This window comes from Pteropus medius, unplaced genomic scaffold (assembly GCF_902729225.1).
Source record: "Pteropus medius unplaced genomic scaffold, Ma_sr-lr_union100, whole genome shotgun sequence".
Taxonomy (NCBI): Eukaryota; Metazoa; Chordata; class Mammalia; order Chiroptera; family Pteropodidae; genus Pteropus; species Pteropus medius.
In genome coordinates, this window is record NW_024355522.1 from 221,728 (window position 1) to 293,816 (window position 72,089).

At 41.4% G+C, this 72,089-nt stretch overlaps 1 protein-coding gene across 9 annotated transcripts; it reads right to left on the reverse strand.

Annotated features, from left to right (window-relative positions):
• Positions 1-11,625: 11,625 nt before the first annotated feature.
• Positions 11,626-47,654, reverse strand: EDA2R (ectodysplasin A2 receptor). Of its 9 annotated transcripts, none has more exons than XR_005651952.1 (7): positions 47,567-47,654; positions 33,669-33,765; positions 23,886-24,064; positions 23,248-23,333; positions 21,451-21,612; positions 16,851-18,645; positions 11,626-16,636 (listed from the first exon to the last, which is right to left on the reverse strand). XR_005651952.1 is itself a non-coding variant. In XM_039858717.1 (7 exons), the coding sequence occupies exons 2-6, from the start codon at positions 33,753-33,755 to the stop codon at positions 18,254-18,256; spliced, it is 906 nt and encodes a 301-aa protein (XP_039714651.1). In that variant the 5' UTR covers positions 33,756-33,765; positions 47,567-47,654; the 3' UTR covers positions 11,626-16,636; position 18,253. The 9 variants fall into 9 exon arrangements, 8 of the variants coding, with proteins under 8 accessions (XP_039714651.1, XP_039714648.1, XP_039714647.1 ...); XM_039858717.1 differs by having other exon boundaries at positions 18,253-18,645; XM_039858714.1 differs by having other exon boundaries at positions 11,626-16,988; positions 18,253-18,645.
• Positions 47,655-72,089: the final 24,435 nt, after the last annotated feature.

The window sequence follows — 72,089 nt, forward strand, 5'->3', positions numbered from 1 at the left end:
TTCTATGTATTTTATGGTGTTAGGCCTTACATTTAAGTCTTTAATCCAATTTGAATTTATTATTGTATATGATGTAAGAAGGTGATCTAGTTTCTTTTATTTTTGCAAGTATCTGTTTAGTTTTTACAACACCATTTATCGAATAAATTGTCTTTGCCCCATTGTATATTGTTGCCCCATTTGTCACAGATTGATTTACCATATAGGCATGGGTTTATTTCTGTACTCTATTCCATTGAGGCATGTATTTATTTTTATGCCAGTACCATGCTGTTTACTATAGCCTTGTAGTATCGTTTCTTCCTTCTCAAGATTGCTTTGGCTATTCAGGGCCTTTTGTGCTTTCATGTAAATTTTAGGATTATTTGTTCTAGTTCTGTAAAACATGTCATTGGTATTGTGACAGAGATCTTGTTGAATCTATAGATTGCTTTGGGTAATACGAACATTTTAATGATGTTAATTCTATCCATGAGCATAATGTATGCTTCCATTTATTTCTTTCTTCAGCGTCTTGTGATTTTCCAAGTAGAGGTCTTTTACCTTTCTGGTTCAATTTACTCCTACGTATTTAATTTTTTTTTATGCAATTGTAAATGGGATTGTTTTCTTAACTTCTCTTTCTGATAGTTCATTATTGGTGTATACAAAGGCAACCAATTTCTGAATATTAATGTTGTATCCTGCTACTTTACTAAGTTTATTCATTAGTTCTAACAGTTATTTTTGGTGGAATCTTTAAGGTTCTCTTTTATATTATCATGTCATCTGTAAATATTGATAGTTTTACTTTTTCCTTTCCAATTTGGATGCCTTTTATTTCTTTTTCTTGTCTAATTGATGTGGGTAGGAATTCAAATACTATGTTGAATAAAAGTGATGAAATTCAACATCCTTGCCCTCTTCCTGATCTTAAGGAAAATTCTTTTAGCTTTCCCCCATTGTGTATGATGTTAGCTGTGTGTTTGTCATATGTGACCTTTATTATGTTGAGGTATGTTTCCTCTATTCCCATGTTGCTGAGAGGTTTTATCATAAATGGATGTTGAATTTCATCACTTTTTTGCATCTATTGATATGGTCATATACTTTTTATCCTTCATTTTGTTTATGTGGGGTATCACATTATTTGATTCGTGGATATTGAACCAACCTTGCATCCCAGGGGTACATCTCACTCGATCATGGTGTATGATCTTTTTAATGTATTACTGAATTCACTTTGCTAATATTTTCTTTAGGATTTTTGCCTCTATATTCATCAGGGATATCAGCCTATAATTTTAATTTTTGTAATGTCTTTGTCTGGTTTTGGAATCGGGGTAATGGTGGTCTTGTAAATTTACCTTGGGAGCCTGCCCTCTTCTTGAATTTTTTGGAATAGTTTGAGAAGGATAGGTGTTAATTCTTTGAATGTTTGGTAAAGTTTACTTGTGAAGCCATCCAGTGCAAGACTTTTGTTTGTTGGGAGTTTTTTTTTTTAATTACTGATTTGATTTCATTAGTAGTCATCGGTCTGTTCAGATTTTGTTTCTTCCTGATTCAGTCTTGGAAGATTGTGTTTCTAGGATGTATCCCTTTTTTCCAGATTGTCCAATTTGTTGGCATATAATTGTAGTATTTTCTTATAACCTTTTGTATTTCTGCAGTGTCCATTGTCATTTCTCCTCTTTCATTTCTGATTTTATTTATTTGGATCCTCTGTCTTTTTGTCCTGATGAATCTGGTTAAGGTTTATTAGCTTTGTATATCTTTTCAGAGAATCAACTCTTGATTTCATTGATCTTTTGTATTTATTTTTTAGACTCTGTTGCATTTATTTCTGCTGTGATATTTATTAATTCCTTCCTTTTCTCACTTTGGGCTTTGTTTGCTGTTCTTTTTCTAGTTATTTTAGACGCAAAGTTAGATTGTTTATTTGAGATTTTTCTTGTTTCTTGAAGTAGGCTTGTATTGCTATGATTTTCCCTGTTAGGACTGCTTTCCCTGTGTTTCATAGATTTTGGTTTATTGCATTTTCATTTTCTTTTGTCTCAAGATATCTTTTGATTTCTTCCTTGATTTCGTTGTTAACCCATTCATTGTTTAGTAGCATATTAATTAATGTCATTGTGTTTGCATGTTTTTCAGTTTTCTTCTTGTAATTGATTTCTAGTTTCATAGTATTGTGGTCAGAAAAGTACTTGATATAATTTCAATCTTCTTAAATTTATCGAGACGTTTTGTGGCCTAACATGCGGTCTATCTCAGAAAATGTTCCATGTACACTTGAAATGTATATTCTGCTGCTTTGATGTGAAATGTTTTCAAAGTATCTAATCCATCTGGTCTAATGTTTCATTTAAGGCCACTGTTTCCTTGTTGATTTTTTGTCTAGAAGATCTGTCCATTGGTGTCAATGGGGTGTTAAAGTCCCCTACTATGAGTGTATTGCTGTCAATCTCCCCCTTTATGTTTGTTAATATTTGTTTATATGTTTAGGGGTACCTATGTTGGGTACATAAATGTTGTCAAGGCCTGTATCTCCTGTTGGATTGATCTCTTTATCATTCTGTAATCTCTTTCTTTTCTTTTTTTTTAAGTCTTTGTTTTAACGTCTATTTTTTCTGATATAAGGATTCCTACTCAAGCTTTTTTTTTGTTTTTATTAGCATGAAATATCTTTTTATATCCCTTTACTTTCAGTTTCCCATCATAAACATCCCTGCAGGCACAGTCCTGGCCCCCTCTCTAGTTGATGACTCTGAGTCCTAGAACCAGATGGGTGGTCATACTATATCTAATGGGGCCAGTAAGTTACTACTGAGGCAAGTGACACCACAAGACATCCTACAGGAGTCTGACAAGTCTCACCTACATTGATTTAGAAATGGGAAGGGTGAGAACTGGATTCCCTGATTGAGATGCATTTTGAATAGTATTTTGATCTGGGATTACCATTAATATTTGGTGTTAGTAAGAATGGATGATTGGTGGGTGAGGGAGGAGAGACAATTTAAATGCCCCTCCTTACTAGTAGGAACACTTTATTTTTCTTTGTTGTAGCCCTGAGCACCAGCTTGGAGCTCTCATGTATTTGTTTTCTGACTCAATTTAGCGTGGCCATGACAAAAGGCAAAAGGTTATCACAAGAAGTAGGACCTACTTGTTAGTGGTCCTAGACTTCTATTACTCCATCTTCTCTAATGTGACTCCCCAAACTCAGAAGTTTGTGCAGTTCTTCTGGTTTCTCACAGTTTTTCTAGGTTTCAGATTTCTCATCTTATTCAGAACCATGAGCTTTCTCACCTGGAGGAACACATTGGCATTTGTATTTTACTATTGTGTATACTTGTATATTGGGTCTCTGGTGAACTATAGTGACTTTTCCCCATCTAAAAACCTCGATCCCAGTTGGCTGTTGTACTGACTCACAATAATCTTTTCTCCCAATTCTTGCATGAAAATTAAATAACCAATATGACGGAATAGTTAAATGCTGTGCTTGCCTTCTCTCATGACCACATCAAAATTACAGTTAAACTACAGAACAACCATCACTGAGAATTGTCTGAAGTCTAGCTGAATAGAAGTCCTATAACCAAGGACATACCAAAGAAGCCAACTCGAGAGTTGTAGGAGGGGCAGAGATGTGGAAGGGGCTGTTCCCACAACCCACCTGTGGCAGGTAAAAATTTGGAGAGATATGTCATCTGTGGAGGTCCCCCTAAAGGAGCATGGAGTCCTGGCCCCACACTAGGTTCCCCAGCCTAGAGTTCTAGTGCTGGGGAGAGAAGTCCCCACAACTTCTGGTTATGAAAACCAGTGAGGCTGTATCTGAGTAGCATGGGGCAGGGGCAGCCGGAGTACCAGCCATTCCTCTTAAGCGACCTCATGTGGACTCACCACTGATGGACACACTTGCTCCGAGCTCCAGCACTGGGGTAGCAGCTCAAAAGACGCCAAGGACACATGATGAGGGACTGAATCGTTTGGCTTCAGGGCAAAGGCTGGAGGGGCAGTTTCTTCCAGACAGAACTACTGGCAGAAGTCATTGTTCCTTTGTTGAGCCCTTCCCCCTCCTGCATACAGACACAGGCAGCCACCATATCCGAGTCTCTATCAATCTGGCTGACACTCATCACCCTTCCCTGGTGATACCCAGAGACTCTGCCCAACTTGTGAACCCACACAAGCCACTTCCAGTGGATTTTCGATACAAACAGCCTGTCTTGGCTCATGCTGCAAACTTTCCCAAAATCTCTCAAAGGTTCACAAACCCCAAACCATCAGCATCTGGCCTCGGTGTGCCATGTACCTCTTGCTGATCAGCCCCAAGCCTAGCACTAGTGGCAGCCAGCCTCAGTTTGTGAATTGGCCTCTTGAGACACATCCAAGCCCAGTGTGCATGGTGGCCATCTGTGGACTGCTTGGTAGCTCATGCCAGGTAGCCCCAGGCAAGGAACAGGCTGTGGCTGAACTTGGCATGCAGTGGGATTCCCTCCCAGGAGGCCCCAGCCTGCATGCCCAGTGACCAGTTCTGGTCTCAGTTGGAGCACAACCTGGGGCCATATCCGAGGATGACACAACCAAAGAGCAGACTAGGCAGGCACCAGGGCCCTGCTAAAGCAAATCCTGCTCCATAGGGTCAGCACCTACACAACAGCTCCTCCACTGTAGTCACAAGGAATCAGCCTGAAGGTCAGTCCCTCCAATTGATGTGCAAAAAGCAACCAAGTCTCAACTACAACATTAGGGCACACACAACCCATACAAGGGACACACCTGGAGCACCTGGCTCAAGTGACCAGAGAGACTGCACCACAAGACACATATTACATAAGGCCACTTTCATTAAAATGGAAACAAACAAAAAGCTGGAGTAACAATTCTTATACTAGACAAAATAGACTTCAAAACAAAGGTTATCACAAGAGACAAAGAAGGATCCAGTAATCCCACTTCTGGGTGTTTAATTAAAGAAACTTAAAACACTACTTCAAAGGGACAAGTGAATATGTATGTTCATTACAGCATTATTTACAGTAGCCATGATATGGAGGCAACCTGGGTGTCCATCAGTAGATGAATGGATAAAAAAGAGGTGATACACACACACACATACAAACGCACAATGGAATATTATTTAGCCATGAAAAATAATGAAATCTTGCCATTTACAACAACCTGGTTGGACCTAGAGGGTATACTGCTGAGTGGAGTAAGTCAGACAGAGAAAGACAAATGCCATATGATTTCACTTACACGTGGAATCTAAAGGACAAAATAAACAAACAAAACAGAAACAAACTTATGGATACAGAGCATATTTTGATGGTTGCCAGATGGTAGAGCGTTGAGGGGGTGGGTGAAAAAGTGAAGGGATTAAGAAGTATGGATTGGTAGTTACAAATTAGTCACAGGGATGTAAAATATAGCATTAGGATTACAGTCAATAATACTGTAATAACTATGTATGGTGTCAGATGGGGCTAGATTTATCAAGGTGATCACTTTGTAAGAAATATAAATGTCTAATTACTATGTTGTACACCTGAAACTAATATATTATATGCCAACTGTAATTGAAAATATAAAGATGATTTAAAAAATTAAATAATAAAAAAGAAAATTAAATCAACCCCCAACCCTAACCACTTCCCATGAACTATAATTTGTTGCTTCCTAAATTGGAACATTGACACAATCGGGTGCATGCATGCACGCACTCATACACACTTGTATTCACACAGGGACAAGCATGTGTACTACCTCTTGTGGCCCCTCATTCTATCTTCCTGCCCTACTGATTTCTACCTGTAATTTCCATGCTAACAGCCTGAATGTAATCTCATGCCTGAAGGGGAATCTTGGAAGGTGTCAGATTGTGGCAACTTTATGCCCCAGGAATCGGAGTTTCTTTACTGCTGTAGCTTCATTTCCCCTTCTCCTGACTTGATTTTTCTTAATGTCATGTACTTCTCTGTGACAATTCTGTAGATCTATAACCTAAACTCCTGTGTTTTTTTGTGCTAATTCTCTTCCTGTGCTAATTCTATGGTTCTATCTCAATTATCTCTGTGTTAAATGTATATAGCTCTACTGCAATGTATCTATAATGGTTCTGGGATTTTTTTAACCTTTCTTTTATATCCTTTTCAGCTTAACTCACTTCAATTTAGAGCCTATATATATATATATATATATATATATATATATATATATATATATATATATATATACCCTGCCATACCTTTTTGAGTCTCCTCTCATTTTACACATGCCCCAGACATGCCATACATACACATTCAGAAGCACCCTCATGGGCACAAAACCACCACTTCTCTCTCCTTCCAACATTTTACCCAGGAGCTCACCTTTCCATATATATTTGTTTCTGGCTATTCACGCTTGAGTTTTAGCTATTGCTTTATCCAGTGTTTCACAATCTCCTGAGATGAGGCTTATCTCCTCGCTAATTAGGATTTCCCCATTGTTGGTGTTTTTTTCTACTCTTTGGGTTCCTTCCCTTTCCTCTTCTTTTTTTTTCTCTTTTTTTTTCTTTTTAAAAAAATTCTTTATCCTCTGCTTACATCTTCGGTGTTAACTCTGTCTTTGGTGTTTAGCTACCTCTAATCTTACTTTAGTATCACAGTTCTCTATTTTCCCCTGTAAATAAACTTTCTTGTTTCATCCTCCACCATCTACATGCACAAATTCATGTGGTTCATGCACCCCATCATACACCTGATCATTTCTTTATGTTTATGCCACCAATTCTGGATATTTGTCTTATCTCTGAAGTAGAATAGGGACATGGTGGCAGAACCAGGACACAATGTGAGAACTCCTTGAGGAACCTGTGACTTTCTGTCACCTGCAGATTGTCAGAGGATCGATGATGGGACACAACTTTCTGGGTCTTCAAGTGAGCCATTTTTTTATGATGATATTGAAGTGACAAAGAGAATGAAACGTGCTACAATTTCTGTTTTAAGCATTTTGCTTACTCTCTGTGATTATTCTCAGTTGCTTTTTGTGCTTAAGTGTATCTTGGCTAAAGTAATGTTTCAAGCGCTTCAAACTATATTCTTTTATGAATCTTCTGAGACTGTACCTATTTGACCAAAAATGATAAAGCTTGGCTTGGTAGGGAATCCCTTTTAAACCAAAGCCAATGAAAGTGATTTGTTCCATCAATGCAAAGCCCTTGTTCTACTCTATGCTTTAAAAGAGCCACTCAATAGCCACTAGACTTTTTTTACCACGTGGCAAGGGATGTACAGATTTTGGAAGAGCAAGCCTATGTATAAGACCTGATTACCCAGAGCCTCTGGCTGGTATGCTTGGATCTATGCTGCAGACAGAAATGTGTGGGGAATAAAATGTGCTTTGGTGGCTAGAGGGTTCCTCTAAGTGTCAGGCTCACCAGAGGGTGTCTGGGGTAGCATACCTCCTAGGAAAGGAGGGCAGGGAAGTAGAGGATGCCTGGGAGAGGAAATTGAGCAGAGAGAAGTGGCAAAGCAGCCACAGACAGTCAGAACATTTATGGGAGTAAGACTCACTCCTGATGTGGGTAAAGATCATACTGTAGGTGAGATGAGAGAAAAGTTGATTAGTAGATACGGTTAGAAATAAAGGGTGATCTGTAATTCAGAGAACAAAAACTGATCAAAATATGGAGGTGGGAAGGAATACCTTGTCGCCTCTCAAAGCATGAGACCACCTATACAACACCATAGAATATTCCCATTTACACAGGGGTGTTATTCAGCACATTTAAACCAATAAGTATGGCCTGGGCACTAATCAATCAAGATAATCATCATGGGCTATGAGGTTGAAGCAGGGTCACATGACCCTCTGTAGTGCCTGGTGTTAATGCTTCTGTTGCTGGATTATAAGATGAGGGAATTTAAGGGCCAGGGCTGGGCTGGCATTGGGGAACCCAGGGGTATCGGCACATAGTCCACTTGTTAAACCAGTATAGAAGTACTTTAGTATTTTATAAACTAGTATTGTCAGACCAGCGCATACCAACTGACTATCATCTCATACAGTAATATTCCCACAACTAAAGCAAAACTGTGTGTGTGTGTGTGTGTGTGTGAGAGAGAGAGAAGAGAGAGAGAGAGAGAGAGAATCCTGAGTGGCAGTGGTAGTGCTAATCCTGTTTTTTAAGTGTTTTACATGAAAATGTATTTTATTTTCAACTGATGGTCTTAGCGAACTTGCAGCAATTGGTATAAGCATGCATAAAGGGAAATAATCTGGATATATCAAATCTACATGTAACCTATTATGATTCTGACTTTCATAATTTCAAAACTTTTTATTAGACATTTCAAACATACACAGATAGAATAATATACTGCGCTCCCAATTCTATCATGCAAATTCAATAGACATCAAATTTATAACTTTCTAATTTTGTTTCATCTATTACACTCTTTTTTTTGATCAAATACATTAAAGCAAATTACAGACAATGCCATTTAATCCATAAAAACTTCAGTATGAAGTTTTAACCAAGAAGTTCTCTATTATATTATTTTGAAAATTTTTTATAATATTCATTTTCAAGAGGAAAGAGGATGGAACTATCCTGCAGACACATATATGTTTCATAGGCTTTTACATGTAGGATTGACCTTAGATTTTATTTTTGTTTTTTGTATTTGTATTTGTATTTTTTCAATTACAATTGACATTCGATATGCAACATAGTGGGTAGACATTTATATAATATACAAAGTGATCCCCCCGATTATTCCAGTACCTACCTGGCACTGTAAATATTTAGGCGATCGTTAGATTTTATATTTGAAGAAACTAAGTTCATAGTTCAGTAAATCCACCAAGGCCTCAACAACTGGTTCTTGGAAAGGTAGAACCAGATTCAGGTTCCTCGATTAATGATTCAGGACTATTTAATGATATCTAGAGGTAATAATGCTCCTTGAACACAATCTGGAAAACACAGATGCCCACGGAGAAACAGCCTGCAGGAAAATAATGTGTCCAAGAGAGATTCCATATCACAGAGATGCTCTGAATAAATGAATCAATAAAATCATGTAATGTCCATGCTACAAGGAACTTAGAGGTCACTAAGTGAATCTTCTTCATTAGTTTACAGTGAAGGTAACTGAAATCCAAACAAGCTAAGGGCTTATCCAAGAAAAGAAGGCCAGGTAATAAATAGCAGAACCAGGTCTCTTGCCTCATGGTCAGTGGGAATGGCGAATAGACTCATTTCATGACACTTGGCAGTAATAATAACCATTTATGGTCCTATAGACAAATTCCCATGAAATAATAATGTCCTCCCAACTGAGCAACCCAAATAATGTACAATGCATTGACAAAGAAAGCCCCTCTCAACCATAACCTGTGACCTCTGCCCTCACTGGGGATCCATTTTTTCCAGGTAGGCAGCATCTGAACCATCGACACACTTGTATACATCTGGTTTCTAAGGTATTACAAAGGCTAACTGCTGGGTGCACAGACACTTGCCAGTCATGTAATGAATGTAAAGGGAAAGAGCATCATACCAGCCCAGAAATATGCACGTGTTCCTAGCCTCTAATAAAAGGGTTATTAAAAGTCACCTAAGAATCTCGTATGAAAGTTTGATGACTTCTTTGCTACTTTAATCCACCTATTCACAGAACTCTGGTTTCCTCGTATCTTTGTGGTCTAAGTTGACTGCCCTGTTATTGGCACAAGCACTCACTGATATCGACTCCAAAACAGACAAGGGCTACCCATGCGCTAAGTCTTCCCGTGCCTTCATCGCCAGCCATAAATTAGAGGGTTAAATCTCCCCCAGTGTACCAGCATTCAAATTTTACTGAGTGAAGATGGGAAGCCTGGTTGGTCAAAAGTCTTTTCTGACACAGGGGGAGAACAGATTCACCACAAGTCCTGGCCTCTTACCTACCAGGCAATTCCCAGTTACTCCTCCATTCTGTGGTGCCTCCCTCAATAAACTCCTCTGTAGCTCGCATTGGTATCCCCCAATATCTATTTTCCTTATTCACCTCTGAAGCTGTAGTGAGTTTTTTTGTTCTTCCTCCTTTGGTCTGAGTGATAGCTCCTAAGTCTTCCTCCTCTAAGTTCTTTATAGATGTATCCTTTCTCTCTGTCCTTCAGGTTATATGGAAGCTCAAAATGAAGAGGACTAAATAGGACTTAGAATCTCTTTTGTCTTGAATTAAGTAACAGGGTAGCGTGTGTGTGAGAGAGGGGGAGGTAATGCGAGGGAGAGGGTGGGAGAGAGGGAGACGGAGAGAGAGAAGAAGGTTGAGATTGTTTCTGGCAAAGCAGGTGTCTGGAAACTGATCAAATTGGTAAACCAACACCAGTCTAATCAGAGATCAGTGATCATAGAATTAAAAAAAACACACAGCTTTATTGAGGTATATTTTACATATTATAAAATTCCACCATTTCAAGTGTACATTTCAACAAATTTTATTAACTTTACTGAGTGCTGGAGCCATCATCGTAACTCAATTTTAGAACATTTTCATTCCCAAATAAGATCCCTCATGCCTATTTACATTCTATCACCTTTCTCACCTCCAGCCCTAGGCAACTACTAATCTACCTTCTGTCTCTATTAGCTTGCTTTTATAGATATTTTATATAAATGGAATCATATATGGTCTTGTGTGTCTGAATTTTTCACTTCAAGTTCTTTGAGGTGCATGGTATCAGTTTGGTTTGTTTTATCACTGAATAGTATTCCATTATATGTATATATGGCAATTTGTTTATGTATTCATCAATTGATAGATGTGTGTTTTTTTCCACTTTTTGGATATTAAAATAATGTCTCTATGGATATTTGTGTAAAAGTTCTGTGTGGATGTGTGTTTTCCTTTGTCTTGGGGTATATATACCTCAGAGTGGAATTACTGGATCATATGGTAATTCTAACTCCCACTATTAGAGGAACTGCCAGACTGTTTTTAGAACGGGGTACACCATTTTATAATCCCACCAGCAATGTATGAGGCTTCTCACTTCTACACACCATTGCTAATGTGTTGTCAGGACCACAGAATATTAAAGATGGCAGAAAACTTGATTTCTCTAGCTTTTAAATAAGACTATAGTAAAGAACAGCATTGAAGTTAAACAGTATGTCTTTAGGTGGTTTCTTGAATCAAATGAGATTGTAAACACAAACACAGACTCTGAAATGGCAAGGCGGAACTTTTAAGAGGTAATAATCCAGATGGTCAAGATGGAATATGCTTATATTTTTAAAAATATTATGATCAATATGAAAACATACACATGCACAAATTCCTAGAGATTTTATAGAACTCAGAAGACATGTGCGCAGTCTTCTTAGGGCCATGGAACCCTGTTTAAGAGGTATTAGTTTAGAGCAGAAAAAACTTTAGTAGATCTGTAGTCCAGATGAGAAGATAACTGTCATAAACAATTTAAAACTGTGGAAGGAAAGCTTGGACTATAGCCCAGATCTCTTGGGTGACATGTCGGTGGATCACAGTACTTGGGCTGCATCCACTGATAAGAAACAGATCTTCTTCTTGTTCTCACTGAGCAAAGACATACCAGCCAAATGAGGCACCTTGGTTCTTTGAAAGTAAAGGAATAAACACAGTGTTTGAATGTATTTATGTTTATTGGCTAATATGAAATATTTCCAGAGCATGAAAAACAAAACACAACTCTATCAGTAGCCACACATGCATATGGCTCAAGATCTAACAAAATCTCTATATTATCCAGTTTATGATGGCAAGGTAATTTAAATGTACCTACATTCAATGTAAAATGCCGAAGACTTTGGTAGTGAGGCAGGCAGTGACTTGGGAGCCTGAGAGATTACTTTCCCAGTACAGTTGGGCAGTGTGTTGGGGAGAGGCTGCTGCAGTATAGACACTCTTAGTTAGCCTGAGTTTGAGAAATTGGGAGGAGAAAGTTACTCTCAGACTTATCCCTGTCAAAATCCAAATCAAGGTGTACAGAGAGGAAAACAGTGAACCAAAAAACCAGACTCATCAGCAGCCAGCACTTCCATACCCTTACAAATAAAAACAACTTTCTTTTACTAGTTCAAATATAGACAACTCAACTATTATCTGGGCTTGGAGGTATGTTGAAAACATTTCTATTAAGTCTCTTGTGCTTTTGCTGATCAATAACCCCCAAGTAGAAAAGACACATGACAGCAAGGTACTGAAACAAAGATGCCTGCACTTTAAAAGCAATGAAAAGAAAATCTTTAAAAGCACTCTTCAGGAGCAAACGAACACTTGAGAGTGACATTTGGCCAAACAGCAATTTGAAGAAAGAAATGCATAATTTACCTCACCTCTCCCCAAGGCACCTTAAAAAGCAAAGTCTAACTTCATTTCCATATTCCAATTGCCGAAAGCAATTTTTAAACTTCAGAAAGTAAGTTAGAACCAAGGTGATTCTGGGCGTGTCTTGGGATGGCCACACCAGCTAAGGGCCTTGCTCTGGCTGGCACAGCTGCGAACTGAGGTAGACCCAGCACCCAAGGCTGGTGTCTTCGCTGGTACAGGAAAGGTCCACGGTAAGAAGCTATTCAGGGCTGGGCATGCCAACAGGACATTTGTTGTCTTGGGTGGAGATCATACTGAACCTTGTAGTGACAGTGTTTATAGACATATTGTTGGGGAAGTTCACTACATGGCTGCTGGATTTCCTATAACAGTACCACCAGTGCCTCCAGGGTAACTGTACCATCTTAAAGCAGTCGTTAAGGGGAAGCCTTGACCAGTGCAGAAAGCCCTGGACTGGGAATCAGGAGACCTGGGCTGGGCTGACCTCTGGCCCAACACAGCTACATATGTAATATGAGCTGGTTTCCTCTTCTTTAAAAGGCATACGACACCCCTGAATTCAGGGGCTTGTGAAAACGAAACAAGACCATGGGCGCAAAGGAGCTTTGTAAATGATAAAGTCTAGAGCAGGCACAGTGAAGAAGGGTGACTACATTATTTTATCAACATAGTACTGTTACTATTACTGTGCTACAATCACGATCTTTTCCATAGAACAGTGGTCTCAGACTTGGGCTTGAACCACTGCCAGGCACATGGAGACCTCTGAAGATCTAAGGCCTGCTCAAGCTGAATCATTTTCTGTTTGGGTGCTAGTTCTTACCCTACCAGAAGGTGTAGATATGACTAATTAAAGCTACTGAGACAAGAATATAGTGTCCCAGAAAGAAAAGAACAGAGAACCTAAAGGACAAGGTCTAAACCCTTGGCTCATACACATTTGCTTAATATCTGTATGAGGCCAGGCTGCTGGACACAGGCTTGTAATTCGATTGCTTCTAACTCCTAGTCCAGTACGATGGGACCTTTCTACTTTTTTTCAGGGTGTCCCAGGAGACCTTAATCGGCATTTATAGAGAGACTATCTCCAAAGATGTACGTAACGTGATCAAGGTCTTGCCACTGAGAGCACTTCTCTGCCAGGACTAGAGCCTCATGATGAAGCACACAGGTTGCCTAATGTACTTAATTAACCAACAGGTACTTGTGTGGAAGCAAGTAGCAGTACAGGTTTCCAAAAGACAACCAGATAATAAAGAATCCAGCCTCCAAGGAACTTCTTCCTTCCTGGTTGTGCAATGTATAGGTAGGAGCTAAAGCAAAAACACTGAAGAAAGAATCAAATGGTAAGGGGTGGTGGGAGAGCTGGGATCCAATTAACATGTCAATAGATACAGGAAGTGGGGCTCCTTTCTTCTCCCGATCCAGCTGTCCCTAAAGGAATTAGGAGGTGTCTTTGGGAGCTATTGGGAGGTAGTTTGGGGAAATTGGGAAGGTTACCTTGGCTCAGAAATGTTCTGTAAGTTTCCAAGAAGGCAAACCCCAGCCTTGTCCCCTGCTGGAGATGGAGGGTTTTAGCACCTCAAATAAAGAGTGAGGCCCAGGAGTTCCCCAAGGACATTGCTTGCCCTGCCCTATGCTGCAATGCAGGGCCATCGCTCTTCAAACTATGTAAGACCTTCCAGCTGACTCAGGGAGTTCAGTGAGTCTAGAGGGACCTGGAAGAAGGCAGAGGAAACTTTATAGGCCATGGAAGGTAAGAGCTACAGGGAGAGAAAAGCAAAATAAAAATAAAAACAAGAAATAAACAAAAACTCTTTCCATCTCTGATGCAGATGACATTGTGTGCTATTTTTCAATGGAAGACTTCCTCAGTAGCACTTAACAGACTGTGGGGCCAGTGGCTTTTCTTGGTAGCAGGGAAACACTGTCTTAATCAACCTCTTACATCACTTTCCTATTCTGTCCTATGCTTCTTATGATCTTTTAAGGGTTATTGAGGCAGTAGAGAGAAATAACCAGTGTCATACAACACCCACACCTATCCCTCTGCCATAGCCAAGAGCAGTTTCTGCTCTACTTGCCCTTTACTGGCCTCTATACCAAGCCATGAGATGCACACTTGGGTCTGGGGGTGGATGTATGGGGCGGGCTGCCTTTCCCAAATATGAATTGCTTTGGGTAAGTTAATACTCCTTTGCTAGGCTTCAGTTTCCTCATCTTTAAAATAGGCAAACATGTATAAATAAACTTTTTTAGATTGTAAAGCACCAAAGTGTTATAATTGACAGATTTGCTCAAATATCTATAATCTACCTGGAGGAAGCTTTTAAAGATGGGATAATTGCCCCCTTCCCACCTCTAAATTAAAATCTCAAGTCTTCTCCCAACTAAGATCAGGTACTCTTAAAATGAACTGAAGAAATGGGGGGAGGGCAAATAGTATAGATGGTCCTACTGGCTTCAGCCTTTATCCCTTCTCTTCACACCCCAGGGGCAAAAGGAGATAAGACAGACAGGTAGAAAGAGTCTTGTCTGACCTTCCAGCCTTATTTTTGACCTCTTGAGGGTCAATGCTGAATGAAGCCTCTGAGATTTCCACTGGGGTCAGACTGAGCAGAGAATGCACATCCGGGCTGCCTGTGGAGTTGGGTGGGGAACCTGATGAGAAGGGAGGAGAACAGGCCCGGTGGGAAAAGATATTACCTCATTTACACCCTAGCGTAAGGGTTTTGTCTCCACCATTTTTCCTCCCAAAGAGAGTTGTTTTCTGAAACAGATATACCAGAAAACCAAAAGATTCCTATCCAAAACAATGTCTTTCAGAAAATGAAGATTTCAGTATATCAGAGAGCCCATTAGCCTTGCTATTTAACTCTACATAACTAAGTTAGTTAAGGCTACTTTCTATCTTTGAATCTCAGTTTCCTCACCTGTAAACAGAGGATTGTAATCATTGACTTGCCCACCTTAGAGTCTATGTAGAGATCCAATGAGATGATAGGTGTGAACAAACATTATAAACTATAAAGTGCAGCGCCTATATGTGTAGTCAATTCCTGTCTTCCTATCCTAGGATAACAATGCCCTATCTCCAATCTTGGTTTTTACAAATTAAGTCACATCGAACATTCTGGACTCTATAGGCTGCTCCTAAAGGAGACAGTTGTTCCACTTAGCTGAGCATTTTATCCTTCTAAATCTGACCCATTGTGAGGGAGTGGGCATCAGACCAAGTGGCCCATTAAGGACATAAAGTAGACTTAAAAATAATCCATGATACCCACATCTGAGTCCTGAGGTTCTCTGTGCCATCAGTCATGGAGAAAGAAATTCCATTTCATTCCGAGATGCATGTAAAACTCGTGGTGAGAGATTAGAAATTGATTGGTTTTTCTGTAAACCAAGAAAGCACCAAGGGTCCCTGAGCTGCCCTTAGGGTCAGGCCTCACGCAGGACCTTAGATCGTCAGTGTTTCCCCCGCAGATTTCAGGAACTTCAGTGTAACCCCAAAGACCAAAGCTCTGAGCCCCGAGTTTGTCCTTGGGGATCTAGAAACTCAACCTCAGGCCTTATAAGACCAGGCAACAGGAAGGGACAAAAGAGGCAATAGGAGAAGAGAAATAAAAATGAAAGAAACTTCAGAAGTACCATTTTAAAGATCAAAAAGACACTGAGTTGAGGCCCCAGTAAAGAAGGGTAGAGACGTATATGTGGGGAGGAAGACTCTGGCAAATGAGTTAGCACCAGAGCTGTCACAGTCACAGAAGTCTAGGAGATGAATAGGGAATCAATGTGTTCAGGCTCCCGAGATGTGTGTGTGTGTGTATGTGTGTCTGTGTGTGTGTCTGTGTTAGGGAGGGGGACAGCACAGAGGATCTAAAGGGGGAGGGGTGTGATTTTCTCCCTAAAGTGCTTAGATGTATCAGTAGAGTACTGAGGGGCCATTCCTTCAGGTCCACCTGATCAAAGATGGAGGCAGTAAAACTCTACCCCATTCATTGTCATTCACTCTCCTCTCCTTTACAGTCAAGCTGAGTTAAGAACATGTCTGGTAGTCTCACGGCTGGGGAATCCAGCTCTCCAGGCTAGCTGGAATAGAGAAGCAAGAAATGATGCTGACCAGTCTGGGAAAACGGTGAATAATTGATTCTCTGGTGGGATGGGATGGGATGTGCCCCATCCATAGAGTACTGGCTGTTGTGGACATCACATCCCAGGCCCCTGCTGCTGTTGTGATATAGGAACAAGGCAGGAGAGTCCAGGGAGAAGAACTGGGCAAGGTTGCCAGGAGCCTAAGAGACCTAGGGAGGGAGCAGAGCAAGTTAGAAACCTGTGGGGCAATCTCAATAGCCCCTTCTTCTCCCCATCCCTCAAAAAAACAACTGGTTTTGGCCAATGGTTTAGGATGCAATACCAGAAATACATCACCTAGCTGGGGAGATGATAGTTCTACCCTATTCTGTGCTGGTGAGAACATTCGTCATGAAACTGGGTTCAGTTCTAAGCTGCACATACTTTAGAGGAACCAAAAGTGGTACTTTCCAGAGAGGAGGTTGCTATCTTCAGACTTCTTCGGGGCTATCACAAGGAAGAAGAAGAAGCAGATGTGGTCTGTGCAGCCCAAGGAACAGAGCCAGGACCCACTGGTGGGTACTACAGAAAGACAGAAAGGTTTTCTTTACAATGAGTTCAAATCCACCAGTCATAGTTGCAATATATATTGGGCAGTAGTGAGCTCACAGACACTGCAAGTATGTGAGCAAGGATGACACAAAAACTTGTGAGAATATTAGAAAACGGACTCAAGTATGGAGTGAAGGACTTGGAGGGTAGGTTGGACTAGATGACCTTGAAGGTATCTAGGATGACTGTTTGATAGTAGCCTTGGCTTTCATCTGCATATTGCTCATATTTTCTCAGGTAGGATGTTGGGCAGAGTGTGTCATGGGGGACCTGGACAATACCTTAGCTGGAGAAATAGGCAAATGGCAGTGAAAGGCAGTTGGTTAGTTGAAAAGTAGAAATCTACCCAGCCTCCTGCCTCATACTGCCTCCCATGAGTTATGCCTTTGAGAAAGCAACGCTGGCTGTGGAACGGTCATATTGATAGAATTAACAAGCTCTGAATTGGAGCCTCCAAATCTGGGCTCCAGCTCAGTTCTGCCACTGATTTGCTCTGTGACTGTGACTTTGAGCAAATTACTTTCTCTCTGTCTCAGTTCCCACCTCTCTGAAATGAGACTAACAAACCTGGACCTGCTTACCAGGGAAGGGATGTTATGAATATCATCAAATGAGTGTAGTGGATAAGAAGGGATGAGTAAATTGTGACTGAGGGTGGTGGAAGGAAAGAAAAGCTAACATGGGTTAAATATCTCTAATGCATCAGATATTGGAAAAGGCACTTGCACATGCATTTCTCATTCAACCCTCACAAGAACTTAGGCGGTGAGCAGTGCTTTTTACATCTTGCAGATTAATGGCTTGAGGTTTAGAGGGGTAAAGAAATTTACACAAGGTTCACATCACTGTTAATGAATGGAGTTACATTTGAAATACATGGCTCCCAGATGCCAAGGCCTACATATTTTTCTACTGTGCCCTGGTGCTTGTACACATAAGGGGAGATAACTGAATAACTAGTAGATAGTGCGGTGCTGAGAGAGCTTGTAAAAGGCCAAGATAGAGAGATTGGTGTCTCGTCAACCCAGCTAGCTCCTTGACAGTTGTAGGGCCAGCAATGTGATATATAACTGGCTCGAAAGATTAGCATCTCCACTGCTGCTCTTCCATCCACCAGTGTTCCTAGCTCACTCTTCCTCCACCACTAGCCCTAGTGAACCGCAGTCCTCCAGAGGAAGATTCCTTGGGGGCAGCCCCCAATTTCTGGTCTTTCTTCCCCACTTTTCCAGCTCACCTCAGTAAAGTGAAGGGCTGGAGACTTCAAAGGGCACATTGAGTTCCAGCCTGTCTCCAGAGCTTTCAGCTGTGTTTCTCCCCAAGGTCTCAGCTCCAGCATTAGAGGCAGAGCTAGAAAACTTTTGCAGGTCCAGCTCTGTGCATTCGATGGGAGTGTGGACCCAGTGGGATGGACTCTCTGAGGCGCAGGAGGACATGCAAAAAGACTCCTGAGTGGGGAAGCCACGGGTCGAGCTGCGGTCGTCATCCAGGGTGGGATTAAGTAGCTGGGTCTCAAAGATGCTTTCACCCAGTGGGGACTCGGGACTGGCCTCCTGGCCAGGCGGCATGGGGAAGAGAGAGTCCTCCTCCGCTGCCTCGTCGGTTTGAAACTGCAGCGAACCTCCTGCAACTCGAAGCAGAAAGCCATTGGGTCACCCGAAGGCAGGGGTTCCTCTCAGCAGGGCACCTAGTCCTCAGTGCAAGGTAAGGAAGGGTCCGGGAGCTAGCGCTCCCCTTCCTCTCCATGAGGACTGGAGCACCTAGCACCAGACTGAGATGACACAGTTAAGAAACACACTTACGTTGGGGTATCTTATTGAAGCTACCTGGCGGTGAAGCAGGGAAAAGAATCAGTTTCTCCAGAGAAAGAAATTTCCTGTCACGGGATGCAGGATCTCGACACCCAACTCCCATGATCTTCAGCTTCTGGCATTATGCCTTTACATGTGTTATGTTATATGGCAAAAGATACTTTGCAGACGGATTAAGATTATGGACTTTAAAATAGGGAAATGACCTATGGTGGGCCCAATGTGGTCATGTGTGTCCTTAAAAGTGGAAGAGGAAGGCAGAAGAATCAGAGAGAGTATCAGAGAGATGTGTCATCAAAAGGATTCAACCCACCATTGTTAGTTTTGAAATGCAATGAGGTCATGAGCTGAAGAATATAGGTGGTCTCCAGAAACTGGGAATGGCCCTCAGGTGACAGTCAGCAAGGAAATGGAACATCAGCCTTACAGAGGCAGGGAACCGAATCCTTCCATCCTCCTGAATAATCAAGGGAACGGATCCTCCCTCAGAGCTTCCATAAAGAAATACAGCCCCCCCGACACCTTGATTTCACCCCTGCGAGACTCTAAGCAGAGATGTAGCTGAACCTACAAAGCTTCTGCTCTATGGAAATGGTGAGATGATAAATGGATTTTATTTTAAGCCATCACATCTGTGGGAATTTGTTATGACAGTGGTAGAATAGCAGTACGTTCTTCATGCCTAAGTCTGGCTTGACATCAAGTTACATACTGGGAGCCTGTGGGATACGTGTTTGTTTAGCCTCTACATTATGCTTGTGTGTGTGTGTGTGTGTGTGTGTGTGTGTGTGGTATTGTGGTAACAGTATTTAAGTACAACTCATTTTCAGGATTTAAGACTGTTTTGTAAGAAAATCCAAATTTTTGGCTTCTCTTGAAAATCCAGAAGATCGTGAAACATTGACTATGTCAACACGGTAACAAATAGCTGGAGCTGAATGGTACATTCCCCTTCGGAGAGCAGGAGAACTCTTCACTCTGCCACAGTCCCTACTCCTCTCCTGAGCCTTCTATAGGCTCCAATCCACACACTAATCTCACCTACACAAGCCCAGCATGCACATCAGCCAGTGACTCCTGATAAACACCTTCCCCGAACGAGAAAATGTCTAACCCTCGTTCCGCTGTGGAGACCCTGAGGGAGCTGCCTACGCTCATATCCCCAGGAAAGGGCACTACGTAATTACCCTGAGGACAGAGAAAAAGCATGGAAGGGCTACCTATTTTTCCTCCTCTGAGTCAAGAAAAAGGAGAGAGACAGGTGGCTCCCAGATGGTGTCTTGTCTTTCTGTGCCCTGGGCCCCAAATGCTACATTGCCCATGTTTCATGCCCAATGACTAGGCAACAGCTCTTATTTGAGAAACAGGCCTCCAAAGTCAGACATAGGATGGTCTCTCCTGGACAACAAGGTTCCGAAGAATAGAGGATAGAAAAAGAGAGTTTGATAAGGGTCGAGAAAGAACAACAGTTTCCTCTTGTGTCCCCGAAGCCTATGAAATGCTGGATTCATCTCAAGTTAGGCCAGGGATACAGCAAAACATATCCATTAGGCTTTCTGGAGATTGGCTGTCAGGCCCTAGAGACAAACCAACCAAGGCGGGTCTACGTCAGAGGCATCTTCTCACACAAATCGAGACAGGTTAAAGCTGTGTTGCCTTGGGCCCAGCACCCAGTGGACTGAGGGGGGTCCTGCACACCCCTGCATTTAGTAAACCTTATCTTCCCCATTCCTTACTACATCCACATCATTGTCTAGCCTGTGTGCCTGTTGTGGTGTCTCTGCCTAGCTTTCAGTTCCTTCGGTGACATTAAAGCTGGACTGAACCTCGGGTACTCTTGGCTGGAGTTCTAACACCTTGCCTGGCCCTGCCTGGCCATCATCCCACCTCCCACATCTTTGTCCTCCATGTCCTGGATATTCTGGCCCACAGTTTTGGCTGATGGCTGGAGCTGTGCTGAAAACACATCACAATGTGACTCTTGGCTTAAATATGGCCTTCTGGAATTTCCCATGGCCAGCTCCTACGGGCTGGGACAGACCTCTTTGAAAATCATTATTGTCATGGCAAAAAAGTCCAGGTTTACCAACTCCTCTGTGGACACTGGGCTCTTGGTTACCCATATTTGGGTTATTACTGTACTAATAACAGTTACCCAAGACCTCACCTGCTTTTATTACAGTCATCTCTCAAATCCATCCAGCCTTCCTTCATTCCTGACATGTTCCAAAATCTATACCTACTAGTATAAATGAAAAATTGGAAAAGAACTTAGAAGCCCACTACTCTAACTCCATCTATCATTTTTAAGATTCTGGAGAAAGAGTTCCAAAGAAGCCAGCTGACTTAGATGTAGTTATAGAACTTAGCTCTGCAGATTCCTTTCCCAAGGGTTTTCCCATGATGTTGTGTTCCTTGAGGAACCCTTGTACCTTAGTGAACCAGGTCCCATGAACTGGCAGCGCTGGCCTCAGCTGCCTCTGAGGTCCTGTGCTTTCTATTGCCACTTGCAGAGACTGCACCCCTACAGTTTTCCAGCACCGCATGGAAGGCCTATTAACACTCACCCCCCAGACAACACCTCTCTTCTGCTAATCAGGGCCTTGTTCCCACTTCACCCTTACCGTGCTGGCAATGTCTGAAGAATTGCTTGCGGTAGAGGAAGAAGAGCCCCAGGAAGGCCAGGGTAAACACCATGAGCAGACTGCTCACCAGTATGACAAATGTGGCCTCCTGAGGCAGCACCGTGAGTACATCTGCCTTTACTAAGCTCAGTCGGAAGGCACCTGTGAGACAAGAGAGCGGAGGCAGTCAGTCAGTGCACTAGTCCACAGTAAGCCCACCATGGGACCAGACTTCCTCAGAATGTCACTCTCTCGTAGGCCCCTCCCCAATTAGGGCTGCCATGCTGGTTTTAATTCCTTGCCGAGCAGGCAAAGATATAAAGAACAAAGTGGAAAAACTGGTATATACTGCTGGTGTGGTGCCAATTAGTATAATTATTTGAAAACGCACAAATCCTATGGTCTTTCATGTCACATCTAGCTATGTAACCTAGGGAAATGGAAACAAACTAAAATATGCATGGTTAAGGCACAGGATAACAAATCACGATATAATCCTATGTTGTAATATCATTATATAGCACTTAAAATAAAAGACTTATATGGATCCATACAAATAATCTAGAGGAGAAAAGCAAACTGGTGAAAGAGAATATATAGCTTGGTGTCATTTATATAAATCATTATAAAATATAAAATAATGACATATACTGTGTATGAATATATACATATATCACAGAAGAACACAGGCATTAAAACACGGCTGGGGAGTGTGGCAGTCATACTGCTCATCAATTATTCACATGCTTCCCTGCATTTCCCATGCAACCTTGTAGTACGGCCATCACAGTACTCCTTGCCAAAGGACTATAAGGGGAATTAATGGGTGCCACTTGCAGACTGATACAGTTAAAAGCCAGTATGCCATCTCCATCTCTTTCCCTGTCTCATGAACCTAGAAGCCATATGTCAACATGGTATAGCACAAGATGAAGGAAGGCCTTTGCATAGTGCAAAACAAGCTTTTATTCTATCAAGTCACTGAGATTTGGGGTTTGTGACTGTAGCATGGTCTACCAACAAGATACAGACAATTTCATGATAGTGGCTGCCTCCAAGGACGTAGGAAGAGAATGGAACTCAGAGAAGATGAAAAATGAATTCCATTAAACCTGTGGAATCTTTGTTCTTTTAAAAAATCTGAAGCAAATATGCAAAATACTAAGATTTATTAGTTATGGATGATGTGTGACTGAGCATGTTATTCTTATATTTTCTGCATTTTAAATGTCTCTACCTATTAAAATATTTTATATTTTATGATTTAAAGAAGATATTAATAATTTAAAAAGAATACATGAGTAGATATATAGACGATAGATAAAATGATAGATAGATGGACAGATAAATGGATATTGCTATAGACATAGACTAGATCCTAGTGCTCATCCAGACTTTTACTAGTCCTAAGCACGAGGGACTCATAGAAACTTCACATCATTGTCATCATCATCATCATCATCATCATCTGCAAGTGTACACATGTTATAATTTATAAGGTGCTTTCTTAATCTAATATTTCATTATACCTAGATAGCCAATCCTATAAGGTACTAAGAACAATGATTGTCATGACTTATATTTTTTTCAGATGAGGGAAATGAGGTTCAATAAATTTCAATGATTTGCAGAGGGTTATACAGATAATATGTTGTAAAACCAGGATTCAAATCTAACTTGTCCCCTTATCAGTCTATAGGAAAGAGTACGAGGGGGCAGGGGATATGTTCACTACTCAGTCTTGCTGCAGTCCAATGGGTTGGGGAGGAAAAAGGAAGAAGAGAACTGGATACACACATTGGGCCTCAGAGGTGGGGGTCTGCCTCGTGCACGGGATGCACTCTTCGTCCTGCAGGCCTCCAATGCGTGTCTTTTGGTAGAACCTGTAGTCAGAGCAACAAGGAATGGCATGGTGATGGAACAATCAGTGCCCCTGGATTGGTCCTTCTTGAGACCACAGGCAGCTTCCCGAAGTCTTGCCCTCCTGGAAGCCAGCACCCACCACCACCCCTTGTGAGTTCTCTGCCACTGTGTCTGACTCTGGCTCAGAGTCTCAAATAATCCACTTCTTGCCCCTTTACTCCACCCTATAGTCAAAAGGAGAACTAGTCTCATAAGAGAGGGGAGCACTACTTTGACCTCAACTGCTCCCTAATCTCTTGTAGGTCTACAATGAGATTTACCTTGAATCTTGGGCCTGAGCTAAGCATTCTGGCACGAAGATACAGCTGTTGATACTCATCTGTGGCTGACTATGTGCTAGGCACTTTAGAGGGGAAGTTTGGGAAGACACTGCTTCTCCTTGGGAGGAGTTTTGACTCATTGTGATATAGACACTTAGAATACTTCAGCTAGGCTCTGAGAGATTAGGTTGAGAAAGACCTCCAAGGGCTAGAGAAGGCCCAGAAGAGCCTGGCTTCATATGGCGGGCTCACCTGGGCAGACAGTCCCCACACACAGCATTAGAGGTAGCTGTGCAGTTGGCTTTCTGGATACGGTTGATGACGGCACAGGTGATGCAAATCTGACATCTATGATGGCCCCAGCTGCTTTTGTATCTGCGGGGAGGGCAGGCTGTGCAATGTGCATCTCCACCCTCTCCATAACCACAATCCTGCAGAGAAATGGGAGTCACGAACATTGCTCCACAGGAGCTGGAAGAGAGGATCAGCCACAGGACGAGTAGAGATCGCATAGGGTAATGTTTCACAAACTGCAAGCTGTAACCCATACCAAGTCATGAAATCAATTTTCTAGCTTGCAACCAGCATTGAAACTTGAAATAGGACAAAACAAAATGAAGATGTAAGAGAGCAGAGTGCAGAGAGTGTACAAAAGCTAGGTATTTACATAGGTCAACAAGGGCTAGATTATGCTGTGGCAAAAAGCAAACTCCAAATCTCAGTGTCGTAAAATAATAAAAGTTTATCTCTCGCACCGTTTGCCTCCCAGAGATTTCCTGGGGCTCTGCATTATATTATCCTCACTGGGTTACCCAGGGTGTCGGAGGCTTCATGTTTGTGCTACCATGCTTTGAGCATCAGGGAAAAGAGAATATTGTGAATTGTGTACTGGCTCTGCCCATTTCACTTTGCTCACATATCCTGACTACACACGTCACTTGATCATTAGTGACTACAAAAGTCCAACAAAGTGCAATTCTACAACATGCCAGAAGGTGGGGAGCTGGAAATATTTCATAAATAGCTTTAATCACTACCTACTTCTCAGTATTTTGTGAATCTTTTACAGATAAAATATATGTATGTGTTGGGTTATAATGAGAAATTTATTTCTTACTGTTGGTGAAAAATGTTTGAATGCCATTGGTATACTGGAGAGATGAATGATCTAGCTGGCTCTTGTCTCAGGTGTGGTATTGACTCAGTGTGACTCTGGACAGTTCCTCTCCATTTTGGGTAATCAGAAGAGACTGAAATAGACAGTCTCTAAATATTCTTCCAGCTCTGACATTCTAACCCAGGAACAAGGCTTCTGGCCTGATATGTCATGGCTCGTTATCAAAGACACAACTCTAGTTATCAATGGATATTAGCTACTTGGTAGTTGTGGCAGAAGCTGGCTGGTTGTTCAACAAATTCATTTTTCTTTCCTCCTGGAAATACCGTAGCCCATAGTCCCTAACCCCACTTCAGTTAGGTGAGGCCATGCGCCTAATTTCTAGGCAATGGAATAAAATGATGTATGCCTCTCCTAGGCCTGTCTCCCCACCAAAAAGAATAGCCTGTTTTTAGCTTTATACTTATTTTGTATTTAAATATCCTTAATTTCCTTTATACTTTGACTTTTTTTGTGCATAGAGACACCTGCAAAGATGATGAAATCAATATATTAAAAATGAAGAGGTTATCAGGACAATGAAGGGGGTGGCAGCTCCAAGCTTTCATTCTCTCATGGAAACATAAAAGAGCAAGTAGAAACTGTCAGAAATCTTGGAAACAGTCAAAGGTTTACGGCAATGAAGCAAATGTTGAATCAAGAAAAAGGCAACTTGAAAATGTTAGGAAAGATTCATGTCATTCCTTACTTGCCCTTACCACAACCCTCTCCCTAAAGGAGCACCAGTCCCAAAGTGGAGGCAGTCTTGAAGTGGCATCAGCCAGTGTTCCTAGTGTGAGAGCCTTATCCCTAGTTGCAGAGTGAGTTGAGTAAAACCTAATCACAAATTATTGTGTACGTCTGTGCGATCTAAAGGAGTGATATCTCCATTTCACTCAATTCAGAATGCAGACTGAAAACAGCTGGGCATTTGTTTTAAAATATTACTAAGTAAACTAACAAACCACAGATGCCTAGGGTGACAAATTATGGGTGAAGATATACAATAGGCTGCCTAATCCTAGGAGCTAAAGCTGGGGGAGATTCTTTCAGAAATTAGGACATTTAAAAGCACCCAAGTATATGGGGGGATTTATAAAGGCACATGTATGCCTAGAGCTAGGCACATGCTTAGAAAAGACTGGAGAAGACCCAAAGCTTACAGATTGGGCTGATCCATAGTCTAAGTACAATTTTGGCTAAGTGTTGAAGGAGAAGTTCAACGCAGAGCCAATCTGCAAAGACTGGGAGAGGTGTATGTGTGTGTGTGTGTGTGTTGTTTTTCCTTTATTTTTATCTTTGGTTGTTGATATTGGGTTTTTAAGTCCTGGCACTCAAGGAAATCTCTATCAAAATATTAGCTGAACACAATCTAAATGAACACAGACTTCATTGACTACATGTGGCAAAGAATACAGTCTTTGAAAAAATAGTTTGGAAAAACACTTAAACAAATGGACTACTATAGCCTTTAACAAATAAAGTAAAAAAAAAAAGCTAAATATAAGGAAGGGGAAATCTAATTTCCAGAGTTACCACATTATAATAAAAAAGAATGACTAGTTTTCAACACCACCACCACCAAAATCACAAGGCATACAAAGAAACTGAAATGCACGGCACCTTTTAAAGGAGCAAATAAAACTGACAGAAACTGTTTCTGAGGAAGTCAAGAGATTGGACTTACTAGACAAAGACTAAAAGTACTGTCTTAAACATGTTCAAAGAAAAACATGAACAAAAAAACTAAAGAAAATCAGAAAATAAGTGTATGAACATAATGAGAAATCAATAAAGAAAAAAAACGTAAAAAGAAATTGAACATAAATAATGGAGCCATAAAGTAAAATAACTGAAATGAAAAAATCACTATACTTGTTCAACAGCAGGTCTGAGCAGGAAGAAGAATGAAGGCAGCACAGTTCAAATTATCAAGAGGATAAAAAATAAAAGGTAATGAGGAAAGTAAACAAAACCCAAGAGACACTGTAAGGTGGACTAACATACACAATTTTGGAGTCCTAGAAGGAAAAGAGAGATATAGGAGAAGAAAGAATGTTTGAAGAAATAATGCTAAATACTTCCCAAATTTGGTGAAAGGAATATAAACATATCCATGATACTCAGTGAATTTCAAGTAAAAAAGTCAGAGACACATCCTGAGACATATTATAAACAAAACATGGATAACTAAAGACAAGGATAATATTTTGAAGCAGCAAGATAGAAACAATTTGTTAAGTCCAAGGAATCCTCAATAAGCTTAAAAGTCAATTTCTCTTCAGAAACTGTGGTGGCTAGAAGGCAATAAGGTGACATATTGAAGTATAAAAAGAAATAAAATGTTAACCAAGAATTCTATATGCAGCAAAAATATTCTTCAAAAGTAGGGAGAAATGAAAACGTTCCTAAATAAACAAATGCTGAGGGAGTTTGATATCAGTATACTTGTACTACAAGAAATGCTAAAGGGAGTGCTTCAGGCTAAAATGAAAGGGCACTGGATAGTAAATCAAAGCTATACAAAGAAATAAATATCTCAGGTAAAGGTAAATACATGGACAAGTATGGAAGGCAGCATTATTGCATTTTTGGTTCTTAACTCCACCTTTTCCTATATGTAAAAGAAAATTGAATAATTATTATAAATATTTAATTGGGCACACAATGATTAAGGTAACAATAAAAGTGAAAACGATAATATAGAGAGAGGTGAGACGAAGCTGCAGAAGAATAAAGTTTTTGTACACTTTTGAAGTTAAATTGGTATCAATTCAAACTGCATTGTTAAAATTTAGAATGGAATTAAGTGGAATCTGCATGGTAATCATGAAGAAAATGTCTAAAAATATACACAAAAGAAATAAGGGAATTAAAACTTTTCGCAGCAAAAAAAAATATCTGGCACAAAAAATGCAATGATGTAGAAAATAAAGGACAGAAAATGGCATAAGACATATATAAAACAATTAACAAAATGTCAGAAGCATCTTCTTAAAGTATTACTTTTCATGCCAATGTTTTAAACTCTCCAAAGGCAGACTGACAGACTGGATTAAAAAAACAAAAAAACAAAAAAACAAAAAAAACATGTTAACCTAAATCCCCATCAACAGACTGGATAAAGAAGTTATGGTTCATATATACAATGGAATATTGCTCAGCCATTCAAAAAATTATATCCTACCACTTGCAATGACATGGATGGACCTAGAGGTTATGCTGAGTGAAATAAGTCAGACAGAGAAAGATAAATACCATAGGATTTCACTTACATGCAGAATCTAAGGAACAATAAGAACAAAGTAATCAAAAACAGAGTTACAAATACAGAGGACAATCTGGTGATGGTCATAGGGGAGAGGTTGGGAGGGTTGGGAGAATGGGGTGAAGGGTTAAAGAAGTACAAATCAGTGGTTGATAGATGGGGGAGCATGGCATAGGGAATGCAGTTAGCAGTAATGTAATGGCTAGGTGGAGAGCCAGAGGAGAGAAAGAGCAATCAAGAGGATCATTTCATAAACTATATATATGTCTAACCAATGTACTGTATACTTGAAACTAATAAATTAAAAAAAAATGATCCACCTATATTCTGTCTAAAAGAGGTTCACTTTATAATCGAATACATAAGTAGATTGAAAATGAAAGAATGAAAAAACATATTCCATGCAAATAGTACCAAAAAGAGACCCGGAGTGTCTATACGGATGTCAGACAAAACAAACTTTAAGTAAAACACTTCTACAAGAGACAAGGAAAGACATTATATATTAATAAAGAGTCAATACATCAAGAAAATATAACAAGTATGAACACATGCACATCAATAGCAGAGCCCCCAAATCCAGGAAGCCTTGACAGAATTTAAACGAGCAATAGCAGTTCTACAAAGCTAGCTGTAGACTTCAGTACATCACTTTCAATAACAGATTGAATATCTAGAGAGATCAATAATGATATAGAGGGCTTTAAAAACACTATAAACCAACTAAACATAACTGACATATGTAGAACACTATACTCAACAAAAGAAGAACACACTTTTTTCTCAATTGCACACGGAACGTTCTGTAGGACAGACTATGTGTTAGGTTACAAAACAGTCTCAATTAATTTTAAAAGGCTGAAATCATACAGTGTCTTTTTCTGACCATAAGAGAAGAAAGCTATAAATCAATAACAGAAGGAAAACTTGAAAATATACAAATATGTGGAAATCAAATACTATACTTTTAAACAATCAATGAATCAAAGAAAAAACCACAAGGGAAACTAGAAATTACTTAGAGAGCAATTAAAATAAAAACACAACATACCAAAATTTATAGGATACAGCAAAAGCAACCATACTCAGAGGGCTGATGAAACCCAAAGCTAACAGAAGAAAGGAAATAATAAAGATTAGAGTAGAGATAAATGAAATAGAGTAGAAAAATAATAGAATAAATGAGATAAAAAGTTGATTCTTCATAAAGATCAACAAAATGGACAATCTTTTAGCTATACTGACAAAGAAAAATGCTCTGAGAGAAGATGCAAATGACTAAAATTAGAAATGAAAGTGGAGCTATACCTACCAACTTTAGAGAAATTAAACAAAAGGATTACAAAAGTTTTATGAACATTTGTATACCAATAAAGTTGATAATATATATTAAATGAACAAATTTCAAGAAATCCACAAATTATCTCAACTGACTCCAGAAGAAATAGACAATATCAACAGACTTATAAGAAATAGAGAGTCTGACTCAGTAATCATAAACCTCTCAATGAAGAAAAGTCCAGGACCAGATGGCATCATCGATGAATTCTACCAAGCATTTAAATGATTAACAGTGATCTTTCTCAAGGTCTTCCAAAAAGCGAAAGAAGAGGGAAATCTTCTTATTTGTCTTTTTAGCTCCTCACACTCAGTGAAATCTCTATCAAAATATTAGCTGAATGTAATCTAAATGAACACAGACTTCAAATTACACACTAATATCCCTTGTGATTCATGCAAAATTTTTAACAAAATCCTAGCATAGTGAATCCTATAGCATATTAAAAGGATTATATACCAAGTGGAATTTAGCAGAGAAATGCAAGGGTGATTTAACTTAAGAAAATCAAACAATGTAATAAAGCTCATTAGTAGCATGAAGGAAAAAAATGATCATTGTGATTGCCACAGAAAAGACATTTGTCAAAACCTAACACCAATTTCAAGATAAAAACTCTCAGAAAACTAGAAACACAAGGGAACTTTCTCGACATGAAAAAGATACATGTGAAAAAAGCCATCTAACATTATAGTCAATGGGAAAAGACCAATACCTTTTCTCCTGTGATCAGGAACAAGAACATGGTAAAAAAAACATGGCTACTTTTACTGCTGAAATTTGACTATACTGGAAGTCCTAATGGAGCTATTGTCAAGACAAGGAAAAGAAATAAAATGCATTCAAGTTGGAAAAGAAGAAGTAAAACTATATTTGCAGATGACATGATCTTATGTATAAAACACCTAAATGTCCCACATGAAAGCTACTCGAGCTAATAAAATGTTATAGGCTGAATTGCATCCCACACCCAAACTCATATGTTGAAGCCCTAACTCCTGGCACCTCAGAACATGACTTTATTTTGGAGACAGGGCCTTTAAAGAGACAACTAAGTTAAAATGGGATGGTTAAGGTGAGCCCAATTCAATATGCCTGGTGTCTTTATAAGGAGAGATTAGACAGAGAGAGATTGAGAGAGAGAGAGAGAGAGAGAGATACCAAATGCAGACAAAGAGAGATGATCACGTGAACACACAGCAAGAAGGCAGACACCTATCAGCCAAGAGAGGCCTTAGAAGACACCAGTGCTGCCTAGGCCTTGATCTCATAATGCTAACCTCAAGAACTATGAGAAAATAAATTTATGTTGTTTGAGTCACACGAACTGTGGTATTTTGTTTTAGCGGCCCCAGCAAAGCAATACTTAATGAATTCAGAAAAGTTGTAGGGTACATGGTCAATACACAAAAATCAGTTGTGTTTCTATATGCCAGCACAAAAGAATCCAAAAAAAAAATTTAAAGGCAATTGCAATGTTGGTATGGACAGATGATCACTAGAATTAGTGGAGTGATCGCTCACATTGGAAGGTATAAAAATGTTGAATCACTATATTGTACACCTGAAACCAATATAATAAGGTAATGTTGTATCCAAATTGTAGTTCAAAAAAATACTTTTTCTAATTCAAATTATAATAAATCTGGACAATAACACACACACACACGCACAAGCGATTACATTTCATAGCATCTAGATGAATAAAATTCCTGGGAATAACTTCAACAAAGGAGGTGAGAGAATTGTATACTGAAAACTAGAAAATCTCTCTGAAAGAAATTCAATCTTACCTAAATAAATGGAACGACATCCTGTGTTCATGTTTAGGAAGACTTAATATTGCCAAGATGTTGATTCTACTGAAAGTGGTGAATAGGTTCAATAGAATCCTTATCAAAATTCCATCAGTACAGAAATTTAAAACCTGATTCTCAAATTCATAGGGGATTACAAGGGGTCCCAAATAGTCAAAACAATCTTGAAAAAGGAGAAAAAATTTTGTATTTCAACAATTACTACAAAGCTACATTAATCAAAATAGTCTGGTATATTGGACATAAAGACGAATGGAATAGAATTGAGTCCAGGAACAAACCCGTGCGTCGATGGTCAATTCATTTTTGTCAAGGGTTCCGAGTCTGAGAGTCTTGTCTCATTTGGCAGGTACTCACGCCTGGCCTCCTTGGAGTACAAAGATACTTACAGCACCCATTTCTGGCCCATGAGATATAAAAAATCTGTTGGGAGCATCTAGGAAAATATTTATTCCCTAATATAAGTCAAGCTACTTTGTCCCTCCCCCTTTTTCCTGACTTTGACTATGATGTAGAGATGTGATGCTTTGAATCGTGGCAATCACGAGGCCACAAGCATGAGGACAAAACAGAAAGGTGTCCAAGACGAAGGATAAAAAGAGCGTAGGTCCTTGCCGACATTGTTGACCCGCCCAATTGACCACAAGGCTCCCCGCCTCCAGATTTCATTATGTAAAGAAACGTGTTTATGGTTCAAGCTGTTAAGTTTTATGTAACTTTTAACTCAGTAATTGAGTCAACGATGAACTAATTTGCCCACAGCAAAGCTGGACCTCAGATCCATGTCTACCAGGCTCATGTTTACTTTTACTAAACCATTGTGACTTTGAGCAAATCACATATCCTATTTGAGTCTTAGTTTTCATCATCTAAAACTTATGGGGCTGATAATACCTTCTCAGTGGGACTGCAAGTCAAATGAGATCATGCATATGCAAGCTCTTTACAAGATACAGGCTGCTATACAAGCACAAGCTGTTTATATATAGAGATTTTGCAGTACAATATTGCAATTTATTCCTTTTCTTGAGCTTTCTAGTGGTGCTGAAATAAAAGGCAACCAGAGATGTGCTTAGAAAAATGTACATTTCATCATGAGCCACTTTGTGAGAGTAACGTTGCTTCAAGAGATAGAAAGAATCAGGTCCATTGTAATGTCCAACATGACCTAATGTCTGATAATGTTTCCTTGGTCCCATGTGGGTACTCTGCAGTAGTAGTACAGATGTTATGTGTAAAGAGTTAAAATGAGAGCTAGTGCGTATGTCTGTTAATATCCCCTAATCTTAGTCTTTTCATTTGTGAAATAAGGAGGTGGGAAGAAGGAGAGCTAAATAATTGCTACCCAAAACCCTCCAAGGAGCTCCTGGTTCACTTAGAAAAAATGAAGAATTCTCATAGGCTTCCTGACTGCACAGAGTTTGGCCCGCAGCTCACTCCGTGATCTCACTGTGCACCACTGTCCTTCTCACCGTAAGATGGCTGTGCGAACCTCCTCCTTTTCCTTGAACGTGCCTAGTTCATTCTCACCTTGTGACTCTGCGTTAGCTTTTTCTTGCCCCAGAAGGTACCTCCCTAGAGAGGCCTTCTCCCGCTACACTATCTAAAACTGTCCCCAGTCTCTCTGTATCAGATCACCCTAATTTAATTCGTATCATACCTCTATATCTAAGTTAGTCATTTATAAATGTATGTATCTACTTCTTTGTGTCACTAGTTAAAGGGAAAGGTCAATGAGGGTGTAGGTTTAGCCCGTTTTGTCATAAGCACTCCGCCTACAACCATGAAGATGTTCAATAATGATGGCTAAACGCATGAAGAACTGCAGAAAATAAAATGCACATGTGAAGAAAACATCTGTTGGCTGTCTGCTCTCAGGCTTTTTGGCCCCACCTGCAGCCTAAATTTAACACCCCTGCAGGTTCTGGGACAAACAGGGACCTGAGATAAGGACAATTAAGCTCCATCTTCACAAACCAGGGCTTGGCACAAAGTGCCTGCCTGACTGGTCATTTTGTTCTGACCCTCATGACTCACTGAGACACTAGACCCTCTCTAGTTCCCCGCCCCTTAATCCCACCCTGAACAGCTTCAGGATGGAGGCTGCGCCTCCGCCTCCTGAGTTCTCTTCTTTCCCACTCTCTGAACCCCAGGTGGGTGGGCCCTGCCTTAGCGGACAGATAGCCCTAATGCTAGTCTTCCTAGGCCAGTGTAGTGCACACATCCTCTTGAGATACCCTGTTATCTCGTGAACTCTCCTCTGACCCTGATCTTGCCAGGTTGACTTCCTGCTGGATCCGTGACTGCTATTGTCATAATCTTTGGATTCTGTGTTTAGCCTGCTGAACTGGATTAGCCTCAGGTGGGCCTGACTATCCCAATCGTGAACCCTCTCAATTACCAGGATGGTCCCTAAGATGTAACAGAAAAAACGATCGTGACTCGGGGAACTTACCTTGGAGAGCTCTTGTCCAGGCCCACATAGCTGGCAGGTGACACACCGTCCCCATTGATCCCAGTACTCATTTTCTTGGCAATCCATGATGGGAGGGCTGTGGGTACAGAACACAAAAAAGCAAGGAGCTAAGGGAAAGAGATCGCAAGGTAAGTAGTAGCTTCCGTGTCACTTGGTTTGTGTCCTCTTAATCTAGTCTCCGGCTCTGACTTAGAGGGGTTGAAAAAGCCAACATAAGAAAGCGGATGCTTATACAGTCCCGATCACGTGCCATGACTCTTTTAAATGCTGTATGTGTAATGATTAATTAAATCCTTAGAACAATGATAGCAGGGATATTAGCCCCAGTATGTGTATGAGGACACTGAGGCACAGAAGCCAAGGAATTCACCCAAGTTCGCACGGTTACTGGCTATGTCACTTGCTGAACTGGAAAGAGAATAAGACAAGAAGGTGGCTTCTGTCGGGAGGATAGATAATAACCATGATTTCTCACATGTGGCCAATTATTAACAGTTTAGAAAGCACTTTCATATACAATGATATTGGTTCCACACAATGTCTATGTGCAGTAGGCAATATAGGGATCATCACCTTTCTTCTGTGTCTGAGAAAGCTGAACCACGGTTCTCTTTTGCCAAAACTGTCTTGAGTACCTCTGAGGACCCCTGACTGCTATTGCCTCTGTCCTAGGCAGGACGGAAGGGGAGAATGGCCCAACATGAATATATGTCTTGCTGCATGAAGGTGTGGAGAAGAGGAGACACTGCTCAGATAACAGTCCTTGGAATATGGACGGCATAGTGCAATCACATTAGCACTGGTCTGAGAGCTGGGAGATATGGGTTCTAATCCTGACTGTAGGGCAACCAATCATGCAGGTTTGCTCAGGAATAATAGTCTCCCGCAGAACATGGGACTTTCACTGCTAAAACTGGGATAGTACCTGGCAACACGAGATGCTTGGTCAACTTACCTGTTGCTTCTTCTTTCAACCTATGACTTTGGATGAGTTTCTGGCCTCAGTTACTTAATCTGCAAAAAGGAGACAGTACATTCCTCACCTCCCTTATATAGCTCTTGGGAGAATTAAATTAGCTAAGTAAGGTCCATCGAACCATTGTGAAGGCTTTGAAAAGCTATGCAAAATAAGACAGAGTTCAGTATGCACAGAGATAGTTCACTACAAAGATGAATTTTAATGAGGGAGACTCGAGTGATGCATACCCAGGACTTGCACTGTTCAAAGGGAAAAGAGGGCTCAGATTCTTTTGCTCATTCCTTAACCTCATGCTGAGATGAATCAGCTGGTTTCTGAAAGTACTGAAAGCACTGAAAGCCAGAAGAAAAGATAGTGTGCACTGGACATGGAGAGGCTATCACTCCTCCCAATGGCAACAGAGGAAGTCATCCTGGCTGGCACCTGGCTTGAATGCATCTTTTCCCATAAAGTGAGCCATTCTCTCCCATTCCTTTATTCAGAAGAAAGCAATCCACTTTGCAAAAGCTGAAGATGCACCCTCCTGTGTTGTTTTGTTTACTGGCCTACAGTGTCAGCATCAGTAGGCATGCTCCCCTCCCTAACCCTCCTTCTCATTAAGGACCATCAATGGTCTCACAGCCCTCGTGACAAGGGCATTAAGTGTCACAGGCACAGGGCCAGCATACTGGTCTGAACAACTCCCCTGCGTCCTTTTCTTGGCCACGAAAACAGGAAAACTTTGGCAGGAGCCAAAGAGCAGCCCTGCCACCAAGCGGAGCTGCTGACACAGTCATCCGAGATTTCCACAGCAGCTGCTTCTGGCCTTTGGGTGTCCAAGACACCCTATTTTGGGTGTTTTCTAGAGCCCCATCCATCTCCTAAATAACATGTGGCATGAATCCTAACCCACCCCTCTAGCCCTGGCTTTGAGGCCTATGTCTAGGCCAGGCGAGCTTGCTGCCAAATCCCCATATTATAACACGGGGAATAAACAGAGCACTTTTCCACCTTTTTTCCTCAAACTGTTTCTCTAAAGCATACAAATTAAATTGTTTTTCAGTATGAGGTTAACAAATTACCTTGATTAAACAGAACAAAATCACGTAGACTCTGATCTGTTCTGAAAAAGTCAGGGCATATGGGTAGAATTGTCTAACCAGGGTTAAATGTAATTATCCATGGAAAAACTCAGACCTTATGTCAAATTCTTCCCTGTGGTCAACAGTGTGATGTGGCAGATGTAACTGCCTTTTTATTTTAAGAGAATAATTAGGTTTTGAGACAATAAGAGCTACTCGAAGGTGTCCCATAATTGCATCTAGATATTTTTCTGAAGTGTCGCAGAGGATGTGCCCAAATCCTCCCAACTGCTGGATAAGTCAGCAGTACAGACAGGCCGATAAAAGTTTTATACATGTTCACACCCACATAAACACTATCTAGGAACCTTTCCGCTACCTCGGCAGGATTTCTCATGCCCCTTTCCAGTTGATACCATCCCCTTCTACCAAGTAATTTCTATTCTGGCTGCTATCACCATTATTATTAGTATTACCTGTCCTTGAACTTCATATAAACTGGATTCATACAAGAGTATTCTTTCATTTCTGACTTCTCTTTGCTCAATGTAATGTCTATGAGATTTGTGCATTATTTTGTGTGTAGCAACATCTGTTCTTTGCCATTGCTGTGTCATATTCTATTGTATGGATATTCCATAATATATTTGTACATTTTTTGGTTGGTGAACATGGCTGTTTCCGATGTGTGATTATTATAAATAAAGTTGCTATGCTACGGTCAATTGATTTTCAAAAAGTGTACCAAGACAATGGTACACAATAGGAGAAGAATAGGCTTAAAAAATATTGTGACAACTGGCTATCCACATTAAAAAAATCAGATTGAACCCTGACCTCATGCCATATACCAAATTAATTCAAAATGGACCAAAGCCCTAAATGTAAAAGATGAAACAATAAAACATGAAAGTTTATTAAAAGAAAACAGAAAACTTTTTATACTTTTTAGATTTTTTTTCTTATAAGAAAACATAGGTGTAAATCTTTGTAACTTTGGATTAGGCAGTGTTTTTTTTTAGATACAACACCGGAAGCACAAACAGGAAAAGAAAAGAAAAAGATAAACTGTACTTAATCAAAATTTAAAACTCTTGAGCTTCAAGGGATATTATCAAGAAAATAAAAAGATGACGCCCAAAATGGGAGAGAGAAACGAAATCATAGAGATCAGATAACAGACTTATGTATAGAATATAGAGAAAGTTAACAACTCAACAATAAAAAAGACAACCCAATGAAAAATGGGCAAAATATTTGAATATGCATTACTCCAAGAAGATATATAATTGGCTAATACATATGAAAAGATGATCAAGATCATTAGCAAGCAGGGAGATGCAAATCAAAATCACAATGAAATCCACTTCACACCCACTAGGATGGCTTAATGAAAAAATGGGGGCGGGGTGTGATTAACTGTTGACAAGAATGTGGAGAAATTGGGACCCTCACATATTGCTAGTGAGAATATAAAGTAGTTTACACTTTGGAAAATGGTTTTGCAGTTCCTCAAAATGTAAACCATAGAGTTACCATATGGGCCAGCAATTCCACTTTTAGGTATATACTCATAAGAATTGAAAAAAAAATATCCACACGAAAGACTGTACATAACTATTCCTAGCAGCATTAATCAGAATAGCCAAAAAATAGAAAAAATAAACAAAAAACAAAAAAAAAACAAAAGTCCATCAAGTAATAAATGGATAAACAGTGGTCTTTTCGTACGATGAAACATTACTCAACTAGAAAAAGGGATGAACTGCTTAATTGATCCATGCTACAATGTGAATGAACCTTGAAAATGTTATACTCAGTGAAAGAAGCCAGACACAAAAGGACAGGTAATTCCATTTACATGAACTGTCCAGACTAGGCAATTCAGAGACAGAAAACAGACTTGTAGTTGTCAGGGCCTAGAGGAAGGAGAGGATGGGAAATGACTGCTTAATGTGTATCAGTTTCATTTTGGTGTGATGGTACGTTCTGGAAGTAGATGGTGGTGATGGTTGTAGAACCATGAGTATGCTAAAAACCAGTGCACTGTACACTTTTAAAAGGTGAATTTTATGGGATGTGAATGATATTTCATTTTTTTAAAAAGCTGATTCTTCAGCTTTTTCTTTAATACTGTGAACTACTCTGTATTTTTCCAAAAGATATTGCCTAAGTTAACCCCATGATAAAATTTTTTTAAAGCTACCATGACTATCCTTATATATACCTCCAACTGTGATTTTTTTTTCACCCAACTTCTAACCCAAATTTATCGAGGAAGTGCTGTTTGGGTATACTGATTAAGTTTAACCAGAGGGGCTGACAAATGGCAAAATGACTAGAGTGTCTCCTTATTTCATCTGCCTCTGCCACGTGGCTGCTCTCCCTGCCCATCCACCTGTCCTGATTTCTCCTGCAAAATAATAACCTAGAAGAGTAAAAATGAAAGCAGATGGGGAAGAGGAGAAGCAACTAGGCTGGGATTAATTATAATCTCCACATTAGCTCATTGTGCCCTGAATAATCAATGTTGGCCAAGTTTCTGCTGCATGTAAGGTAATCGGGCTGCTGGCAGCAGCTGCCTCTGGCTGCAGCTTGGGGCTGCCGCTCTTCTCAACTTGCACATGCCTGCGGGGTGAAACATGCATTCTCTACCTAGGGTGGGTGGACAGGACAGGGTGATAGGGCTAAATTAAGAATGTAGGACTTCAGGGAAGATATATGCTGCGCCTGGACAGTGCAGGAGGTGTGGGATTAAAGAGGGTGAGGAAGCAGCAGCTGGTCTGCGCCCTGCCCGGCCCCCTCTTAGGACACCACTCGCGTGCGCGGGGCTGGCGCAAATCAAAGCAGTTGCTCAGCCTGGCCTGAAAACATGACTTTCTTTGAAAATCAGGCTTTTAATATGTATGGTGCCCTCATCATTTACAGATGTTTGGCCTCCAATCAAGATGTTGCTTTAGACTTGGTGCTGGCTCTCAGCCTTCCCTTTCCTGGCCTGGCCCTGTGCCTCTCCTATCCCAGCTTTGTCTTGCCTATAATATGTTTTAAAACTATTAAATAGCTCACGTTCTTCCTACCCCAGTATTTGTGAAGTTTGCATTCCTCAAACTGGTGCATGGTCCCAGGCCCAGTCCTGCCATCTGAATCATGTTCCTCCCCAGTGATGGACCGAAGGCCCTTGTTCATACTACGAGGGTTTGACCAGTCTCCTACAGTCGTGGTTTTCAGTATAGGCTGCAACTTGAGAGCTTCAAAAATACCGATACTTGAGTCCCACTCTCAAGATTCTGATGAAATTAGTCAGAGGTGTATCCTGAATATTTGGCATTTTAAAATTCACCAGGTGATTTTCAGGTGGCAGCTGATGTTGAAAATCACTGTTTTAAGGGTTCCTTTTGGCTCTCGTTTCTTTTGCCTGCATATAAGTTACAGCTATAAAAAAGTTTTCCTGTTCCCCCACATTCAGAGGGAACTAGGTGAGGGAGTAACCTGGGGCCTACCCATTTTTTTTTTCTAGAAAGAATGGGCAATAAAGATAAAAGGAGTGAGGGTGCAGTGGTTCTTTTAAAATATGTTAGATCGTGTCATTTCCAACCTCAAAATCCATCGATGACTCTCCACCTCACTCAATAAAACTAAAGTCTTATAATGGTCAATGAGCCCTTAGATGACCTGCCTACGTCCCCTTAAGCTATTACTTCTTTGATCCCACGACCTACTCTTCCTCTTATTTTCCTAACCCAGCCCAGCTGGCCTCCTTGCTAGCCCTCAGACTTATCAGGAATGCTCCCACCTTAAGGCACGCTTTTCCCCAGATAGCCACATGGCCGCCTCCCTTATCTTCTTCAGTTCTTTGTTCTTATACCATTGTCTTTGTGACCATTCTTTTAAAACTGGAGCTTCTCTCCACATTCCCTATCCCCTTTCCTCTTCTTCTCAATAGCACTTATGACCACCTGACATACTATATATCTTTTTTTTTTGCCTGTTTGTTAGAATGTAGTGTTTACTACTTCACCCCCATGCTTAGAACAGTGCCTGGCACATAATAAGTACTAAATAAATATTTGTTTGATGAGTGGATGGTGAAAGCCTACAAACTAATGGCAACAATCTTCTGAGTGAAAGGTTTCATAGTTTTTAAAGGGCTTCACATCAGTTAGCTCTAAGAATCCTTACAATAAAATAAGCCTAGGAGTAAGCCAGGGATTATTATCATCAATTAATAGATTTTTAAAAAACAAGCTCGAAGAGAAAAGATTCCCATAAAATTATTTAACTACTAAGAAACAAAACTGCAGCTCACAGGTAATTTAAGATCCACGGGTTTAATGTGCTTTCCAAAGCAGTAGCGAACTCTGAAATAGGGAGTGGAGTTCCTCTTAGCGTGTTGCTGAAATCTAATTTTTCACCAGTAATAGTTTAGGTTGTCAGAAAAAGGTATTTTCTAAATGTTAATCTGACTGTGCTTTAAAGAATGCCTAGACAGTTACTCCCCAAACTTTAGAAGACAGAGGCCAGGAAGATGAAGGTGGTAGCCAGAGGAACAGAAGTGATGGTTGGAGATACAGACATTACAGAGACAGTCAATAGGACCTTAAAATTCCATGGATGTGAGAGCTGAGGGAAAGACATGAGTCAGAGAAGATTCTGAGGGTTTCTGCTTGGAACACTGGGAGAACCTCAGGGCCGTGAAGAGTGAAAGAGAAGTTGCTTGTTAGAAAAAAATAAGGACAATGTACTCAAGTACTCAGTTTTTCAAATTATTTTAATTTATGTAGAGTTGGAGGGAACAGAGGAACATGGCAGCTGGTGATGCCCGGAAGGCAATTAAAATATGCAGAACACAGGCTAGGACTAAAGATAAGGCAAAAGCATGAAAGACCAGATCATGAATGCACATTAGAATTATCTGGGGGACTTTAAGATAAAGTTTAAAATAACAGACCATTTAAATAAAAACTCTGGGAGGCTGAGTACCACCGGCCTAGATAAATCATGGCAGAAGTTTAGATGAACAAAGAAAAGTGCCAAGAATAAGATATTGTGGGACATCCTATCTCGAGCCAGAAGAGAAAGGATATCCAGCAGCGACCAAGAAGGGGATGCCAGGAAAGAAAGACTTGAACCTGGGTAGGACAGATTCTTAAGAAGTAAGGCATGAGCAGCACTGTCAGTTGTTGATACTAGGAGGTAGGGGCTATCAAAACCAGATGCATTATTCTGATGTGATTTTGTAGGCATGTGATAAAAGTAAATTCTCTTTAAATATTAAGATATGTTATAATATGCACATGGAATAGAAACAGCTCAGAAACCACAGGTGGTTATTACAGTTTTTAGCAGACTTCTTTTTCCAAAGTGGCTGAAGAATTTCAACTGTTAGTGGTAGCAACATCTGCTCCAGTAATGTCAAGATGAGTACATCAGAGGAGAACGGAGGGAGCTTAAAGGAGCTTCACCTATTTACCTTGTCCGTTATTCAACTGTACAGAGCAACAGACAATGCCTTAGCAAGAAGAAAGATGCCAAAGTAGAAAAAGAAAAAAAATCTTATTAAAAGCAATTGTTGGTTTCCCCTTAATATGATGGAGGAGGTAAACGTGGTGCTTGCCTCCTCCCATGACCACATCAAAATTACAACTACAGAACAACCATCTCTGACAATCACCTGAAGTCTAGCTGAACAGAAGTCCTATGAGGACGCACAGAAGAAGCTATGTTGAGACAGCACCTGATTCTGCACGATTCGTGAATCTTACAATAAAGCCAATTAAATCATTTTAAAAAAGCAATTGTCAGTGTACAGGCACAGATACAATTGACAGCCGATCGAACTGGGCCATTTCCATTTAGTCAAAAGCAAACACTAACCATATGAGTTAAATTCCCTTTCCTTCAAAACATGTGTGAGCATACACATTCACAGTTAAAAAGTACAAAACTAAACTGACAAACATAACTTGAAAGACTGTAAATTAAGGAGTACAAAGCGCTAAAAAGTACATAGATGTTTGGTTAGTGTTTGGCAATGGCTGAGAAAGAATTGTGAAAGGAAGGAGAGAAAAGACTGTGTAGCCAAGAATACAGTGATATAATTAATAAAAGGAATGGGATGAAATTAAAACCAGCAAACTTTGGGCCGATTATGATGGGGAAATATCCTTTTAATGATTGCTGAAACAGTCTTCCCAAGTGGGAGCAAAGGCACAGAAACTCCCCTGGATGATGTTCAAGGGAAAAATGAGATAATGTATGTGAGTGCTCTGCAAACTCTGGATTGTGCCACACATGTGAGGGGTTGCTATGATTGCTGTTACTATCACACCCAGAGCTGGGGAGCAAAGGACACTGGAGACGAGCCACAGGCCAGACAAACAGCCAATACCTGAAGCCCATGCTTTGCTCCACTATGGCCTGAGCCAAAGTGAGTCACTTATTTATGTACCAGCCCCCAAAAGATAGTGAAATTATGGTATCATCACAGATGAGTTACCCCACCAGCAGCACTGGGAATGGGTATTCATTGACTTCCCATGTAGGGTGTGCTTTTGACTGAGTTGTCCCAGCTGGGAATTGGATTCATGGAAGGATTTTTTTTTTGCAGGGCTGGGAAGTGGATAAAGCTCAGTCATGTGCACCAATTTCTGATTTCTATTATTTTTTTGGTCTTGCCCCACATTCTCTGTACCCTGTCCAATTTACCAGGCAACCTGAAATAGTTGTACCTTCCTGAAGATATAAAAACAGTGCATTCCCTCCCACAGTAATCTAAATTCTATTAAATACACTATCTCTTACTCATAGGCCAGAGAATGAAATATCCTAAGGAAGCAGACATATAAGTGGATGGGTATTTGCAAGCATAGCTCAAGACCACTTATCCTTAATAGTAATGGGAGAATTGGTCCATAGAATAAAGCCTGCCTATACAGGATGAGATACTGATGGTAAAATATTCCTTGCATTTTTTTTTAGGATGCCTAAGGGTGAAGGGGGCGGAGAAAAGTGTAAGACTTGGCAGGGTAATGGGAGAAAGGTAAATCTGATACAATAAGAAGCCTATGATCTCACATGTAAGTGCATATTCTGTAAGACAATTTACAGAATCCCACAATCTTGGAGTTAGAAAGGAGTTTAAAACTCTTCTTAGTCCCAGCTTCCACTTTGTTGTCCAAAAAAAAAAAAAAAAAAAATACCATCCAGCTCTACGTGAACTCTTTCAGTAATAGCCACCTCAGAACTCACAAAACGACATATTTCATTATGGTTTATTTTTTCTCCTCTCAGAAACAGATTAAAACTTCAGAACCATCAGATAATTGGAAACATATTGTCACAGAATCCCAAAAGGATTCTTCCCTACTCCCCTATGATGCTGATGGGAAAACTGAGGCCCAGAGAAGGGATGGAATTTTCCCAAAGTAACAGAATTCGTCAGTGGCAGAGCCAGGACTGGAATCCAAGTCTTCAAAGTCAGGGCCCAGTGGCTTGTCTATTTGCCATAATTAAAGAGAGAAGCAGGCTCAAGTTCAGGGCTGATTACTCAGTGAGTATATCACCAAGGCTCTTTCTTCGCTCTTTCTCAACAGGAACAACTCCAAAGGGTGGGGCTGGGTCGGGGAGAGGCGGCCCATGGAGAGAAAGTGGCGCTGCCCACTCATTTTGGCTCATCCACATGGCGGCTAACCACCTTCTGGAAGTGAAAACATCTTACTCTTTGACTCCACTGTACATGTTACATGGCAATTCCTTTATTTTTGAGGATGGCATGATGTATTTTGGGGTGCTTGAGGGAGATCATAACTGTAGTCACTCTGAGACAGGAAGAATGAATTTCTGGCCATTGAAAAAACACTTGACAAGAACCTTCTATGGTAGTCATTCTGTTAGCACTTGGTGACAAGAAGAGAAACCAGATGTGAATTAAAGCACCTTGTCTGCCTTTAGGAAGTAATCGGCTTATCAGAAATACAGAAAACATGTAGAGGCAACTCTAACCCAAGACACACTATAGCCATTCTCGTGTCTCCCACGAACACAGAATAATCTTCCTTCCATTTTACAGACTGATGGTGCAACCGACTCACATTCCTCTTGTTAGGCACCCAAGGAGAGAACTGATAGATGGAGCTAGTTTCCAGAAAGAAAGCAAAGACAAATAGCTTCTGCTTCAATATCGAGCTTCAGCTCTGAGAAATGGCTCCGCAAGATGCTCGACTCTCTGCAGGAGGCATTCGAGTGGAGCGGGTCAAGAAGACACTCAGAGGAGACTTTGGGCCTGGCTCATGTTCCCAGGTAGAGAGGTATGCCTCAACTCTCCTCTAAGAGTAGGGTCTTCTGCCCCCGTAAAGAGCTTTTTCTAAATGAGTTCTTTCAAAGAAGGAGTGATTAGTATAGGGCAATTAGAGGATCTGTTCTCTTGTCTCCTTCCCTACTGCCAAGGTTGGCCTAATTGCCCAGCCTGAACCTTAAACCCAAAGAGCTGTGGAAAATGGAAAAGACAAAACAAAACACCAAAACACCGACCTCAGGGTAAGAAAAATCTGGCTCTGGGTTTTGGCTCAGACACTTGCCAACGAAATGATCTCTACCAAGTTTCGTTTACTCTGGGCATGTTTGGCCACCTGTATAACTAAGGCTAGAACACCTGCACTTTCCCTAGTTGGGGCAAGGACTCAGTGGGATGATGGATTTAAAAGTACTTGGCACATAGTAGGAACTTAAGAAATAACACATTACAAAGCAGCTTGTGACATTCACTCATCTTGCTCCTTTTGCAGTGTTTCCCATCATGTTGAACTCATGACCATTGTCACAATTTTTAAAGCTCAAAACCTCACATTCTTATTTGAGTCGACACCACACCATATGAGAAACAGTGGAAGAGCTCGGCTGTTGGATGTAGGATAGGAAGATGTGGGAGGATCTGGTCTCTGTCTTTGTATCTTTAAAGAATTGTCATGAAAGAGAATGAGCAGACAGCTCTGAGTGGCCCCAGAGAGAATGATAAGACCTCTAGGTGCACACCACAGGGATACTGAGTCCAGCTGAACAAAAGGAAGAACTTTTGAAAAGTCAAGCCTTTCCATGAAGGGAATGGACTCTCTCATAGATCAGTAAGTACAGTCCCTCTGGAAGTGTCCAAGGCAGAGATAGTGGAGAAGGTATACTCCCCTCCAACTGGCTTGGGAGCTGGGCCCCGGCCCCATCTGTAAGTCTGTCTTTGTTGGTACCACAGACGCTGGGGGACACACCCATTCCCACCCACATCCTCTGTCCTGATGCTGAAAGTCCATGTCAATTAAATGGACAGTTGTGTCCAAGTGAAACTATGAGAAGATAACTCGGCAGAAATTTATTCCCTTTATATTGTTTGATCTCTGTGTAAACATAACAGGACACTACAAAGACTCAAACCCAGATCTCTTTTGCTGAAAAAAAAGTTAAGATAAATTTTGAGGTTTAAAACTTTTAAAAAGGAATGTTTTAAAGTAAAATGTCAGATATTATGCTAGATACTTTACAGGGATTATTTATTTTAATCCTCCCAACAAAACCATGACATGGGTACTACTTTCCCTGCTTTTCAGCATAGAAAACTGAGGCTCAGAGAAGCTCAGTGTTTTCCACTGGGCTTACTGCCGGTGTTATGACTGAGAGGGTGGAATAATTCTTTGTTATATCAAACTGGTTGGCACTAAATGCAGAAGTATCTCAGTCTTCATGCAAATAAAACAATCCACACTTCCCACACGTATTTCTAAATGCCCTATGGAAATGCAATCCTGGTTGGGAATAACATAAATATGCTTGGATCACAAACAGCAGGTAAGCAGCAGATCCAGGACTTACATAGAGCTGTGTCTAGTCCAGAAAGTGGATATTATTTTTATTGCACAGAAGTGGATAGAAGTGGGATAGGAATGCACAACCTCCCAAAGTCTAAGCCAATCTCAAGAGATTCTGATGTTCTCATTCCTTCTTCTTCAATCTCATATAACTTATCACCTTCTAAGTTCTGTAGAGTTAACTTCTGTGATGTCTAGTTAAATTCATTGACTTCTTTCTATTCCCACAGCCACCACCTCTCACATTTCCCTATCCCAAACCCAATGCTCACGTTTAACAGGCAATACTTCCTGAAACACAGATTTGACTTTTTTCTTTAGCTCAGAAACTTTCAATGGCTTTCTACTGTCTGCCGAATCAAACAGAGTATAGCATCCACACTCTTCCACAGTTTGCCGCCAATCTAACCATGGCAACTGCAACTTCCACTCTTCCCCTTAATTATACTCTAACATCCAGTTCAGCCATTGTTCTTTTCACAGGCCCTGAGCTTCCTTGCATCCAAACAGTTGTTCCTGTTGCCTTCTCTACTTGGATGGCCTCTTCTTCTATTTCCATCTGTTGAAATCCTATCTGTGATTCATGGCCCATGTTAAATAATAATAATACTTAACATTTATTGAGTGCTTATTTTGGTCTAGCCACTGTGCTAACTGTGTACAAGTATTTTACATGGATTACTTAATTTAATCCTCACAAAAACGTGATGAAGTAAGCCCTATTATTATCTCTATTTTAGCCTAGAGTAAATCAGAGTTCAGAGATGGGGAAGCAATTTTACTTCTCCAATGTTGCACAGTTTATAAACAGTGGGAATGAGATTTGAACTCAGGGCTCTGGAGCCCTGAAAGGTGTTACAAGGTCAAAAAACAATAAAAAAAAATGCTTTCTGATTTTCCCTGGTTCAGGTTGATAGGATGCTTACCTGATAACCTCAAAGCATTTGGACTGAACCTTTAAAAACTATCCTGTATTATATTTATTTGTTCTTATACCCATGATGAGACCATCAGGTCTCAGTGGGCACAGCCTATGTCTTAAATATCTCACACAGTGGTGGCACAGAGTAGGTGCTCTGTGACACTGTTACGTTAAATTGAAGATACGGTGGGTGAAGAAGGAACAAGAGAGTTGTGTAGGGTAAGATGCCCTGCTCTCCTGCCTTGGCCAACCTGTGTGACATGCCAACACCTGTTCAAACCAGACCTTATTGTCTCTGCTTTCCCAGCCTAGTTTCTGGCGGGTCTCTTCTTGTCCCCCCATTCTCACAGCTGCCTCAGCCTTGGCCAGTGTTTGGGGTAAGGCAAGATCAAAATATCACTGCTGTGGGCTTAGCTTCCAGGAGTGAGAGATCAAGTGAAACCCAGCCGGGTGGGTGACAGAGCAGACTGAAAACCCCCAAATAGAGCTTGTGTGCTCTTTGCACAAGCCCTGACTTGCCCAGGGGCCACGTGGGTGGGCTGGCAGCTAAACTTCCCTCGGGATGCTTCACATGTCAGATCCAACCCCTCCCTTCCTCCCTCCCCTAAGTGCTCAGCCTCCTTCTCTTCCTTATCTCCCAGCGTCAGATGTTCAGGGTGGTTGGACGCGTCCAGGCATGTTCCCAGAGGCCAGAGGAGCCCGGTAAAAACCTACAGAGGGAGAACCTGGCTGCCAAGGCCATCAGGGCATTAATCCAGGTCCCTGTCACTGTAAACAGCAACTTTGGATGAAGACGAGTAGACTGACAGATGGCTACAGGATGCCTTCCCAGCCCTTCTGACTTTGTAGTGCCGTCACAGGGTCGTCCCAGCCTGATCCTGAACTTCCACAGGTCTGAGCTGCCTCCTTGTCATGCCAGGGGGTGTTCCCATACTTACCCTGTACGTGGAAGGACAGATGGATCTTGCTCCCACAACAGAATTCCTGGACAGATGCACCTCAGTGCAGGCCAGACATCCCACCAAGCCCCCACCGCTCAGCCCCTAGCCCCTAACCACACTCACAGCAGATGAAATCCGTTGTAATCAAAGCTCCTCTCCAACTCATTTCACATCCACGTGTAGCAACAACAGACCCAACCCGCCTTCTTCTCCTTTCCTGTTACGCCCACTTCTCCGCCTCCATGAGGTTCCCGAGGCAGTTATTGGACCACCCAAATGTCTAGGCGTGGCTATGCAAAGAAGTGCCTGCCTCCCCAGAGATGGACAGTGGGTGGAAAGGGGGCGGGGCTGGTGAACAGTGACCAAGCCACTCCTATTGCAGGAACTGAAAAGCTCCAGCACTGAAGCAGGGGTGAGAGAGGGGACAGCAGAGAGTCAGTTCCTGCCCTGTCTGTGGGAACAGAAGGAATGGTCACGTGGTTGCAGGCACATTGCAGATTCCATTTCTCATGACTATTTTACAGGAGGGTGCAGCTCAGCTCCTCAAAGTTCAGTATACGTGTGTTTGCAGGCCTGAAATTTGACAGAGAGAAGTACTGTTGGAAAAGTAACGATTTTCAGACTCATGGCAAAGCCACTTCAAGTTATGGCTTCGCCTTTTTTATACCCCATCTTTCAGAGGAGTAGGTAGGATTTGGACAGGAGGAGGAGAAGAGACATAAAGCAGGGGAAAGACTACTAAAAATCAAGGAGAATTGAACTGTGAAATCAATCTCTGCAAAGAAAGGATTGGAGTAGATAGTCCCAAAGGGCTCTTCTCGCAAGAGTACTTTGGGAGTTTTCAGGGGGATACAGCAGTGAAGAAGTCCGGGAATGTTACTAGGCCCTGACCTTGAAGAATTTGCACAGGAGTTGGGGAGATAAGACAGACTAGATAGAGAACAGCACACAGTATGGAATGAAGGGCCAAACTATGAGGTCCAGTCTAGAAAGGCAGTGAGTGGGGGAAGGGGGAAGGAAGAGAGGAGAAAGAGATGGAGAGAGAGAGAATGTAGCCGGGCAAGGCAAATGTTCTTTAATAGATTAGGGAGCATAAAAAATATGGAGGACTGAATATCATTATGAGTAGAGGGAAACTGTGAGCCAAGGCTTGGGGGAGGGGACCAAGCAATGTGCCATGATCAGACCCTGAGGGGCCTCAGCTGGAGTGGGCAAAAACCATATGCTAGGAGTTTAGGGTGGAGTGGAGTCACAGCACAAGGGCCGCAAAACCTGCGATGGAAAAAAAAAACGCTGACTACGCCCTAAGGTGACTTTGACTAGGTCCTGAGTGCACTCAACATATGACCCCTGGTTAGAACTGGGACCAGGATGTGGCCTCTTAGAAGACTCCTGTGGGCTTAAGCCCAGAAGGAGGGGAAACCACCTGGGCTAGAAGCCTGAGTCTGTTGTGACCTTTGGTGAGTTCCTTAGCTACTCTGTGGTTCAGGAACCTCGTCTGTAAGATGAGAACAATAATGATCCCTTCCTCATCAGGTTGTTTTGAGGATTCTGTGAGTTAGCATACAAAATAGGGTTAATGTGTATAAGGAGCTTAGAACAGAGTCTGGGACATACTAACATACAAGTGTTGCTGATGCTGCTGGACCACAGACTATACTTGCAGTGGCAATGACCTGGAAGGGTGTCTATCATTGTATATGGATTCTAAGTGCACAGGAGTCAGAGAGCCTACTTTCAAATCCTGGCTGTGCCACTTCTCTGGGCCCTTTGTGGGACCTTAGGCAAGTTTTTCAACTTCTTTGTCTTTCAATGGCCTCATCTCTCAAAAGGAGCCAACAATAGTACCTATTTCATAGAGCTGCTTTGAGGACTGAATGAATTAATGCATGTAACAGTGCCTAGTATATGGCAAATGCTATGTAAGTATCTGCTATCATTATTCCTTTGGGTCCATAGTCATCACACAATGGATAAAATGAATATGCATGGAGGCAGCTGAAGGAATACAAACTAGAATCCAGAGACCTCTATTCCAATTCTGGCTCTAACATCCACTAGCTGTTGGCTCTTCAGCAGAGGACTTATCCTCTCTGAGCCTCAGCTGTCCCATCTGCAGAGAGAGACTAATAATACTTTCTTCATGGTATTGTGATTGTGAAATGAGCTGATGTTCATAATGTGAGCTGAATGCAGTAGGTGCACAAAGGATACTCCAGGTAGAAAAGGGATTGGTGTGACACAGGCCATTATTTACAAAATGTGCTCATGGAACATTTAATCTCGCTTTTCAAACTATTTTTTTTATATTACTAAGTTTTGCTAAGGTTTTTATTTTTCTCTGGGAAAAAGCCCCTCCCCCTCTAATTCCGATAATTACCCTGAAATTTGTGACTCGGGTTTTCTGGTTATCGATTAAGTAACTCAGGTCCCCTGGCTATTAATGAAGAATCACTGAAGGTTAGCATTCTTCTCGGTCCATTATAACCAGAAATTGCCTTGGCCAGGCAGGGCCATCCAACTTATAGGGGGAAGGGGACTCTTAACCCAGGGCTTGCTTTCTTTATGTAATGTATTAACCAAGTCTGTCTTCCTTTACTAAGTTTATTCTTTTCACTTAATAAGAAAATCAATAGTAAGAAAAGTAATAGACAAATGATTTAAATAACCAGTTTCCATCTTCCTTTCTTCCTTGTCTTGGGACAGGGGTGCATTTCAGGGGGATACATCCTCTGGTAGGAGAACCTGAGACCCCATTCTGACTGAGGCAGAGAGGGAAAGAGCTCCAAGAAACCCCAATAGGCAGGGACGATGACCCTCCTCATCAGGAAGCAGACACAGAAGAGATCTCTCATCTCTGAACATCCATACTAATGAGAATGGGTTCATGGCTCTTAGAGAAAAAGTTAGGCAGGAAAGATAGACGGTGGGGGCAGGGGTGTTCTGGGTCTACCTGCAAAATGCTGAGGTCATCCTGTTCTAGAAAACACCCTCTTGAGTCTGCCCACAATTAAGTTAGTCAAAAGGCATTTTTGGGTAAAAAGTAACTTCCACAAAGAAACATGTAGGCAGAGAATTAGGTACCAGTTTAAGCTGGTCACTTGCACCTACACAATGAAGACCAGAATGACTTCCAACTCACCTGAGCCTCATTATGCCATCATTATAATATAATGCATATGCCTGGAAGTTCCTTAATACCATTATAACAGACTGAATTCTGGGAACGAACATGCATAGAAAGTAAACAACGAGTCCCTGAGTCCCATCTATCTTAGATATCCATTAAGAAAGCCCTCTCAGAAAAGCAACCACCTACAGTAAGTAGGGATAAAACCCCAGAGCCTTTATTTCTGGGCCCTCTGAGCTGCCCATATCTTGCTGGGGCCGCTTCCACTTCTGGAAGTGTGCTGTTGCTTTACTCTCCCTTCCAATAATGCTATTCTTTTCTGCTGTACTTCGGTGTCTTGCTCAAGTCTTTGTTCCAGACATCGAGAGCCTGGATGATGTGTCGAGGAGAGCGGAACCCCACTCTCCAGTAACAGGTGGAGTAAAAGCTGGTAGTATATACCAATTAGATTTCTGCTATGATCAAGGCAAGAGGTAGTGAGAGGCTGATCTATGGTGATGAAAAGAGGGAATAGAAGCAGGAGAGATTTTGGAGTTAAGACTGTGAAATTTTGATATGTGAGTCAAGGGAGGATGTGAGTGTTCGTGACAATGTCACTTTCTCATATAAGCCTCACTGGTCCAGTCATCCCCCTTTCTCCAGCACCCTGCTGATTTCCTACTGGCACTTATTACAATTTGTAATCATTTAATTAATTCATTTGCTTACCTGCTTAATGTCTATTCTTTCCCTTCTGCTAATCAGTAAGTATCATGAGCTAATACTTAATAACTTTTTTAAAGCACTTGTTATCAGCCAGGCACTTTCTCAATATTTTACATACATTAACTTATTTAGTCCTTGTAAGTACTCTAGTATTATTCACAATTCGGAGATGAGAAAACTGAGGCATAGACTGAGTTGCCCAATGTCAAACACCTAGCAACTGGCAGGGCAGGGAAGGAGTCTCTGGTATAGAGCAGAAAGAATAAACAGATTAACGAGAGGAGCAGGGTCAAAGGAAAAAATGAGAGAGGCCAGGAGGACTTTGAATATGTTGAACTTGAGTTGCCAAGGATGCTCCTGTGGGAGAAAGAAGGACCTGTTAGCCTGGTGACACTCTCCCACCTGGCACACCCACACTGCCATTTTGTTTTTTAAACACAATTCCTTTCCAGCTGAGATGAGAACATCCTTTAAGGCCAGAAGTAGGGGCCTTTCAACAACCCCAGGCTCGAGGGCTCACTCAACCTTTGCTCTCAGATATACTGCTCTGCCTCTTTTGATCCTGCTAATAATACAGGATCAAAACTGCGTGCAAGAATGGGGAGCTGCGCTAGATCCCAGCAACACTTGTCTGAGGAAACTAAATAGGAAGGGCGTTTGCTGGCATATTTGCTGCTGCATAGGCTAGGGGACAACATCATCGGAATTCTTCTTTGAAGAGAAAGTAGGAAGGGGCAATATTTACTGAGCATTTATAGGTCATTCAGATGTGTCCTTTCATAGCTGATGAAAGTCCTCTGAGCTAGAAATCACTATCTGCATCTTATAGATGAAGAGGCTCCTTGGACTCTATGATGCTTTCTGCAGGCTAGGAGGGAACCGCAGCTATGGAACTACTACCTGCCACCATAACTTTCCCAGCGATACTATACTAGTGGCCAACACTCGCCGAGCACTGGCTAGGCCCTGTTCCAAGTGTTTTACATGGATGACTTTATCTCATCCTTACATAAACTTTATGAAGCCCAAACCACTGGAATCACCTTTGTCTCTTCTTTTTCTCACATCTCACATCTAATCCATCCACAAAACTGGTCAGCTCTGCCTTCAAAAAAATACTTGGAATGCCACAACTCTCAGCACCTACACTGCAACTATTGCATGCAAGCCACCATCGCTTTTCACCTGAGTTACTGTCATGGCCTCCAGTGGGGCTCCTTGCCCTTGTCCTTACTCCATTTTGGTTAGTTCTCAGCACAGCAGCCAGAGCGATCCTTCGAAAATGTAAACCAGCCCAAATCTGTCCAAAGCATTCCAAAGGCTGGCTTATTATTCAGACTAACAGGCAGAGTCCTTAACAACGATCTACCACAGTCTACGCTCTGCCCTACTCCATCACCCCCACTCTACCCCTATATCTCTAATCTCATCTCCTACCACTGCCTTTTGACTACCGCATCAAATCACACTGGCCTCCTTGCTGTCTCCTTCAACACCCTGAACCCAGACTTCGCACTTGCCATCCCTTCAGCCTGGGCGACTCTTCCCCCAGATATCTGCATGGCTCTTTCCCTCCCTTCCTCCTTGTCAGAGAGCACTTCCCTAAACACCCTATCCCATGCAGGGTAATGGGACTGCTGGGGCCTTTTGGACTTGTCCTCAGCACCATCCCAAAGGCCAGAGGTACAATGTCAGGGTCAGTAGCAATGTCAGGCTCTGGAGAGTTAAGGCTCTCAGCAGTACCCTGTATGGGGAAGCCACTGTGGTCATGTACCAGGGCGGCTGCAGTGAGGCTGCTCAGCTCATTTCTTGGGCACTCGCCCCATCCACCTCTCTTGATATGGGCAGGAGCTTCTTCATGAAATCAAACCAACTACTCTCAGGGAAAGGGTTTCTCTGATTACACTTCACTGTGGGAATCAGCCTGATCGGACAGCTCGATGAACAGGGCCAGCCTCCCCAAGCCTCTCTCTGGGACCTAGTAAAAAATGCAGGGCTCCCTGATGCCAGCCCCAGCTGTATTGTAGAGGTTATCAAGGGTCTCTCAGAAGAATATTGGCCTTGGGTGTGTCTTAGAGAAGCCTGACCAGCCTCTAATTCCAGGGTTCAACATAGGCAGTGACCTCTCATGAAAGATCTTCATGATTATCCAGGCACACTGGAACCCTTAGAGTCCCCTAGGAGGCTGGCAACAAAGAGCACAAGCAGAGACTGAAGGCACCAGGGGATACTGAGTGGTGTGTTTCAGTCCCTAGGGAATCCGGCATCTCTAGGGATGTCCTTGAATGCCCAGATCGGCTCCTGGTACGCTTTAGTTAGCCTGTGGGATGTATGTAGATAACCTTTCCCATAGATGGCTGAGGTAATGGCACACACGGGCTTGGATTTTCTGGACTAAAAAGCTGAGATATAAGAGTTACTCTCAGCCCTGGGATTTTTCAAACTTCAGTTGGATCCTAGCTTAGTTCAACAGTCTTTTCTCTCATACTTAATCATCTTTCTTTCCACCTGCCCAAGATGGCTGTTTCAAACTCACTCCTCTTTTTCAAGCACCCAACACGAATACATCTTATGTGAACTCCTAGTAGATGACTTCACCTCTAGTTTCAGTGATACCATAAAAGAGCACCAAGCTAGAACCCTCTAAACATCTTCTGATCCCACCATCTTCAAACTTATCCTTGTCTCTTATCTCAGATCTACCTTCAGTGCTAGAGTAACCCCTCTCTGTACCCACTCCTGTCTGCCCTCCTTTGCTCTATCTTGCACATTTCCAGCCTCTCTTCCTCTGGCTGTTCTCCTCATCAAGAAAACAGATGTTGTTAGACATGGAGTCCTTCTACATCCTTTCCTTATATCTATAAGGTTCTCTCTGTCTTCACTCATTCTAGCTTTTCCTCTGAGAGAAGGAGAGCGTGAACCTTCTCCCTCTCCCCTGCCCCCGATGGACTGTACTTCGTTTTCTAACTCCTCTCTCACTGGTATCTTTAACATTCACCTTTCCTCTTGTGTCCACCCTCTTTACCCCAAAACATATTCAAATTTCTCCCACTGCAAAACAAAAGAAAGAAAATCAAACCTTCTTCCATATCACCTTCTCCTCAAATAGCAGCCTCATCTCTCTTTCTCAAATTTCTGATCAGAGTAGACTAGTTGCCACTCAATGTTCCCGTGCCTTCACTTTCCCTTAGCTTCTTGATCTGTTGTAATCTGGCTTTTAGCCCTGTCTTCTCTCCCTGAGGTCACAAGTGACCTCTTTACTGCCAAATTTTAGGGAATATTTTCCCTAGTTTTCTAATTTATTTATAGTTCTTTTCCAGTGCTGGTCACTCTTTTCTTCGGGAAGTGTTCTCTCTTGAGTGGGAGAACACCACTGTCTCCTGGTTTCTCTATATTTCTCTAAAGCCCTCTTTCTCACATTGTATCTTTACTCTCCCTTGTCTCATTCCATGATGTTATGAGGCTGGGGCCCTCACGACACTTTATACACACCATCTTATTTATGCCATAAAGCTATGCTTTGAAGTTGGTACTGTTTCCCTTATGTACACATGTGACAATTCAAAAGTGGAGAAATTAACCGAATTGGTGAAGGACACACAGAGAGTACAAGCTTAATCCCAAACTATAGCTAGGACCTGCCTGTAAGTATGTCATATCATGCCGTCTTGCTCTTGCTCTAGTGAGTAAGAATGTGGCACAGCGGTAGAGCGGCTCTGAATTTTGAACTGGGATCCTAGATCTGTCACTTACTAATTTGCATGCTCTGTAATCTTGGGAAAGTACTGCAACCTCTCTGAGACTCGGTTTCCTCATCTATAAAATATGGAAAGAAACAAGGTTTCAGGAAAGATTAAAGAGGACTATTTACATACTTCCTAACCTAGGTCTAGACACACAGAACTCAATAGCTGAGCTCTGTTCAGATAATGGTGATAATGATGGCTATAGTTATCAAGCTTTTACCCCAACTGATTTCCTACCCTTTGCCTAACCTTATTGGTCTTTCTTGTCACTGCTTTCTGTTTTTGTTTGTTTTTGTTTGACTCGAATGTCACTTGAAAGAATGTAATTTCGACTAAGGCAAGTAGCCACCCTTGTGTCTTCTCTGCACATGACCTCTACAAGGCTAGGCTTAGAAGCTCAGCATGCGGTAACCAGAAGGCTGTGCAGCTCTGACTCTTCCATGCATGTGTTTGTTAATCTTACTTTGAACTAATGAGCAGCATGGCCCTTTGGAGTTCTGTACACCTGTATCTCACTCAGTCTTCATAATCATGCTATTATGCCAGTTTACTAATTGGAAAGGGCAGAAATGCCACCTCTCGGAGATGTACTCCATGCAGGAAGTGCGATAGGCAATTTATGTTATCTCACTAATCCTTCTAGAGCGCTTCCATGATCTGGGGATTATTACCTCTGTTTTCAAACGGAAACAAAAATGGATAAAGAAAATATTAACTGAAATCCACATGAGCACAGAACTGCCAAGCAGGGCTGTTAAGATTTGAACCTGGATTTTGTAAGTCCAATCTCAAAGCTGTCTGCACAGCACTATGCTGCTTTTCACTTACAGACAGCCTTGTGGTGATACAAAACTATCAATGAGGATGCTAAAAGAAAAAAAAAAGTTTAGCTAATTCTCTCTAAGAACTTATTTACAGGATGAGGGCCATAAGGTTAGTGTTTGTGCAAAATACTAAGATAGTTTACCTCAGTAGAATTTCAAAAGGAATCTGTAGCATGACATGCCTGAAACAAGAAAGAGGGAGAGAAGGAGCGGGAGAGAGAGAGAGAAGAAACGGGGAGGGAGAGAAGGAGGAAGGGAGGGAAGGAGGGAAGGAAAGAAATTAGTTATTGTGGCAAGTGGTGACATTAAGGGACACATACCATATAAAATATTCATAGTCATATAAGAGTTTTATCTAGTGTCCAGAGGGCAGTTTCTAAAATTCTTATTCTCTTTAGTATTGGCAAGACATCCAGACGCCCACTGCACTGCCACCCCCTGCCACTGTGTTTGGTTTGAGAAGGCTCAGGAGGACTTGGTCACTTTCCGTCAATACCTGAAAGGCTGTCAAGAGGTAGAAGGAACAGATGAGATTTGTAAGCTTGAGGGGCCCAATGAGGACTTTCGGGGAATGCACAGGCCAATTTGTGGTCAACAGGGCTGATGTGCTAATAGAATGAAGAGCCAGGTCTCCGGGGCTCCAGACAATGGTCTTTTCCATATGTCTCTACTAACAATGTTACCAGCCTGAGGTCAGGCAGCCAGGGTTGTTGCCCTTACTGTCCACCTCCAGCCTGCCTGGATTTGGAGTAATTTCTACAGGGGAGTTTAGACCTAGGATTGCCCTCTAGCTGCCTCTCAAGCCTTGTCCCTAGGGTGGCTTTATGAACCTTGGCTTGATTTCCACCCAGTGAAGTATAAGGTGAGAGGTCAAGGTCAACCTGGGCTTTCACAGCTCACCCTGAAGCAATTTTAACGCGTGATCTAAGAAGGCAGTGGATGCAGGTCGCTTAGGTATACAAGCTACAGGCAGTTACTACTAAGTCTCCGGGAGCAGGCCTCTCCACAGATATCCCCAGAAACTAGTTGGCACCTATAAGGGAGGTGAAGGCAGTCTTGGGGTCTGGTTTGAGATATAGGAGTAGGGCAGAGAGGAGAGAGTGCCAGAACAAAATGACAGCACAGCCTTATTGCATTTCCAACTGTTCCCGAGTCCTCAGCATTGACGCCAAGGTGCCACCAGGCCATTCTAAGTGGTTTGCATATCTTTGCTAATTTAATTTTCACAACAGCCTTATGAAATAGGTACTATGGTTATCATCCTTATCTTTCCAATGTAAAACCAAGCTACAGAGAGACCAAGGAACTTGTTTGTGGTCACACAACCAGCAAACAGGAACTGATTTAAGCACTCTCACTCACTCAGGTCTTCCACCAGCAGAATCACTATCACCTGGAAATCTGTTTAAAATGCAAATTCTCTAGTCCCACCCAGAAGTAATGAATCCGAGTTTCCAGGGATAGGCCCAGAAACTGTGTTTTAACGTGCTCTCTCAGGTGACTCTGATGCTCACTCAACTTTGAATACCACAGCTCTAAAGCACGCCCTGAGTGAAATCTCTTTTCTCTTTCCCAGAGGTTCTTTCCATCCTCTCTGCACAGCTATTCTACACTTCCACTTTCTCCCTAAAGTCCCAGCTCTGGCACTTTATCTGTCCAGAAAAATGGACGCCTTTCCTTGTCATCAAGAAAACAGATACTGTTAGGCACAAAGTCCTTCCACCCCTTTCCTTTATGCCTGGAAGGTTCTCTCTCTCTCTACCCATCCTAGCCTTTCCTCTTGGGGCAGAGGAGGAGAGCCTCAGTCTCAGCCTCTTCCCCCTGCCTTGCTTTACTTTTCACCTCTCTTTCACTGGAACTTTTATTACTAGTCACCTTCCTTTTTGTGTCCAGCTCCTCTACCCACAAACGTTTGAATTCCTTCCACTTGTGCATGGGGTGGGGGCGGGTCTTTACCTCTTCTTTGACTCCTGGAATTACTGTGTCTCTGGGTTTATATCAAGAGACTTTAAGATTCCTTAGCAATAACCCCACGCAGACCTCCCTCCAACCACTTCCCTCTGACAACCTCATCTCCCTCACCCCAGCCTTCCACCTTCCAGCCTTCAACCAGCCTCACTGACCTAAGAGGTTCCCCCAGACCAATGTAGAAACAACTCTTCAACACCAAAACATGAGTTCTTGGGTCTCCCCTCCTGGGGAACCGCTAGAGGATTGAGAACAAGCATTCACCCACTTCCTTTGTCAGGCATCTCCATGTCAGGTTCCCACTGCATGTGGCATGAACTCTGAAGTTATAATCCTAGGTAGTTGACTGACTACCTAGGATTATATAAGTATTTTATCTGATTTATCTGTGCCTCACGGGAATCTTGAGGTACATCTGTCCACAGGCTTATTTAAATTGAGGCTCTGAGAGGTTAAGTGACTTACCAAAGATATGCAGTTAAGCAGTAGCAACATTAAGAGTTAAACATAGCCTCTGTTCTGACAACAAACCCCATAATAATATTAGCTACCATGAAATCATTGTCTAATATGTAATACGTATTTTGCCAGGTTCATTTCGAAAATAGCAGTAAGACTATTTTAGTCTTATTGCTAAATAGCTGCCATTGATAAAGAACTTAATACATGTCGTGGGCTGTGTTAAGCCCTTCCTATATATTATTTCATTTAATACAATGAATGACACAGTGAGACAGAGCTCATATTCTTACTTCATGGATGATGTGACTAGGATTTGAGAAGTGGAAGGATTAAGGTCATTAAGATAGAAAGTGCATAAACTGGGTTTGGAACCAGGTGTTTCTGACTGAAAAACCTTTGCTCTTTCAGGTACAGCATATTGGCTCTTGTCTATCAATAATGAAATGGTACTGGAATACAGTAGAAAGGGCATGGGCTTTACTGAGGAGAGTCCCGAATTCAAGCCACGAGTTGCTCACCTACTGTGTGACTCTGATCAAGTTTATTCAAGTGAAATATATTAGAAATACTAAGTTTCTAGAGCTTTTTGATAATGAAATGCGTTTAGAAGTGCTCAATAACTGTGAATATCTCAATCTATCATCGTTCGACCTCACATCTTTTTTATTGGATGAAGTTAAGTCTTCTATTTTAGATCTCTTAGGGATGCTCCTTGCTACCCTATAGATGAGCTGTTTGGTGAGTGTGGTGGGTGTCTGGAGATGAGTCATCATTTGGTCAGTTGTTTCTCTATAGCTGCTGGTCCACAGCGCTCCCCCACCTAGCTAGAGATACTCAGTGATCATGCCATCTAATACTTCTGAGTATGGCCTGAATTCTATCTCTTTTAGAACAACCCTCACCCCCAGTACCTCCTGCCTTGCCCGTTTTTCCTTGACCAAACACTCTTGACAATGAAAGAGGTAAATGCACTGGATTCCACAGAGTGCAGAAGCGCTCCATTGTGCTTGTATTGACCAATGTTCTAGTTTCCTTACACCACTCAATGGGAAGAAGCCTTAACTACTTAGGTCTTCAAGCACGTGACCCAAGCAAACGCTCCTTGTCTTCTGATCTCACTTTCTGTCCAATCGCTCTCTACTGCTCTTAGACCTCTCTTTTTCAGTATCCTTAGTTCCAGTGCCCCACCCCTTCCATAGCTTCTCCCCTTGTATTGTTCTGAAAATTCTAGTTCCTCAGGCTTTGGCTTGTTGATAATGAAAACTATTTTTTGCCCTGTGTCTTCTCTAAAGGGAAAAGAGTGAGCTCTGGTCCTGTGTGTGAGTGGTGGGTGTTATGATTCCAATTCATTCACACCACTGGTACAAGCCATAGATAACTTCATCTTTAGTTACCTAAAAAGTAAGCACACCTTACCAAGCAGGGCATTAATTTTTTTTCCCAGGACGGAGTCTAGTTTCACATGAGCAAAGCATGTATTCTTTGTTAACATGACTTTGTCCCTGCAGTTTTTGTGAAACGATAATCCTATAATTGTTCTGCCTTCTGAGCCTAGCTTACATTACGAGAGCTGTAAAGAGCTCTACTTCAGACACATTTAATGTGTGACACTGGCTTCAAATATATTTTATTCTGGTCCTCATATATTTCCCTTGATAGAAGACAGTGGAGCCTAATCTTATCTTGAGGTCTGCCATATATCTCTGACAGAGAAGATAATGAACAAAGGATACTTACTGTTATTGTGAATAGAGATAAAAATAAACAAATGACAAATATACAACATAATTTTAAGTATCGATAAGCACTAGGAATAAAAATAAAATATAGAAAGGGAGTATATGATGGGGAGTGGCTATTTCAGACAAGATTGTCAGGGAAGGCCTCTCTGAGTGTTCTAGCATTAGTGAAAAACAAGAGCAAAGGTGTAGAGGTGGGATGTTCAAAGAATACCAAGAATGTCAGTTTTAGAAAGAGAGGTCAGAGATTGGCAGGTGGCTGGCCGGTCATGTAGAACACAGGTAGGCCATGGTAAGGAGTTTGGATTTCATTCTAAGTGTGATAAAAAGCCCCTGGAGGGTATCGATCTAAGGAGAGACATGATCCGGATTCCATTTTAAAAGTATGACTCTGATTTCTCTGTGTAAAGCAGACTTTAGGGGGCAAGAGTAGACGAGAAGAGACAAGGTAAGGTGGCTATAACATCATCCCAGGCAACAGACAATGCTGGTTTGGACATAAAGTGATAAGAAATGGTTGGATTCTTTATTGGCTTTGCAGGTAAGATTTAGATAATTTGCTACTGGATTGGGTATGGGGAGTGAGGGAACAATAGGGACCAAGGATCACTCCTAGGTGTTAGGCTTGAACAACTAGATGAATAGTGTAGACAGTTATTCAGATGAGAAGACTGGGGGAGGAGCAAGTTTTATGAGGTTAAAGAATCAAGAGTGTGGTTTTGTATGTATTAATTTTTAATCTGCCTATTAGATTTCTCAGCATATTCTTATTGAGAAGCCACACTCACTGACTAACGGGGGTCAGGCAGAAGCAGGAGTCAAAGAAATGAAAACCCTAAAATAATCACAAGTTGACTGATATGACCCTTATTATAGAGGTAGTTAGACAGAAAAAGAGAAAGGAGTGCTAGAATGGCAAAGGATAGAAGCATCAAGTCAGAACATTAAGGCTAGAAGCAAACTTAAAGGCCATCTAATATCATTTGCCATCTGCTGCTGGAATCCCTTCTACACCATCCCTAGAAATTAATCTAGCCTCTTCTTAATCACCTCCAGTGATGAGGATAATAAATTCATTCTAGGCTTTGAAGCCACCCATGTTCATCACCTGAAAAAGAATCACTAAATTCAGATGGTAGCCTGTTTTCATTAGATGTGTCATCCCCACTGTCCACATCATTTTCTCCAACCTAGATCTCTGGGATATCAATAATACTGGCCTGTCTTAATTATCATTTTAGAAAGAGATATCAATATCAATACTTGGTAATAATATAACCATCTCAAAGTTCCCCTAACTTACTGATCAGTGTATCAGTGTAAATTCAGATATTAAATTGTTAATAGAAAATTCTATTAACAAATTTGAGTGTGTCACAAGATGAAGGTCCCAACTGGGGAAGTGACCTGAATTCACGTTCTATTAGGACTCACTATAATAACTTGGAATATTGAGCCTATAATAGAGGACTGGGGAGGCAGATGGTATAGGAAACAAACTGATTGCTAACTTCGGGTACCTGAGGAGCTGTCATGAGGAACAAATAGGGAAAATAGGATTTGTTTAGTGTTGCATCAGGAGAAAGAATGAGGATCCTTGTTTAAAATTTAGAGTCGGGATGAAGATGGCGGGCTAGGTGAAAGCGGGGTTCGTTTCCTCTCAGGACCACATTAATATTACAACCAAATTATAAAGCAAACAATGTGGAGAACTGCCTGGAATCTAGCTGATCATGACACATACATCTGAAGATATAAAGAAGAGGCCACATGGAGACGGCTAAGAGAGGTGGACACAAAGCATGCTAGCATCGGGAGGGAGGGTGCAGCTGCAGAGTCCCCCCTGAAGGAGAGGGGTGTCCCACCCCATCCAGGGGTTCCCCAGCCCAGGGTTCCAGCCTCAAGGGAGAGAAGTTCCCATAAAATCTGACTGTAAAACCAAGTGGGGATTCCAGCCATCCAGGTGAGACAGAAGTAACATGAAAACCCAGATGTCTCCTTAAAGGGCCCAAGCACAGACTCACTCACCCACAGACACGCACCATGGGTGCTGCCAGAGGGTCAGCAGCTCAGGAAATGCAAGAGACATGCAGGGAGGGACTGAGTTGCCTGGCGCCAGGCAAGGACTGGAGGGACAGGTGCCATGGTTCCTTCCTCAGCTCCCTGCTGCGCAGCTTGCAGGTGGGCGCCATCTTGCCTGCATTGAGCCTGACCCTCATGGCCGATTATGAAGCTGCATTGGCCGGCGAGATGCTCCATGTCTCCCTGGGATCCGCCTCCCCTCCAGCCCATTACCTGGCAGCCAGCCCCACCCTGCGCTTCTGCTGGGCCTCCAATTCTACAGCAAACAACAGCCCACACCTCGTGCAGCCCACCTGCAGTCACTGCATCACAGAGAGACTTTCGGTGTCAGGCTTAAACCCGTCCTAGCAACATAGCAAGGGAAGGGCAGGGAGGCTTATCACCACTGGACAGTGGTGAAAGACCAGGCTCCCCCGCTCACCTTCTTTACTACATCCACGGTGTGGGGAATGGAGAGGAGGGAAAGGTGTTTCCTCACAATCTGGCTAGGATGTAACTCTAGTCTCCCTATTCGATTTTCGCTGACATAGGTGAGTGTGGGGCCATATTTTTTAGTTTGTTTTTGTGGTGTTTGGTTGCAGTACAGCTGTTATTGTTTAAATTTTTTCTGTCTTGCTCAGAAAAAAAATTTTCTTGACTCTTTGGCAGAAGACAGCAAGCTTTTCTCAGCTTTTTTTTTCTGTGGTCTTTGGTGTTTCTGAGTTGCCAGCTTCTCCAGTATCCAATTCGGGATGTGTGAGGCAAAACCCTAGGGAACTGATCTCTGATCCTCAGGCCCTGAAGACCTCATTAGTCTTCTTGTAGAGTTTTATATACAGTGTCCAGGGGTTTCCATTGTGCTTAGCAGCAGCGACAGCCAAAAGTACTTTGATTTCATCTAACCATTTCACAAAGCTGTCCAGGGATGAAATGGGTACCCGGGAGGTATAACAAATTCCCTTTTCTTGAAAGTGTCCCAACAGAGTTGGGAATAATTGACTTGGCTAATAATATTATAAACACAGAGTAAGCATTGCGTGGGGAGTTGAATTGAACGTTCTCAAAATATCTTGGTAAGCCGCAGTTTCTACACTAGTATGATTTTATAGATATTTCATACTTTTAATCAACAAGTACAGATTGAGTGCTTTCTATGTGCCAACCACAGTGCTGGGTGCTAGGGATGCAACAGTGAATAACACAAAAAGATTCCCAACTCTCATGGAACTTATATTCTAGAGAAGGGAGACGGATAAGCAATTAATCTTATTAAAATGATTTCAGATATAAATGAGGGGCACAAAGAGGCCATCTTAGATAGGGTGGTCCACAAAGGCCTCTCCCAGGAGGTAATGTTTGAGCTGATAATTGAATGATAAGGAATCAGACCTGTGAGTTCTAGGTGGAGAAGGTGGCATACAAAGGAAATGACAATTTGCACAGATGAGAACAAGTGTGTTGGGTTAAATGAATGTGAGAAAGTTAATGTGAGTTTGGTATAGTGCATCAGTTGTTGAGAGACCATGTTGGGCCTTGTTTAACATTATAAAGAATTTGGTTTTATTCGGAGATCAGATGCATTTGGAGTGTTTTACGAAAGTGACAAGATCTTATCTATGCATAACAGATTTATTGAACAGGGCCACTCAGCAGAGAACAAATACAACATAGTTTTGCAATTCTTCAATACCTTTGTGTGCTATGCCAAATACTCTTTCACTGCTAAGTGGCAAATCTCTTAAGGACAGCTTGGGCAGATTCCACAATTACCTGGTCACATTTTTTATTAAACTTTGACCCTATCTAATGTTGTAATTTCATATTTCATTCAAAGCTTTCCCCTCTGCATAATAGGCCCAGGTGGAAGTAGCTTCCAGGGGCCCAAATTGTGAAGATCATATAGAATGTTATTCTCCTCCTCCTCCCCCCACTCCACCCTCTCCAGCACTTTCAGATTGATATGCATGTCGGGGCACAGGAAAGGGGGTGGCAGTGGTCAAGTTTGTAGGTACTTTTTCCACTTCCCCTTTCAAGACCCAACCACTCTGGTGTTGGGGGAAAGAGACAACGGGAAAGTAAGGACAAACATTTCTTAAGTACTCCCACTTGTGATCCTGTTGATTTTCTTGGTTTCAATGGATAATGTTGACTGAATACTGATGCCTTGAGTTCAAGAGGTTCACCTATGAGTTATTAGAGGCCTCCTACTGATTAGTTTCCTAATGAGGGAGATCCAGATTCAGTTCATCCTCTTCTGCCACTCCCACCTGTAAACCACGTAGACTCTTGCTGCTGGGGAGCCCTTGCCTTGTAGCAGGCCCTCTTGGATAGGCACCTAGCAAAATAGCTCCAATTTAGCTACTCTCTAGAGTGACCACTTGATGCACAGGAAATTCATTTTTCCTTACAGACCGAGGAATAAGATGTTAGTTTTCCCATCTCAAAGGTTCCCACAATTGCTTCGAGTGATTCTTTTGTCTTGAAGCACCCTCTCATATCACTCGAGGGTCAGGACAGTCCCACATTCAAACCATGAAAATGAAGCAAAAGCCACTATATTATCCATTAGGCCAATGATGCCTGGGGTTGATAGTTCTTTTCCTTGCCCCGTATATGCTGTTTACATGCTAAGTGGTGATTGAGATACTGGGGTTGTGACAAGACCAATGTTTTCACCCCCCAGAAAGCCCTCGAGAGCATATTTGGCTTCAGTTGTTGGCAATATATTTTACAATGAGGTACTTTTCCCCCTTTATCTTCTTCTTCCTCTTCCTTTTCCTCTTCATTCTCCTTCTTTAGACCCTCATTATCACAATCAAGCCAACAGGAAAATTCACACTCACAACCCTGTAACATTTTTATTTAAAAATATATCACTCTGGTTTCTGTTTGAATGGATCGTAGGGGCGCAAGTGGAAGTAGGGAGACTGGTTAGCAGGTTGTTGCAGTAATCCAGATGAGATGTTCTAGGAGCCTGGACCTGGTTGTTAGCAGTAGTACTGAGTAGTAGCAGTAGGTCAATTCATAAGACACTGTATTTTGGAGGCAGAGTTGATTTGACATGCCAATGGAATGCATGTGGTAAAACAAATCAAAGGTGACTTCTAGATTTTTCACTTGAGCAACTGGTTGGGTGGAGGTGCCAATTACCGAAATGAGTAACAATGAGAGAAGGACTGGTTTTGGTGAGAACTGTGTTTTTTCTATGTTAAGTCTGAGATGCCTATTAACCACTTAAAGAGATATCTGAATGAAGAGAACAAAGTGAAATTAAATTCGGGTGTCACTGTCTTGGTTAAGGCATCAACTCTGCAGGTATGTGGCTCATCTGTAATGAGATACCCTAAGTCAGCCATGAGCTAGAACTTGAGTCTTTCCGGGGACCTATGCAATAATGTCATGTTTTCCTTCACAAATGCAACCATTCTGGCTCATTATCACCTACCAACAAAAGGTCTTAACTGTGCAGTAGTTAATACCAATACATTAGGCAATAGGACCTTACAGATCTCAGCATGAAGATGCCTTCGAGAATGGCATTATTGAATACAAATTACCCTTCCTTTTTAACTGCCCTGCTGACTGACCACATTATAGGACTTGGCTCAGCTACAGAAAGACAAAGGCATGGGGATGGTCACTGGGGACAGCTGGAAACAAGGTAACCTACAGAGCAGGACTAGACAGACACCACCTGCCAGAGAAACTTTTGTTGGGAGTGTGGGAGCCAGGTAGTTCCACAATTGCCTCTCCTGTGACTCCTTCATGAATAGTCCTGGCTCCAAATCTCTTCCAGGGTTTCAATCTCAAATAAGCCTGTGCCTTCAATTAGGTCACCAAGCACATACTGCTGAAATATTTTGGCAATACTTTCGATTCAAGAGGCCAGAATAGCAATAGTAAATACCAATGTTCTGAGCAAGAGGCCTTTACAGATCTCAGTGAAAGACTTCCTCTGCTAAAAATTTTCTCTTGAAATGTTCTTCTTACCTGTAGTGTGTTGAATAGTGGTCTTCAGAAAGATATGTACATGTCTTAATGTCCCAGCAGCTGGGAACATGACGATATTTGGAAAAGTGTTTTCGCAGATGTAATTAAGAATCTTGAGATGAAATAATTCTGATTTATCCAAGTGGGTCCTAAATCCAATGACAAGGGTCCTTATGAGATCCACATAAGACACAGAAAGAAGGAGAAGCCATATAAAGGTGGAGGCAGAGATTAAAGTTATGCAGCCACAAGCCAAGGAACACCAGAAATTGGAAGAGGCAAGAAAGGATTCTCTCCTAGAGATTTCAGAGGGAATACACTTTGATTTCAGACATCTGGCCTACAGACCTATGAAAAAATAAATTTCCGTTCTTGTAGGCCACCAAGTTTGTAGAAATTTGTTATGGTAGCCCTGGTAAGCTAATACACTGCCATGATTTCCTTCTCTTCTCTTATTAAAGTATAACAAATCAATATGTAAAAACCACTGCCACCACCCCAGAAGTTCCACCTCTGCCCTGTTCTAGTCACAACACATCCCCAAAATAGCCATTTATCAAGACTTCTAACATAGATTAGTTTTGATTGTTTTGGTGATTTATATGAACAGAATCATACTGTTTGCATTCATTTGTTTCTGGCTTCCTTTGCTGGATTGTGAGATTCATCCACATTGTTGCACATAACCGCAGAAGTTTTATTTGTATTGCTGTAGAGTATTCCTTGTATGGAATGTATTTATTCTTTTTATCCATCTACCATTGCTGTGCATATGGGGAGCTTCCAGGACTGAGCTATTACAAACAGTGCCATTATGAAAATCCTTGAGTATGTATTTTGATGAGCATGTGTACCAATTTCTGTTGGGTATATATACCTAGGAGTAGGATGTGCCTATGTGCAGTTTTAGCAGATACTGTCCAAGAGTTTTACCAAGTGTTTGTCCCAATTTACATTTCCAGCAACAGTATATGAGAGTTTCAGTGGCTCCATTGCTTCACCCAAACTTGGTATTTTTTTAGTCATTCTGGTGAGTATCTAGTGTTACCCTACCTTACTGTAGTTTCAATTGGTATTTCACTGATACCTAATGAAATTGGGCACTCCTTTCGACACTTATTGAGAATCTGGATATCATTTTCTGTTAAGTGTCTTTTTGCCTATTTTTATAACAGGTTTGTCTTTTTGGTATTAGTTTGTAGAAATTCTTTATACATTCTGGAAATAAGCCCTTTGTCAGATATATTGCTAATATCTTTTCCAACTGAGTTGCATTTTTTTTCTCTTGACATGACATCTTTTAATAAATACAAGTTCCTAATTTTAATTTAGTTCTTGATATTGAATTTCACCTTTATGGACAGGGCTTTTGTGTCCTGTTTTAGAAATCTTTGCTTACTCCAAGGTCATGAAAATGCTGGTTTTTTTTCCCCCTGAAACCTTTATTGTTTTATCCTTCACCTTTAGATCTGCAATACAACTGAAACTGTGTCCCAGGTATGGTATTATAGGAGTCAAGGCACATTTTTCCCCATGTGGCAATCCAGTTGACACAGTAGTATTTATCTAAGAAGCCATTATTTCCTCATTGCACTGCAGTATCACCTTTTACATAAATATGTTGACTATATGTGCATGGATATGTTTCTGGACTACTTTTTCTGTTCCATTGGCCAGTTCATTCACTTATTCTCCCTCCACCTTAAGGCTAATGGAGTTGTTCTTTAAGACTAATGAAACTACTCTCTTGGACAGGTGTGCTGACCTTAGATTTTTTTTCTCAGTCAGATAGGCCAGAACACCCTTTCATCCCAATTGGAGGGCTTTGTTACAGATGAGCCTGTTTCACAGCTAGGAAAACCTGGGACGGCTATAGAGTACAATTTAGGAGGCTGGACAAGTGCATCAAGAGTAGACTGACTTGGGTAAAGAGGAACTGGAGGAGCTTCAGTGGTTTGTTAATGCCAAGCTCCTAAGCCACACCTGCCACACTGACTGGTTGGCTCAGGATCTAACTTATAGGGTGGATGTTTGGAATTCTTACTATGCTCAGGAGTCACCCAGAAAGGTATGAGAAGCTAGGAATCACAGATGCTTTCTCCTATATGCAGATCAGCTGGGCTTTTGGATCTTATCATTGGGTAAGGGAACTTAAATTTATGGACTATCTCCTGCATCCGGCCCTGTGGCTTCTATTGTATGTATCTAATCTAGTTCTCACAATGACCCTACTACATAGGTATTACTATCCCAGTTTTATAGAAGAGGAGACTGAGGCCCTGGAACCATGATGTAAATTGCCAAAGGTTATATAGTTAGAAGATAGGATACTGATTTGATTTCTGGTGTACTGGATTTTAAACCTGTCCTCTATTGGAGCAGGATTCTTTTAGTTATAAGTGCAGAAACCCAACTCGGTCTAGCTTAGGAAAAAACAACTCAACAAAAATGTATTTATTAGCTTTATTCTGGGAGGAAATTACTGGGATCATCTTGGGAACAGGACTAGGATAACTCAGAATCAAAGGAAGAACTGCAGGAACCCAGACTTTGATGACTATGATGAGGGACTCAAAGCTGCTGGGACTCTATTTTACTCTGCTTCTCTCATCTTTGCTTCTTTATGCAAGTCATTTTCATATCCTCTCACTTATCTACTGGACAGGAAAAATGACTGTCAAGAACCTAGGTTTAGCAACTTCAATGGAAAAATAGCTTCTTTCTCCTACCATCCATGTATTTCAAAGAAGGATTCAGATTAGCCCTGCTTGGGCTGCACCAATCACTGTTGCCAGAGGAAGTGGGACATTTGTTTGGCCAGGCCTAGATCACATGATCACCCAGACTGGGGAGAATCTGTTACTAGAAGAAGAGGAGTAAGAAAGATGGGGTAGGTTAAAGAAAAAGTAACTCCCACAGACTAAGCACTACACGTGCTTTTCCCCCTACATTAGGGTCTAGTGCAGGGTTAGACCAATTTTTTTGTCAAGGGCCAAATAGTAAGTATGTTTAGGCTTTGTGGGCCAAACACTGTATCATTTACTTCTTCTTCTTCCTTTTTTTCTTCTTATAACTCTTTAAACATTTAAAAAGCATTTTTAGCTCATAGGCCATTTCAAAACAGGCCCTGGGATGGATATGGCCTAGTTGGCCATAGTTTGCTGATCCCTGTTTGAGAGAAAAGACGTGGAGAAAGGAAAAGAAGAAAGGAAGTGATGGAGGGAGGGAATGAGTAAGGGAAGGAAAATAAATGAGAATATACAATAATAAATAATATTTTCCTCGCTTTTCTCTATATAAACACTATTGTTTAGGTTTAGTGATTTAAAATTTTATATGAATGGAATCATATCCTACTTTCTCCTTTTTGTTTTGCTTCTTTCATCCAATATTGTAACTGTGAGATTCATTCAAGATATAGGGTACTACAGGTACTCATTCATTCATGTTGCTAGTCGTCATTTTCTTGCACAAATATATAAAAGTGTGGTATAATTTATATGTCCTCTTTATATAGGGCCATGCTAATGATCTTTCCAGTGCTCCAATTTTAGATACTGTACTGTGAGAGTGAGTATGAGCCTTAGTTTCTTCATCGGTAAAGTGAGGATAGCAGAATGAGCTCACTCATCAGTTTGTCATGAGAATTAAATAAGACAGATATAAGTTTCTCATGATTAGTGCCTGGCTGGTGTGCTGTTTCTTCCTCAATGAGCAGCTTTAATACACAGAGCATGGGGCTTTGGAACTAGAGATACCTGGCATTGATTTCTAGTTCCATCGCCTCCCTTGCCTTTTTCAAGCCACAGTTTGCTCATCTATAAGACACAGATTAATAATATCTCCCAATTCTTATGATATCTACAAATAGTGAATCATTATGTTATACACCTGAAATACAATATTATATGGCAATTATAGCTCAATATAAAATATCACCTAATCAAGTTTTGTTACAGGGTTCCTATTAAAAACTACAATACCTGGCATATGGTAAGAAGTTGGCAGTGGTAATTTTTTTTTGGACAGTCTAAGCTGCTGTGTTGAGGAACCGCACCATATCTGTGGTGAGAGAGTATGAATCTCCTAGGTTAACACAGAGAAGCAACACTGAGACTGTGCGTGTGTGTACACGCACACGCACACATGTGCTCATGCTTGCACTTGTGAGAGAGGGGGAGACAGAGAGGGAGGGGAAGCTGAAATAGGTGGTGGTGAAACAGAGAGAAATAGTGAAGCTGTTTTCTATTAGCCTTCAATATAACACTTACCTAAAGCTGGGAGAAATTTTTAAAAGTGAAGCCTACAAAAAAAAAAAAAGAAAGAACCCAAGACATGTTTTTTTAATCTCTGAATGGGGGATTCTGATGAGCGAGTGATCTGAATGAAGAAGTGTAGTTATTGTTACATTTGTCTTACACTGACAACCACATGTGAACTGTACAACATTGAATTCTGGAGTGTTACCCTAGGAATCCATGCTGACTAATCAGAAACGGTTTTGCCAGATGTTATTAATTATTGCACAAAAGCTCTCTCTTCCTCCTCAGGAAATTGACCAACCCTGTCAGCACTTTCTATTTGCCTTTGTGACTGATAAGGAGAGTGAGGCCCAGACTACTCTTATACCCTCTCCACCAAATAATTTTTAGCCTAATGGGGTGAGTTGTCTTTTGTGCCTCTTCCATGTTCTAGAAGCCAGAGCCTGGACTTACTGCACTGAACTTGGTGGTCTTTAACAAACATGAAATCCTAAAGATGTTCCTAGCTTTTTCTCCACACTCTTCTGCCTCCATAGTCGCCCAACTCGCTCTATCTCCCAAACATGAATAAAACAGCTATTGAGAAGCTGCGATGTCACTGAGTACGAAGGACCAACCCATGGTTAAATGAAGGCCCCAAGTAAAGCTCTGGCCTGCCAGAAATTCAAAAAGCCTGACTCTTCCATTAGCACGCCTTTGATAAGTCACTTCCTTTTTCTGGGCTACTCAGTTTAACCATCTGTCAGGCAGGAATAATAATCATTTCCCTAATTTCATAGCATTGCTGCGGATAACTGTAAGAAATTTTTTCAGAATGGAAGCCCTCAGTATACATATAAGGTATAATAACAACAACATTTATTAGAGATTTATTAAGGGCTTACTATAGACACTCTGCTAAGCTCTTTATATATAGTATCTTATTTATTCCCCACAACACGAGGCAAACACAATTATCGTCTTATGTATGGAAGATGTAGCTGAGGCTCAGACAGGTGAAGTTACTTGCTCAAAACCATATGGCTAGTAAGTTGGAGAGTTGGGTTTAAAGCCAGAAAGTTGGACTACAGAGTCAGTGCTCCTAACTGCAGGCTGTTCTGCTTCTCTGCTCTCACTTTTATATTATGCATGCCTTCTCATCTGCTAAAGTCCAACTAAGTCCCATCCCTTCCAGGAAGCCTTGTCTAACCACTCTGGCCAGTAGGAGGAAGAAACAGAGCACCAGCCAGGCACTAAATACTCCCTTCTCTGAAGCATTATTGATGGTGTATGACTAATTTGATGTCTAACCCCGTGACCTCAACACCCCTCATGTATTGTTCCTTAGGTTTTTCATAGATATTAGACTCATTTCATCACATATATTGTAAGCTCACTAGAATGTACATCATAGCCCATATTTCAGCATCTCCCATTACAAGGACAAACTCTTGAAAGTAGAGGGCTGCGAAAGATCTTTTAACTGGAGCATTTCTTTCAATAGTTGTCTGACTATGGCAACATTTAAAAAAGTAATAAAATCAGGAAGATTATCTTCCATCCTCCTAAAGATGCATATTTTTATTAATATAGCTCATGAGTTGTTCATTCATTTATTCATTCATCTGAGCAACAATGCTGTGGTGTCATGTGCTATAGGTAGCAGAAAATTAAAAGAGTGAAAATAGAGAAGAATCAAAAGAAAGTCCTTGCCGTCAAGGAGCTTACAGATTAGAGGAAGGTGTAATATGGATGTTAATATGTGAGGCAAAGCATTTAA

Excerpts from the sequence above, each read along its gene's own strand:
- EDA2R (XM_039858717.1), bottom strand. The coding sequence starts at position 33,755 with ATGGATTGCCAAGAAAATGAGTACTGGGATCAATGGGGACGGTGTGTC. Across the intron at positions 24,065-33,668 it reads CTGGACAAGAGCTCTCCAAG|GATTGTGGTTATGGAGAGGG; the intron begins GTAAGTTCCCCG and ends ATTTCTCTGCAG. Across the intron at positions 21,613-23,247 it reads CCCCACCTCTGAGGCCCAAT|GTGCCTTCCGACTGAGCTTA; the intron begins GTGTGTATCCAG and ends CTTGTCTCACAG.